The sequence below is a fragment of the Chenopodium album genome, chromosome 3, assembly GCF_948465745.1.
Source record: "Chenopodium album chromosome 3, dcCheAlbu1.1, whole genome shotgun sequence".
In the NCBI taxonomy this organism is placed as follows: domain Eukaryota; kingdom Viridiplantae; phylum Streptophyta; class Magnoliopsida; order Caryophyllales; family Amaranthaceae; genus Chenopodium; species Chenopodium album.
Window position 1 is genome coordinate 2,060,090 of NC_137836.1, and position 72,089 is coordinate 2,132,178.

The following is a 72,089-nucleotide window of genomic DNA, read 5'->3' on the forward strand; positions in this document are numbered from 1 at the left end:
ATTTATCTCACCTGAACTAAAGTGAAATTAAGCTGAATTAAACAGACTCTAAAAGCCACAAAGAATACTCTACACTCTACAGCCGAAGATTAGCCAAACTAAAGTAAAGATTAGTCAAGAATTTCCTAAATAGACCACTACAGACATTGCCAAGAACATAAAATAGCAAACGAGAATGAAAGCTATTCTCTAGTACCTTTTAGAATTACATTCAGATTTGCATTTGCAAGGGATTGGACTGACAATCAAACTACCGGTGATGGTCGAATTATTCTTTTCGGGCAAAAACCCAACTCCGATATCATCACACACGAGCTTAATCTCGCACTTGTCAAAATAGTGATCACGAGGACGTACATAGTGACCCTGAGCTTGTAAACCAAACCGTAAAACATTTTCTCGATAGATCGAATTCATGGTCTCGTTTCGAAGGTATTGTGCATTGATGAGCATTCCAAATTGAATCTGGCGTTGCTTATCATATTGAAGAAAAGAATCAAGTGTCGTTGATGAAATAATCTCATCATTTTGGTGATACTCTAATGACACTTGCATTTGATCAAAATACAATAAGACTTCATCCTTGTTCTTTAATGTGACAGTAAAGTTCAAATCAGCTGTTGCAAGTTTCTCAGTATTATTATATACTTTCATGGAAAGAGAATCAACCTCAAACTCTGCAACAGAATCACGATCGTATTTACTGCTGGAGACAAGCACTAAAGTCATCAAAACGCATAATACTAATATAAATGCGCCCGCATATAGAGGACATCTTTCGTAGTGGCTGTTGCAGCTGCTATTGTTGTTGTTGTTGTCGTCGTTGTCGAGTTCCATTTTTTCGTGTTCTATCTTCTTCAACACCGACCACAACATAAAAAAGTTACCAAACATTGAAAAAATGTTTATACAAAGTATTATGAACTTTACAAGTTTGCAGCAGTCTAATCCAATTAACACAAACAAACATGTTTAAGGGCTTATTGGATACTTAGATATCGTTTTTTTTTTTTTTTTTTTTCCAATTTCATGACATATTATACTCCATGATTTTGAAAAACAAAAACAAGTAGTGAGTACATTATAATTACATTTACTATTACAATAACATTAAAGCAAATGACAATTTCACATACTCGTGTTGAATCTCCCGCAACAACAATCGGAAGGGGCCTGGAACCTAACCACCTAGAACTGATCCCCAAACCCGAATTAACCCTAAAAGGTGAGCCATGTGGAACACACACACACACAAAACACGTAATTCAATGTGAACCAACAAAGTTATATACTTTCAATGTAATCCGTCAAAACAACTAAACAATAACAAATTAATCAATTATCCAAGTATCCAATAATAAATCAGCAATTTCAAATTAATTATCCCACAAATTATTCTAACATTGATTATCATTCAAGTAATCCGACTCTAATTGAACAAAGCCTATCAATTAAATACTTAAATTTATAAGTAATTAAACATTAAAGGGTTGTGCAATAGATTAGCAACCAATTTTGATTCAATTATCAAATTAGGCTCGAAAAATCACAAAAATAATTTTAGGGATATTTGATTCGATTATCACATTAGGCTCATAAATTTCTTTTCATAATATTAGAATTCAAAGGCCAAAGTTGAGATTTTCGAACCCTAATAAACTTATTGCACTGAAAATTAAATTAAATTAACCCTAGATTGTGAAATTGATATGATTATTACCTCAGAAGCTGCTTCAATGGGGGATACCAGTGCGCTTCAATGGAGAACTTAACGTGAAGTGCGCTTCAATGGAGAATTAACAGGAGAAGGAAACTATGCAATCATCCCTTTTATATTTCTTGTTTTTGACAAGCAATTCACTGGGTTGTAGCCCAAATAATAAAAGGCTTAAGCCACCCCAATTATAAATGGGTTAGTTCCATCCAATAAATAAAATAGGACGGGTCTTTATAAAACACCATCTAATTATGGGTTCTTAACCGGACGGGTTGTGTCTTAGATATTACAAGAATTCACAATTGGAAATAAATAAACCACTCTGTGTCAGAAAATAAAAAGAAAAAAGGAAATTTTGTCTAAAACAACCCGTCAAATTCTTGTTTTTGTCAAAAACTACCCAAAAAAAAATATGTTGCCTAAGACCACCCAAATAATAAATTTTGTTGTCTAAGACCACCTAGATCAGCTTTCCGGCATTGACTTCAAAATCCGGCATTGACCCAGGGTACGTGACAATCACGTGACACCCTCCACCTTTCTATTTTTTTTTCCTTGAATTTTCTGGGCATTTTTGCCTTGAATTTCTCTCTCCTATCTCATCTCTTTCCTCTTCTTCTCCTTCTCTGGTCCTCCTTCCTCTTTCTCATCTAGCTTCTCCTTGTCCCTCCTCTTTTCTCTCTGTCCACCACCAACATCAACAACCATAAACAACAACAACGACGCAACACTTACAACATCAACCAACCACCACCAACATCAACCGTAACAACAAATGCCGCAACACCAACAACAACAAAGCCAACAACCAACATCGTCACCCGCAACTACAACAACGGCGCAACACCAACAAGGCAACCACCATCGCGAGGCAACAACTTAATATCTCTTGTAGATCTTGTTTTAATTTTGGTTAGATTGTAGATCTAGTTAATTTTTTATGTAATTGTGATCTTAATTTATAAATATTATTAGATAATTGTATATTTATATATTTTCTTTAAGTTTTGTTGGTTAATTATCGTTTTTTTTAGATCTAATGGTTTTGATTTTTTTGTGTGGTATTTTTCGATTTTATTGTGTTAATTTTCTTATTTATGGGCTTATTTTCGTTTCTTGGGTTAATTTTCGATTGTTTGGGGTTGATTTTCGTTTGAATGGGTTAATTTTGGTTTTTCGCAATAATTTTTGGATGGTGGTGGTGGTGGTGTTGGTGGTGGAGTGTGGTTGTGTGTCACGGTGGGGAAGAGGCTGATGGGAATGGTGGTGGGTAGGTTGATGGTTGGGGTCGTTGTGTTGGTTGGGTGAGGTGGTGGCTTGAAGTGGAGTTGGTAGTGTGGGGTGGGGGCTGGTGGAATGGTGGTGGTGTGTGGTGTCGGTGGTGATGTGCAGTTGTGTGTGACGGTGGGGAATGGGCTGGTGGGAGTGGTGGTGGGTAGGTTGGTGGTTGGGGTCTTTGTGTTGGTTGGGTGAGCCGGTGGTTCTGAGGTGGGGCTGCTGGTGATCAATAATAGACAGAAAATTCAAGGGGGGGAAAAAGGGAGGGGGGTCACGTTGTTGTCACGTGCCCCTGGTCAACGCCGGAATTCAAAGTCAATGCCAGAAAACTGATCCAGGTGGTGTTCAACAACACAAATTTTAATTTGGGTGGTCTTAGGCAACATTTTTTTTTGGGGTGGTTTTTGACAAAAAAGTGTTTTTAATGGGTGGTTTCTGATAAAATTTCCAAGAAAAAAATTGAAATATTTAACCTTAGTTGAGTAGTACGTTACGGTTAGAACTTTTAAAATTATAATATTACCAAGGATAATAAAAAAAAAAATTAGCTACAATTGAAAATAAGCAAATACAAAAGGCTATCATTCAGAATTTTCCAATTTTAAAGCTTGTTCGTATAAAATACAAGAAATTATTATAGGAAATATGTTATAATTAAGTATATCAAAATCCAAAGTTTCATGCTTAATTTATACGAAGGATATCAAAACCCAAAGTTTCATTTCTTAAAAAGAAAAAATAATAAAAAAAAAAAAAAAATCCAAAGTTTCATGCTTTATTAAGAAAGGATGGTACTATTATTATAGGAGTTAGGAGACATGTTAATGGTGAAAGGTAATATTTAGTAATACATATATGAACAAATTACAAATAAACAACGCACACTTTCGTGTGTATACTCAAACATTAAGCTCCACACAATAACATCACACACCAACACAAAGTACCAACGTTAACAACAACATCACCGTACAATATCAGACATTTTAGTCTAGAATCTTTAGATGTAGTAACATCTTCCATTATCCAAACGCACACTCTAACATGTATAACAACTAGTCTAAGTACTGCTGATCCAGATTATGTTAAGTGTCCCTACAGGGTTGAGAATTGGTGTTTGTCCGCTCCAGCTGTAAATGAAATTATCAATTCTGTTTTCTCCTTATTTTTTCCTGGTTCTCCTATGTTTGCTCTATCTCGAAAACTTTCTGTTTCTCGAGATCGTTTACTGGCTTGGTGTGTTTCTCATAAGAAGGCCTGGGGTATCAATTGGAAACAATTAGTTTTTGATGTTTAACAAGCTTCTCAGTCTCTTTGCTCTAGGATGGATAGATGTTTATTCCTTTCTACCAAAAATGAAATGGTAGCGGAAGTTCAAGCAGCTTATATCTTCTGGCAACAGCGAGCAAAGATTAAGTGGGATGCTCTGGGTGATTCGCACTCTCGTCTCTTGTTCTCCTCAGTTCAATCGCGAAAAAGGAAAAATAGGATTTTTGGTCTTCGAGATTCGACTGGCTGTTGGCACCGTGATCCTGATCAGATAGCATCCATAACTTTGGATTTTTACAAAGACTTATACTCAGCCTCTGATTGTGCTTCCACTCATGACTCAGATTGGTGGGACAGTCTTCAATTGCCCTCTCTGTCCTCGGTTCAACAAACTTTTTTTATGCAGCCTTTTACTCCGGAGGATATTAAAACGACTATTTTTAGCATTGCTGATAGCAAATCTCCAACCCCGGATGGATTCCCATCAGCTTTTTTCAAATCCTTATGGGATTCGGTAGGTTCTTCGGTGGTAGCAGCTATTCAACATTTCTTTGATCATGGTTATATGTTGAAAGATTGGAATCGCACCTTTTTAGCCTTGCTTCCAAAGGTGGACAATCCAGAAGTTATTTCACAATTTTGTCTGATAAGCTTATGTAATGTGATCTACAAGAGTGTAGCAAAGTGCCTTACTAGCCGGCTTCGTCTCGTTTTGCCAAGTTTGGTTGCGGATTTTCAAAATGCCTTCGCCCAGGTCGTCTTCGGTTGGATAATGCGTTGATTGCTCATGAAATCCTTACTTACATGAACAAGTCAAAGGCAAAGAAGAGGTGATTTGGGTATTTTATACCCGGCCAGGTGGCCCAATCAGATAGCGCCACGTGTCCTCCAAATAGGTGCCAATTGGACCTATGGAATGATGACACGTGGAGGCTGGACTCTTCTCCGTCCTACGTGGACTGAAGGTCCAGCAGGGACCATTCAGGTGGCGACACGTGTCACTCAAAAGGTGCTTCAGAATCCTTTTAGGCACAGTGACACGTGTCACTCAGTTATTGGCCCTGGGATGGCGGCCTTCTAAGGCCCAAATCCTGAGGCGCCGCAAAACGGCGTGACCTAATTCCTAGGTCACCAGATCCTAGGAGGGCACACTTTTCAAAAAGACCCTATAAATAGGGACATTCTGTCATTTATGACGACACAGAAAAAGAGAGAGAATTTTACACGCAATACGACACAATACGTCACTTATCACACTTTACCTGAGCTTGGAATCCGAGCAGATAACTTTATTTCCGCACGTTTTATTACCGAACGTTTACTAACTTAATCTTCGGAGGCGGACCCTCGATCATCCGGCGGTCCGTTTGCTTTGCAGGTACAGGCGTCCTTTGCTGAGTCTAGTTTCAGTGTTGTAACTCTCCCAAGGGACAAAAACCCCCGAAACATTTGGCGCCGTCTGTGGGGAGAGTACCTCTGAAATGGCTTCACAAGAACCTGTACCAAATCCAGAGGCCATTCGGCCTCCAGATGATATACTGGTCCAAACGGACCATGACTCAGGGGACGACGCTGACGTCGAAACCTATGTGGATCCAAATGGATCCCTCATCTCTAAGCGCATCTGCAGTAAGGAGAGGCGGGAGCGCCACCATGACCAGGCAGGGCCAAGCAAAACTGCTGGTCAGCCAAAGAAGCCCTCGGGGCGGCCGGTTGATCCTTCCCAGGCGGCAGGATCAACTCCCGTCACTCGGGATGAGCTAATGTCACTCCTGAGCAGCCTTAGGGGTGAAATCAAGCAGCTCGCCGCGAAGAAGACGCCTGCTCCTAGAAAGGAGCAGTCGGCCAAGAAGCCAGCCCAACTTGGCAAACAGAAGTCGGTCAGGGACCGTCAGCCGACTCCTCATCCTGCTCCTAAGGAGAAGGCCAGGCCCCAATTTGACCTTAATCGGCTCCGCTTCCCAGAACCGGGCGCAAGAAAACCCATCCGGCACATACAGCCGGATGGTAGCAAGAAAACGTTCTCTGACGCTCGGCAATACATTGAGGAGAGGAGAACCCAGCAATCAGAGTCGGCTTCAACGTCGACTTATCATGATAGCTTTCGGAATACCTCTGTGCGGTGTTCCCAGTCTGTACATGAGACCCCAGCAAGCATCCAAAGGGTTCAGTCTGGGCCTCATGTGATTCAGTCCGCCCAGTACATGGCACAACCATTGTACCAGGCGCCAGTTGTACCTTACATGCAACCTACCCTCTATGGAGGACAGGCGGCATACGGCTATCAGCCGATGGTTTGGCAGCTTAGGCTGCAACACCTTGGAGATAAACCCTCTGCTTTTTCCAGGGAAATAACTGAAGCTGTACAGCCGGCTAAGGTTAAAAACGTTCTGGTTGGAGCCTATGACGGGACCTCCAACCCAGAAGACCACCTGCTGGCATACACCCACCTCATGTATTTACAGGGGCTGGATGATGCCGCATGGTGTCGTTGCTTTCCAGCCACCCTGAAGGGCATAGCCCAGCAGTGGTTTGGCAACCTGCCGGCTGGATGCATAAATAACTTCAAGACGCTTGCGTTCTTGTTTGTATCAAACTTCTCTATGAACATCCCTGCCAAAAAGACAAGTCTTGACTTGGGCAATGTACAGCAGGGAGATAGAGAAGGTTTGCGTTCCTACGTCAGGCGGTTCAATCTGGTCCGAATCCAGATTCATGGGCTGTCTGATGAGGTCGCCTTCACAAACTTCTTCAAGGGTCTGAAGGACGGGTCTACTTTTAAGTACGAACTCGTCCGCAAACAAATATTTACTCTGCAAGGAGCCTTGCGAGAGGCGAAAGCCTATATACAAGCGACCGAACTCTGCTCCTCCAATAAGCAGTCGGACTATAAGAAGTCTGACCGGCAAAAAGAGAGTCGGCCTGCTCAGCCGGCTCCTAAGCCAGAAGAGAGCAAAAAGAAAAAGCAAGTATGGGCCATTGATAACTCTGATCAACCGGCCCAGAAAAAGAAAAAGGAGTGGAAACCGTACGTCCCAAGGTACGAATTTCACAAGGACTGCTGCTCCATCCTCTTGGAAATTAAGGATCGGCTGGCTCTTGAAAAGTCGACTCCTATGAAAGGTTCCGCTGAAAATCGGAATAAGAACAAGCTTTGCCATTTCCACGAGGATGTTGGCCATGACACGAACGACTGCTTTAGTCTTAAGCGGGAGCTCGATCGTCTGGCCGACAAAGGACAGCTGAAGTCCTATGTGAAGTCCAAAGTGACTTCAAAAGCAAATCCGGGGCAGTCCAAGAAAAAGACTCCCCAGCCTGCTGTGAGTGTCGAGACTGATGAAGAGCCAGTGTACACCATAGCAGGCGGATTTGCCGGTGGTGGCCCGACCATTCGGGGTACCAAGGACCATCTGAGAAAGATGGTCAATTCTGTTGAGGAGGGGGATGCATCAAGCGCATCCACCTTCCCTAAAGTTGTCATCACCGAGCAGGACAGAGGCAAAGTCCGTCGGCCGCATGATGACCCTGTTGTCATTGAGTGCAAGGTCGCCAACCAGCTGGTGGGCCGAATTCTGATTGACACAGGAAGCTTCTCTGACCTCATCAGCCTCAAATGCTTATCCAATCTCAAGTACAAACCGGATTGCATGATGGAGGTCACCCACACCCTAGTTGGGTTTGGGGGAGGACTTGTGCACCCAGTCGGACGAATTGACCTACCTGTCCGCCTGGGAAGCAGGGGAGACGGTCGGCACATGACCATCCGTTTCCTAGTGGTTGAGGAGCTCACGGCTTACAACCTCATCTTTGGCCGTCCCACTCTTAATGAGTGTAAGGCCGTCATCATCCCTGCTCTCATGCTACTCAAGTATGAGAAGGATGATGGAACAGTCGGTTCCCTTAATGGGGACCAAAAGACGGCTCGAGAGTATTACCTCTCGGACGTCAAGCCCGCGGCCGTAGCATCCGATCAGGGCAAGCAAACAATCGACCTCGACGATGTCGAGGAAGATCAGTCGGCCTCACCAGCCGGAAAGAAAAGAAAGACTGATCAGCTGGTGGTGGTCAAAAAAGAAAAGCAATAACAATCACTGACCGAGGAACGGTCGGATGATCTTCGTCCCCAGCCTGCTGGTGAACACATTGATATCCCTCTGGACGACAGCCGTCCAGAACGAACTGTTAAGGTGGGGACGATTGCTTTTGCAAAGCTAGGTGAAAGCCTTCACCAGCTCCTGAGGGAATTCAAAGACATCTTTGCCTTTGAAGTGGAAGAGATGTCAGGCATCAGCCCGGATCTCGCTTTCCACAAACTCGCCGTGGATCCTAAAAAGAAGCCCATCCGGCAAAAGAAAAGAAACCACGGAAAAGAAAGAAGTCAGGCGGCAGCTGCCGAAGTAAAAAAGCTGTTAGATGCCAAGTTCATTCGGCCGTGCAATTTCCCTGAGTGGGTAGCTAACGTTGTGTTAGTAAAAAAGCCGAATGGAACTTGGCAGATGTGTGTTGACTACACAGACCTTAACAAGGCATGTCCAAAGGATAGCTATCCATTGCCTAAGATCGACAGTCTGGTCGACTCAACAGCCGGACATGCCCTGATGAGTTTCATGGACGCCTATTCAGGTTTCCATCAGATCCCCCTGTGGAAAAAGGATCAAGAAAAGACGGCATTCGTCACTGATCAGGGGTTGTTCTGTTATACGGTGATGCCGTTTGGTTTGAAGAATGCGCCTGCTACCTTCCAACGAATGATTAATACGGACTTCATTAATCAAATCGGAAGGAATGTAGAGGCGTACATCGATGACATGATAGTCAAATCCAAACAACAGGCGGATCACCTTGCTGATCTCCGAGAAACATTCTCCACACTCAGGCGGCACAAGGTCATGCTTAACCCAAAAAAGTGTGTCTTTGGTGTTGAGTCTGGGAATTTTCTCGGATTTTTGATTGACCAAAGGGGAATAGAGGCCAACCCTGAGAAAATACAGGCAATGATCAACATGCAGTCGCCCCGTATTGTGAAGGAAGTGCAAAAACTAACAGGTTGCCTGGCGGCCCTGGGGAGATTCCTCATTCGCTCAGGCGACAAGTGCCTCTACTTTTTCCAAGCAATCAAAAAGAAGACAAACTTTGAATGGGGGGATGACGCAGAGGCGGCCTTTCAAAAGTTAAAGACTCATTTGCACTCTTTGCCGAGGCTTGTTAGCCCTCTGCCCAAAGAGACGCTCTTCATGTACTTGGCCGTCTCCGATCATGCCCTCAGCGCTGTTCTCTTAGCTGAAAGAGACGACACTCAGCTCCCGGTCTATTTCATCAGCTATGTTCTCAGGAACGCTGAGCTTCGGTACCCCATGGTTGAAAATTTTGGTCTCACTCTTCACATGGCCGTCAAGAAATTGAAACCCTACTTCTTGGCACATGCGGTAGTGGTCTATATTGACCAGCCGATCAAGCGGCCACTCACAACCTTGGAGTCTTCTGGACAAATGCTCAAATGGGCGATTGAAATGCAAGGACTAGAAATCACTTACGAACCAAGGAAGGCAATAAAGGGACAAGCATTCGCTGACTTTATTGTTGAAATGACAAGGCCGGTTGTACCGGACAATACAGACCAGGTTTGGAAAGTGTATGTGGATGGGAGCTCCACTGTGAACGGCTGTGGTGCAGGGATTATCTGTCAGTCTCCTGAAGGAGATAAGTACGAATACGCACTACGGTTCAAGTTTCAGGTCTCTAACAATGAGGCCGAGTATGAGGCCCTGCTGGCCGGCATCCGGTACTGCAAGGCGGCAGGGGCAAAGAACATAGCCGCCTGCTCTGATTCTCAACTGGTCGTACTCCAGGTTAATGGAACGTACGAGGCCACTCATCCGGCCATGATAAAATATTTGCAGGCTATAAAGAATGAAGTTGGGTCACTTGAAGAATTTCATCTAACTCAAGTGCCCAGGTCTTCAAACAATCAGGCGGATGCTCTGTCCAAGCTGGCATCGTCCGCCTCCTGTGAAACGCCTCGGTCAGTTTTCTGGGAGGTCATGCAAAAAAGAAGTATATGTGAGGAAGACCCCATTAAAATTCTGGACCAAAGCTCAACCTGGATGGACAGCATCCGGGCCTATCTTGCAGACGGCACGCTCCCTGACTCACCACAGGAGGCGGCTGTTCTGAAAAAGCGAGCAGCTAACTTCGAGTTGCGACAAGGAGAACTCTTCAGGGCTGGCTTTTTGAAACCCCTGTTGAAGTGTGTTACCCCTGAAAAGGGTAAGGAAGTCCTCGAAGAATTGCATTCGGGATTCTGCGCCTCCCATATAGGCGGCAGATCCCTCGCGGCCAAGGCCAGGCGGCTTTACTTCTGGCCAACCCTGAAGTCGGATGCCATGGAAATGGTGAAAAAATGTGACAAGTGCCAAAAGTTTGGCAAGCTCATCCATCGTCCGGCTACAGACCTGACGGCCATCCACAGCCCAATACCCTTTGCCAAATGGGGCATGGACATTCTTGGGCCATACATGACTGCACCAGGCGGCAAGCGCTATATATTGGTGGCTGTGGATTACTTTACCAAGTGGGTAGAGGCGGAGGCAGTCAAAAACATCAAGACTAAAGACGTCATTTCCTTCATTTGGAGGAATATAATCACTCGTTTCGGGGTGCCCATGTCTATGGTTTTTGACAATGGTCCTCAATTTGAGACGCCTCAACTTAAGACTTGGCTGGGAGACCAGGGGGTCTCAAGTTTCTTCGCATCAGTCGGCCGGCCGCAAGAAAACGGCCAGGTCGAAGCCTTCAACAAGTTAATCTCAGACGGGATTAAAAAGAAAATTGAGCGGGCTGGTGGCCTTTGGGCGGATGAATTACCACACGTCCTCTAGTCCATCAAAACGACTGCTAAAGGGGCAACTGGAGAAACCCCATTCCTTATGGTGTATGGAGCAGAAGCTGTTCTACCCATTGAGCACTATGAGCCGACTCTTCGAATCATGTTGTATGATGAAGAGGCGAACTGGGAGGCCATGCGCCTAGCATTGGACTCACTACCAGAGCGCATGGGCAATGCTGCCTTGCGCCATGAGATATACTGTCTGAGAATGACTCGGGCTTACAACAAAAGAGTACACAAGCGTCCTCTCAAAGTGGGGGACTTTGTGCTACGGAAAATGGAAGCAGTCGGTAGGGCGAATAAACAGGGAAAGCTAACCCCAAATTGGGAAGGCCCCTACCGAATCTATGAGGAAGTAAGAGACGACACCTACCGCCTGGAAGACCCAGACGGCAGGCAGCTGCCAAGAACTTGGAATGTATACAACTTGAAAAAGTACTACTTCTAAGTACGAATGTAAATACCTCAATTTTGTTATCTCAAGTTTTGTTAATGAGAATATGCCTTCATTTCCAACTTGTCTTTTAATTTAAGTTTTTTTAGTGTCGCCTGTATACAATACAGACGGCCAATACGTTTGTAGAACGTCTGTCCCAACAGCAGACGCCCCAATCCCTCTGAAGGAGCCGATTGTTTTAGAACAGTTGTTCCTACGAAATTCATTAAGTTTAAACCAACACTTGACTTAATCATTTAAGAGGCCTAAGGCCAGATAAAATCATGATGAGGCCCATGGCCGGATGTTAATAAACAAAAAGAGACCGAATGGTCACAGTCTGCTCCAACATGAGTATGACCGTCTGCTCCAACATGAGTCAGATAACCGGCGACGTCCATTCGGGAGAATTCGTCGAGGAGAAGCATCTCCCATTTGGGTGGCACATTGCTCTACGAATATATCAAACGGCCCTACCGAATGCTAAGGCAACATTCGCAGTCGTTTGTTTTAATCGAAAGTGAAATCTAAATGACCCGAATTTTCTGTCTGTTCTAGCGTAGTTCAGAAATGGTCACTGTTTCATAAGTAGAGGCTAAGCGAGGCATAAAGCCAGATGCGCCTGTTATTGCTCAGGGGCAAAACAGGCGGAATATTTTATTAATATGCGAGTTAAGGTAACTACTTAGCACTTATTGAGACTAATGGCCGGATGACGCCTGATCCTTGCCTATGGGGCAAGACAGGCGGACAATTATTTTTAAAGAAAATTGGTTAAGTTACAAACTTAGCATTTTATCTCAAAGAGGCCTATGGCCGGAGGCGCCTGTTTTCGCTTATGGGGCATAACAGGCGGAGATTTCCCCTTAGCAAATTAGCTAAGTTGGAAATTTGAGTTTAGTTTGAGCCAATGGCCGAATGAACACTTATGTTTGCCAATTCTGGATGGACGTCTGCCGCGTGGTTTAGGGCAATCACTATAGTGATTGATTGACTTAGAAACCATAAATACTCTTCTAAGTATCAACAATTTCTAAGTCAATCAATCCAATAAACCGAAACCACTCGACATCCGTCCAGGGGCAAGAACATTCGCATGCTATACAGGTTATAATACTTAGCCAAAAACATGCAATGAAAAATTCAAAGGACAGAATATGGATAACTTCAGCCCAATGGCCGAATGATTCAAATTAAAAAAAAAAAAAGAGACCAATCGTCACCAGACGATTGGTTAAGATTGTTATCTGGCAAAGCCAGAAAGATTGTCAAATTACCCGACCCCTCGGTCGGTAAAAATACAAATACTCGGCACGCAGGCCGGAAAAACAAAGTACTTGGCCATTCGGCCGCAGAAACAGAATAAATAAAAAAAAAGCTTAAGTGATCAGGGGAGAGCCTCTTCATTGGCAGCCGGCCTGTTGTCCTTCGGCTGCTCTTCATCATTTTTCTCTTGCTCCTCCGCCTGATCTTCCTCCTCACCACCAGAGGACGACTCCCCAGAAGAGTCGGACCCAGAGCTTTCCTCGGTCGCAGCATTCTCAGCCTCTTCAATAAGACGAGCATCGAATTCTTTGCTGGCTTCATCAAACTTGGATTTCCAAGTCTGATAGTCTGAGTCCGGCTGCACAGCCGCCCAAGTGTCCCGCATGATGGCATCATAGTCGTTCATCATTTGCTTAACAAGAGCCTCTCTCTCTTGCTCAGCCACGGACTCAAACTTGGACTTCAGCTGGTGCTCCTGGTTGCTGAGGCGCTGCTCTAGATGGCCCACCTTCTGCTTGGATCTCTCGGCCTCTTGTTTGGCATCTTGAAGAGGCTCGAGCTTCTCCTTAAGATTTGTAATCTCTTTCTTAAGGGAAGTGATGCGTAAGCGGGCCGAGTCCAGGTCCTTCTTCACCTGCATATTGGCTTCCGCCTGCGAATACATCATATCAAGCGTCAGATACTCATTCTGAGCAATATCAAATTGAGCTCGATCCAAGGCGGACTCGGCCCGAGCTTTAGCGGCTGTTACCTCTTTGGATTTCTCCTTGAGGGGTTGCCTGAGCCCTTGGACGCGCAGCATGGCCTGCAAAAATAAGCCGAATGGTTAAAACCAGGCAGATAAAGACTTGAGCAAAAAAAAAAAATTTGCTTAAGTTAAGACTCATACCTCGCAGAGGTTCCCTAGGATGCCATCCAAGTCCAGGGTGCCAACTCCTCTGACAGACGCCTTGTCGTCGGGATCAACCGCCCTCAGCATGGACTTGGCCATCTGGATTACAGACGGCCTCTGCACAGGAACTGAGAAGGAAAGAAAGTTAGAAAAATAACACAAGTATGTCTAAATGGAAGAACAATAAAGACGAATGGTTTTTACCGTTGTCCTTTGGTTCCTCCTCTGTCCCCAGACTCCTCTTCTCTCCTGCTGAGCCGACAGCAGCGGTGGGTTGCTTGAAGCCACCCTTCGATGCCCTCTGGGCATCCGGTTTGCTAATCTCCTTTTCAGCTTCGAGAGAAGAGGCGTTTGGGCCCTTCTTGGGCTTATGAGCAATGTGCTTCCGGCCGCCCTTGCTGGATGCGCTCACATCACCCGCCCTTGTCTTCTGGACCTTAGGGTCGGATGGTTTTGAAGGAGATTTGGAAGGCGCACCCTACATCAACACAAGATAAACACAAGTTAGAAATCATTCGGGCAAATTTAATATTGGTCAGAAATGAAAGTATAACAATTTCCTACCTTGGGGGTGCCGCCAGTTCTCTGCTCATCCACTTTGATGTGAGTGGTTGCTTCTGCCCTATTTAGGACATTCGACCTGTATCGAGCAGCAGATACAGCCGACTTCCTTGTGGCCGAGAGCTTCTCCATTGCTTTTTCTGCAAAAATGAACAAGTGTTAGCACCATTAAACAAGTACTGAAAAGCAAAAGTAAATTGCATATAAAACAGACGGCCGACTACCTCTCGGCATTTCAGAACTTAGCCCACGGGCGGCTAAGAATGTTCCTTCTTCAAACCACTTTTACAAAGGGAGATAGCATTGAGGGGTGACCTCCTTGTCCCCCTCATCATTCGTCCACACGGACACGGTAAAAAACCCCGCGTCCATGATCTCCTCCTTTGCCCGCCTAGGAACAGGCGGCAATGCGTTCCTGCCTGCTAGGAGAGGTGGATCCTTATTCCACCTGTTATACTTTTGGTTCAGGCGGCTGTCGACAGACTTGACTATGTAAAACTTAGTCCTCCAGTCTTTCCACTTGTTCTCTTTGCCAACAGCGATCATGTACCCCTTACAAGTGGTCAAGGTGTACCAGCCCTCACCGCCCCTAGCAGGCGCCCTGCTCAGATAGTGCATGTGGGCGAACGCTTCAAAGCTCGCCTCCACCTGCAGCATCTCACAGGCGGCAACGTACCCCAGAATATTGATCCGGGAGTTGGGTACAAGTTGCTAGATACCCAGTTGGTATCCGTCCAAGATCCTCTCCACGGCCGGATGGAGAGGGAAGCGGAGGCCAGCCTGGAAGGCCGCTTCATAGCAGCCGAATGCTTTATCCTGATAGCTGGCCAGGCTCGGCCAGGTTACGGTGTCGCCCTCGTTAGGGACCGAAAAAGTATAGCCATAGCCTAGGACGACCTTGTGCCTAAAATTGGCAAGGCCGGATGCCATGGCGCTCCGCCTGCCTGGCGGAACATGCTGATAGTAGGGGGCTATCTCCAAGCACCTGGAAGCGCTCGGCTCGGCCCAGCTTTCCCCCCTATCCACTGCCAGGGACTCTCTGGCAGAATCTATTTTTGATCTAGCCTCCTCTGAAGTTATGGAGGCATCCTCTGAAGAAGATGACGAGGCCGACTCGTCATCAGAGCTAGGGGACCGCCAACTGGTGCCAGCGGGGTCCTCCCCTAGACTCTCTTTCGGCGCCTGTCTAGAAGGCCCGAGTTGATATTCTTCATCCGCCTCCCCCAGGATTCCATCACTAGGAGTTCCACTAGATGTGGGCGAATGGTAATAGGTGGGGGTAGGAGGAAGATAGGAAGGGCTGTCAGGGTGTTCCGACAGCTCACTTCGAGGCACTCTTATTGAGCCGTCTGAATAAACAGTCGACCCATCCGAATGGTAGAAAACTCCATCGGAGCTACACTGCCTTGCTGTTCTTTTCGTTCTGGCCATAGTGTCCTGCACAGACACAGAAACAGTCGGATTCGGAGAAGTTCGCAAAGCAGGGTCTTTGGCCAAGCATTCGGCACTGCTAGTTCTAGACTCAGCCGTCCCCGGTGACCGGCTGATCACTATCCTACGCCGTGCCGCATGCAATTGGGGAGCCATTTTTTCGAAAACAAAGAAAAAAATGAAGCGTAAAGAGAAAATACAGGCGTTACCTTTAGAAGAAGAGAGAAAGACGCCTGGTTGACTAAAGAACGGTCGGACTGTTAGCCGAGTGTCGGATGCTTGAAAAGCACTTAGGGAATTTTGAGATTCTTTGTCAAAAAGTCCAAAATTCTCCAAAGATTCGCAAAGGTGTGAATCCAAAGGGGGGGTCGAACTTCACTATTTATAGGGGGGTAAAACCCTAATTTTTCCCTCCAGTAATTTTTGAATCTGACCACTCAGATACTGACACCTATCACAGGAGTCATGTGCAATGCACGTGACCCCTGTGAGGGGCAAATGATTTGGGTATTTTATACCCGGCCAGGTGGCCCAATCAGATAGCGCCACGTGTCCTCCAAATATATGGCTGAGCCCATTTTGTGAATGAGGTTTGTTTGAAAACAAAATGTTGGGGTTTTTGTGTTTACATCTGCTTTTGAATATGATTTAGAGTCTACATAGAATTGCTATTTTACCTCTTCTTTGGCTGAATATTCATCTGCATTTAAGGTCAGACAAAATTAAATATAGAGTTTGATGCCCAATGGAACATAAAATGGTAAGTAAAAAGCAAAACAAAGAAGGGGTTATAGGCTAAATATTCTACTTGAACTACCCTATGACAAGAAAAAAAATTCAAAGAAGGAGTTGTAGTGCTAATTAAGCTAGTTTACATCGACATTTCGAGTGTATTTTGATCAACTAGGTAATTATCAACTACTACTATTGACATTGGGATATAATTCTTCATTATCTTCAACGGTTATATATGAGTTACTTTTTATTGTAGAAAAATTTTGTCGGTGAATTACTGAAATGCACTAGTAATCTAGTATGTTCTATTGTCCAAGTAGTAGCAATTAAGGTGTTTTTTTTCTTGACTAAACTGGTACAAAGCTAGAAATTGTATTTCTGAAACAATAAAACTGAGTACTATGTTGTCTTGCTTTTGATTTTCTCAATAAATTGTATTTGTAAAATTCTATTTTATGAACTTTGGATACGGTACGAGTACAATCAGGTGAATGTACCAATTTGTATTATAATTTGCTTATCAAACTAATCAAGTAATTAGTTGATCATTTTTTTTATTGCTAAACTTACTAGTTGCTGATTGAGACATTCGAAGAATCCTTTTAGTCTGCAGATGGTCCAAGTTTAGCTTGAGATTTTAGCACCTAAGCTAGCAATAAACAAACTAAACCCCAAATGCCCTGCCCTGCCCCTGCCCTTACCCCTACCCCTACCCCTGCCCCTGGGTTTTCCCGTGTCGTACATTTTCACATATCTTCTATAAAATGCTTACCCGTCGTAGTTAATTTTCATGGGAGAATATTTTGCACTCTTCTGTCAATAGTTCTAATGTGATTCATGTGGTTTGTGGGTGGGTAATGACTTTGAAGAATAGTAAATGTTTGAGGTGAAAGTCAGGTGGTTCAAATCGAGTCATATTCAGGTGATGAATCTTGAACTAAATATTCAATGGAACATCAAATGGTAAGTAGAAAGAAAAACAAAGAAGGGGTTATAGACTAAATATTCTACTTGAACTACCCTCTGACAAGAATAATTTTCAAAGAAGGGGTTTAGTCATGTTGGTTAATAACCAGTTGTATTCGTTGATCCCCTCGATCGATCATTGCTCTCTATGATTTCTTTTCTTTGAGAAAAGTATGTGTTGTAGCTTCTACTAATTATTTATAAATCATAATATTATAAATTCACAGCTTAGCTAGTAAATTAGAGTATATTAGTAAGTATTAGCATGAATGTATTCTGGTTTATTCGAATATAATGTATCTCTGATGTACAAAGGTTCCACCTGGCATTTCACTAGAATTTATCCTTGTGATTATAAAGCTTGAATATTAGATCACCTTTTTTTTGTTTATAAAGCAGGTCATTATTTCTTAGGCCTCGCTCTTTTGACCCGAATTCTCCATGTTTAAACGTATGTTTGAATGTATCTAATGAGAATGAACTAGTATGTTACCTTCAACTCATAAGCTTCTGGACAATTTTGAATCGGATTATGGTTGATTAACAACTCATAAGCTTCTGTACAGTTAGACAGTTGTGGTTTGCAGAAGATGTTTGAGGTGACTGTTGTGGTTTTTGTCTAAATTGGCTTGTCACCTCCTTGTGATAGAGATGGTTTAATTTTTGTGGCAGTGAAGGATATAGAGATGGTTTGGGCTGTGCTGGATGGAAAGGGGGCCGCTGTGCAGGTGGCTGAGATGGTACTTGGGTCTCTTGGCTGGGACGTGGAGCAACATGTGCTTGCTGAGGTGGTAATTGTCTGAGCTGGTGCTTGGGCCACTTGGCTGGAACTGTGTACTAATATCTGCTTGCTGCGTTTGTCAAAAAAGAAAAAGGATATACTAATTCATTTTTAATTAGATGAACTTATTTTATATTATTAACTAATATGTATGTATTTTACATTGTTTTGTAGTATTTTAAGCAAGTTCCTCCTACATGTTCTCAACAAATGATCGAGGAGCTTAGGGAAACGTGGATCGCATATGTTACCGGAAACCATCAACCAAATGACAACGACGATGATTTATGTGAATTGTAGATCAATATGGTATTGGTATATCTAAGCATAATTTTTTATTAAATCAACATTAATTAGAAAGGTGTTTTGATATTTAACTCAAGTATTTGTTTGTATAAAAAAAAATTTTGTATGAATGATTCAATTTAATTGTGGCTGGATGTTTTAATTTTATATATGAGGTATATTTTGATTGCTTTTGTCGTATCTAGAAATATTTTTGTTAATTTATATTATACAGAAATTTATATTGCATGTATACAAGATCATGGATTTATTTTTCATATATAGGAAATGTGGAGTTCTTCTTGCAGGATAAATGTACAAGATAAAATACAGGAATACATACAACAAATACAGGTCTAAAATGAAATAAAAAAAATATAGATTATCAAAATACAGGAATAATACAATTAAAATACATACAGGGCTAATTCGAATAATCAAATACATATGGTTGGATTTTTTTTTTTTTAAAAAAAAAAAACATTAAAGAACTGTTATCTAACTTAACCGTTCTCTATTGTAAGGCAATATAGAACGGTTAAGTAGCCTGAACCGTTCTCTTTTCCTTCCTTAGTGTACGAATTTAAGAAGGGAAAAGAGAACGGTTGTGACTAACAACCGCTCTCTATTTGTCAATATATAAAACGTCTAAAAGACCCGTTCTCTATACTTTATACATCGCTTAGCAGAAGAACGCCCCTAAGGCGATCTATAAAGCTTATTCTAACAGTTCTCTAAGGCATTTTTTGTAGTAGTGTCATCAATTAACCAATATAATTTATATGATAAAACCTAACAAAAAATATACAATAAAATATGGAGGCCTTCCAAAGGGAGTTTTGATAGGTACTTGTATATACATATCAAGGGACATTTTAGACATTTTGCATGGAATTTACCCATCTCTCTCCTCCTTAATTTCTCTCACCCACATGTGCTGGATTTAAGTGTACCACTAGGTGATTAATAGTATCACTTTTTTTTTTTAGGGAAACGGATGGTGTGCCTTATATTAATAAATTATCCATCAATACATACGGGGAGACCTCACAAGGACAATGGTTCTCCCAAACTTGTTCCAACCCAAAAGGCACTAAACGGGCTAAATGATGAGCTACACTATTGCCTTCCCGTTATATGACACCAAGCTATAGAATTAAAGAAGTTACATGATTTTAGCACATCTTCTAGCACAAGATCAAGATCAGCAAGGAAAACAGAGCCTTTACACAACCTTTTGATCAAAATTTGGCAATCAGATTCTATGACCAGGTCTTTAAGCCCATAGTGTTTTGCAAGTCTTGTAGCCATAGCAACAGCTTTACATTCAGCTATTATGGGCGGCCAGAAGGCTTTTAATCTTTTAGTTGCCGCAAATAATACCTCTCCCTGCCAGTTTCTCGCCACCACACCGAGACCCACCCAGCCTTCATCGCGTAAAGACGCATCACAATTGATCTTTATGGTTCCTTCATGAGGGGCTACCCAAGTTTTGGGGCTGCTATTGCTCTTGGCTCGGACTACACTATATATTTTCTCTGTGTTTGAGACACAATCACTCGCAAGCCGCTGCACCCTATCTACAATCACAGGATGATAAGTTTCAAATCCTTTGAAGATTTTCTCATTTCGTCTACGCCACAAGTACCACATCAATATAGCACCCCTGCATCTTTTTTTTTGAGCTATGGGTACCCCAATTCCCAAAGAAATCAAGGAAGGATAAATCTTGCGGTTAAACCGCAAGTTCTTTGCAATCACACTCCACCCAGAGCTCCCTCACAGTGGGACACTCGAAGAAAGCATGCCTCAATGTTTCTGGCAGTCAAGGCACCAAGGGCAGACGTCGACTTCCGACATATGGCGATACTTGAGGTAAGCACGAATCGGTAGCGTATCTGTACATACTCGCCAGATAAAATGGCGAACTTTGGGAGTGACTTCTAGCTTCCAGATATCTACCCAAGTCTTATGAAAATCGGCGAAATTACACGACTTTCCTAGCATATACGCGGTTTTAACCGAATAGACTCCATTCATGGAAAATGCCCAATAAATTGAGTCTGCTGAAACTTGTGAACTCAATGGGGTAGAGAGTATGCTACGGGCCTCAACATCACTAAAATTTTCAGAGATAATATCTGCATTCCATTCTCGCTTATCTTGATCAATCAAATCTGCAACTGTATTCAGACCTTCAACACAAGGGGAGGAAATAAATCTGCTATCACCGGTATCAATCCAAGGGTCTCGCCAAATGTTGACAGCCGTACCGCTACTAATTCGCCATAGAATACCCTCCTTCAACAAAGCTTTGGAAGACCATATACTTTGCCAAGAATATCTGCCGGCAGAGCCCAAATTAGACTCCAAGAAACTGCAATTCACATAATACTTGGCTCCCATGACTCTACTAAGAAGAAAGTCCGGACACTTCGCCAAGCTTATTTTCCTAAAATCGCTTCATTGAACACTTGGAGATCCCTGAACCCGAGTCCACCTAAACACTTCGGAGTGCATAAATCATCCCATTTTTTCCAGTGGACCTTTCGGTCTTCCTCCGTACTTCCCTATAGGAATTTTGCCATCATCGAGTGAATATCATGAATTACACTATGCGGCAATCTGTAGACTCCCATGAGATAAGTTGGGATCGCTTGAATTACAGATTTCAGAAGTACTTCCTTTCCGGCCCGATAGAGCAATTTTTCTTTCCACCCATTCAACTTCTTCCATATTCTATCTTTGAGAGCCATAAAAACCATCCTTTTCGACCTTCCTATGATGGTGGGAATACCAAGATATTTCCCGTGGGTATCAACTCTTCTCATTGCTAAAATTTCAAGTAATTCCTCTTGCGTCGACGTACTAACACCTTTGCTAAAAGAGACCTCCGACTTATCATAGTTAATTTTCTGTCCAGAAGCTGCTTCATATATGTTGAGAATTTCAACTATTTTCGAGCATTCTCTTCGGTTGGCTCTTGCAAAAAGAAGACTATCATCATCAAAAAGTAGATGAGTAACTTCCGGCCCTTTCCGGCTAGCTCTAGCCCCATGGAGAAAGCCTTCGACCATAGCTTTCCGTAACAGACCAGAGAAAGCATCGGCAACAAGAATAAATAGATACGGAGACAAAGGATCTCCCTGTCTAAGTCCACGGGAAGGAGTCACAGAACCACAAACACCACCATTAACCACAAACGTGTATGAGACAGAAGACACAAAATCCATCACTGTTGTAACCCACCTGTATGCAAATCCCATTTTCAGTGGTATTGAACATTCAGTGGTACTGTATATTCATTCAATGGTACTGTATATTTATTCAGTGGTACTAATTACGTGTAAAAATAGTATCACTACATAGTCAATGATATTATATAAGCTTTCAGTGGTACATTTAAAACTGGTCCCACGTGCCCATCTCTCTCCTCCTTTCTCTCACCCCCATGTGCTGTACAATACTTTTCAATATTCAAAGATTTGATATGTATGTGCAAATACATATCAAACCTACATTAGTACTTCCTCTAAAATATGTATAATATATGTAAGACAAGTGAATCATATAGTGACACATGCATGTTGGCTCAACATTAATTCACTTGTCTTATAGTTTAATATATTAGTTGATTATATTGATTCCAATATATATATTTTATTTACTTAGATCGATTCTAAATGCTACCTAATTGATTACATTTCCATATATGATAATTTTATTTACATAGGTTATATATTTATGAATAAGTTATTTTTGTTTATCTAATTATTTCAACAATATACATATATCTTTTTTACATTTTATGTAAGGAAAAATTACGGAAAATATTACAACCTTTGGCCGGTTTTTTTTTTAATAATAGAACCTTTGAGGGTGTCAATTTTAAACAAGACAAAAAACTTGTAACCTTTAAAACCGGTTACCCAGGACATGTGTCATAATGTAATTGGTCTAAATATTATTTTTTTTTAAAAAAATTAATATGTAATTAATTTCAGAATTTTAATTTGTGATAAAAAAATTTTTTTTATGTCATTAGATTCAAATTTTTAACAAATTAAAAAAAAAATTACCCAGCCACCCCTACCACGCAGCCACCAATTCCCCACCACACAGCCAGCTCCTCTCCCCCTTCCCCACACGCAACCCTCCCCGGCGAAAGTATGGCCGGCGCCCAACTCGCCCCCCACCGCATCATCGTAGTTCATCGCCATCAATCAACACCAACATGAACAAGCATCAAGAAATCACGGCCCTTGGATAATTGAATCAATCGAATTGGAGCGTCTCGCGGCCGCTACTGGTCGATTTGGAGCGTTTGATGTGTTTGGTTGTTCGAATTGGAGCGTTTGATGTGTGTGGATGTTCGAATTCGAGTAGTGTTTGAAGAGCAGGGGAGTTTGTTGGTGCGGTGGCTGCAGTAGATGAAGTGGGTAGGGTAATGGTGTTTACAATTGCTGCTGCTGGTCGAAATTTTGGTTGTTGGTTGAGAATCGGTGATTGCGGGCTGCAGAGGTGCGAATTGGTGGTGTTGTTGCGTGTGCTACTGAAGGTGTGGTGCTGGTCATGGCGGAGTTGGTTGCGCGATGGGGTGATGGGGGTTTCGCTGGCAGGGGTGGCGTGACGGGGTAAAAGGGAAAGGGAGAGGGTAGGTCGGCCGGCGGCGGTGGGGAAGCGCCAACCGACCAGCGCTGGGAGTACTGCGTGTGGGACTGTGGAGGAGGTGGTTGCGAAAAGCGGGAGGGGGTGGGTGGGGTTTTTTTTTTCTATAATTTTGTTAATAATAATAATAATAATAATAATAAAATTAATAATTAATTAATTAAATTGACAAAACCAATAAAACAATGACACGTGTCATGGTGACCTACAAAAACAAGTTACCAACAGGTTATGTCTTGTTTAAAATTGACACCCTTCAAATGTTGTATTATTAAAAATTAATCCAAAGGTTGTATTATTATAAAAAAAAAAACTAGCCAAAGGTTGTATTATTTTCCGCAATTTTTCCTTTATATAATCACTATCTACATATCTCATGTAATTTTAAACGACATAGCTATGTAATTTTAGATTAAGACCCCGTTTACTTCACTTTATTTTTGCTGCACTGAAATTATTTTTGCTGAATCGAAATTATTTTTACTGAATTAAAATTAATTTTATTAAACTGAAATTATTTTTACTGATTTTCTATTATATTTCTTCGTTAAAGTTACTGAAATTTACTAAACTGAACTTATTTTTTACTAAAATGAACTTATTTTTACTAAACTAAATTTACTTTTACTTGGCCTAATACAAAGTTTTCGAACTACAAATGTACAAAACTAAAGAAAAATTCATTTAGATTGGAAAATATATATCTAAAATATTTTCCAACAAATATAAGAAAAATTGAAAATTAAAAATCCAACCTTTATACTTTATTCTTTAAAAAATCCAACCTTCATTTAATCCCACCGGAGATTGGGCGGTGCTGCGAACTAGATTTTTTTATTGGTGAACAGTTTTAATAGGTATTGGTTTTGCAGGGGGAAGAGATGTGTGTGGGCTGGTAGGGGTGTTCAAAAATACCCGACCCGTTTGACCCGACCCGCTGACCCGCAAAGTACCCGATGGGTATTTTTTATTTTTTTCCCCAATTTGCGGGTCAGGTACCCAACCCGCTAAAATATCAGTTTCGCGGGTCGGGTAATGGGCCGACCGCTGACTATAACGGGTACCCGTTTGATGCGTCTGTTTTATATAGTATTTTACCCCCGTCCCTTGGTCGTAATTGGTAGTGTTTTTGGCTCTTTAGAGCCACTTTTATTACTAATTGGTGTTTTCTAGTGTTTTCGTAGATTTGGTTGACTTTTCAGGGATTTATGCTTTTGGAGTATTTTCCCGAGATATTTTGGAGCAATCACGAACATTGGAGAAGCACGACCAGAGTTTATAGCCCAGGGCCGGTTAGAGCCATCGAACCGGTGATTAAGGGCTCGGTATAGGTGATACCGGGGCATTTGGACCGAGTATTCAAGACCCAAAGAGGAAACCCAGATTGGCCCGAAGAATTGGAGCCCAATCGAAGTCCAAATAGTGGCCCAAATGGGCCGCCCAGCCAAAAAGGCTGTCGCCCGGAGGCGCGCCCGGCCGGGCGAGAGAAGCTTAGGCTGGCGCCCGGTGACGCGCCCGGCCGGGCGCGAGATTAGTAGTAACGAGCAAAAAAGGCGCGCCCAATCGGGCGGTGCCTCGCCCGATCGGGCGCGTGTTATTGTTCGGAGACGCTTAACGTCGTTTTAATTTGTTTTAGCTTAGGATTTTTGTACGGAGTATAAATACTCCTCCGTAATACGATTTTAGGATCTCTTCTTCTCCTCTTCTTCTACTTTTTACTCTTTCTTTACTCTCTTAATTATTCTCTTAGAATTCTTTCTCTAGACTTTTGTCCTTAATTCTTCCATTATTTCCAGATTACTTTTTGGTAACAATTTCTTCCCCTTTAATTTCAGTTATTTTATTTACTCCCTTGATTATGCTTTTATTTATTTATTTGATTAGTTTAGTCATGATGATTTGTGAGTAGTTTAATTTCTAGGGTTTATGGGGATCTAATAAATAATATGAAGGGGTAAATTATTGTTGTTGATTATCAATGCTAGATTAATTTCCTATTGATTGATTTAATGCTCTGTGACTAGATTAGGCCTATCTTTTATGCATGAGTTTGACAATATTGATTCAAGATTCGAGAGATGAGAATTGATGTTTAGGTCTAGTTTCAATAGGCAGGTTAATTTATAAATGGTTAAGTCAAGATTCGAGAGATGAGATTTAATACCGGTAGATTAATTCTGTGATTGTAATACGTAGCGAAAGCCCCTTACAATCTGGTTAATTGATGCATTGATGATTGACTATTATTGATTATTGGTATTGCATGATAATTTCTTATTGGATTGTTTTAATGTTTTACAATTGCGGCTTGTAAAAGCATAGCAATATTAAATTGATGAATCGAGCAGATGTTAATTTGATATTAAAGGCTATTTTCAATAAGAACTTAGATCTAGTAAATTGCGAGAGCCTGTTAGATCTATGTTGGTTAATAAATTGCGAGAGCCTGTTAATCATGTTATTTATGCAATGTCAATGATTGATTACTATGTTTTACCCTGGAGTATTATTTATTGGTGAACCTATGCCCTAGATCCTTTCATATATTGTTTTCTTCCTATTCTCAACCTTAGTAGTTTAGTTTCTTACTTAATTATAAATATTGGTTACTTAAATAATTTAGATTATAATAATTAATTATAATTAAAAAGACTTGTTTCCCTGTGGAGTTCGACCCTACTTCCCTATCTACTTTAGTTAGAGATTTAGGTAATTATTTTTGATTAGGGGATACGACTTTACCTTGTCAAAATTTGGCGTCGTTGCCGGGGAAACGGTTTTATTTTTATTTCTTATTGTTTTTGTAGTCTAGATTATCTCTCTTTTGTCTCAGAGAGCGTTAGTTCTCTGAAACAAATCTCATATTTGCTTCTAGTTTTTGTTTATGCCCAGGTGTTCCAAATCAGGTTACATCCCATTCGATCCTGAGATCGAACGATCCTTCTATAGATAGAAAAACTTCTACAAGCAAATCCTGGCGGATTCTGGTGATAATAACAATAATCACCGCGATCCTCCAACTAATTCCAGCGATTTAGAGGCATCATCAGACGCAGAATCAGAAATGACGGCTCCAAAGAAGCTTAGTTACTATTCACAACCAAAGCTTACGGATTTTCCACATCTCACCCCCACTCCGGCTCTTGTTGGGGTTCAATTTGAAATTAAACCTCAATTTATAACGATGATAGAGAGGAAGCAATTCAGTGGAGCCAAGGGTGAAGACCCGAATCTTCACATTGCCGACTATTGTCAATATTGCAACACCATCAGGCAAGCCGGGGTCACTCAAGACCAAATCAGGGAGATTCTCTTTCCCTTCTCCTTAACTGGAAAAGCTAAATTGTGGTTTAATGGCTTAAATAGAACTGCACTTGGTATAACTGAATGGGAAACTCTTGTTTTAAATTTCTATAACAAGTATTATCCTGCAGAGAGAACAGCAGTACTACGGAGTGCGATTCAGAACTTTGCCCAAGAAGCCGATGAGTCTTTATATCAGGCTTGGGATAGGTTCAAGGACTTACAAAGAGAATGACCTCACCATAATTTAGCACAATGGCAGTTAATCCAAGCCATTTATAACGGCATTGGAAATTCCTCTAGAATAATTTTAGACTCTGCAGCTAGTGGGAGATTTATAAATCTTAATGTTGATGATGCAGTTCAGGTTATTGAAGATATGGCGATACACAATTCCCAATATGGGAATCCTAGAGGATTTGCTAACAAGGGGAAGCATAATGTCGACTCTGTATCCTTTTTTCAAGCTCAATTAACCTCTATTTGCCAAAAATTAGATAACCTGAGCACTGCTAATGTAGCCAATGTTTCTGCGATTAATAATAATTCTAATGAGGCTTTCTGTGAAAATTGTGGTATTGTAGGTCATTGGGAGCAGGATTGCAGGAGTTCCGTGGAGCAAGTTAATGCCTTCCAAGCTTATAGGCAGAATAACCCATACTCCAACACTTATAATCCTGGGTATCGGAATCATCCATACCTTTCCTACCGAAGCACTAATGTTCAAAATTCACCACCACAAGAACCACAGGCGCCACAGCAACAACAGCAGAAATATTATCATCCCAATGCTAGCCAGAAGAACCAGCCACAACAACCCTCCTCATCTTCCGACCCTTCTCTGGCGGAAATTAGAGCAATGTTGGTCAATATGCAAAAGCACATGGAGAGCAGAGATGCGACAATTGATCAAATTCTAGCGCATAATAAATTGTAGATAATCAAATTGCGCAACTCTCCGCTACTCTACAAGCCCGCCAACAGGGAGCCTTGCCGCCACAGCCTACTAGGCCTACGGATCAAGCATTTGCAATTACTCTAAGGAGTGGTTCAAACTATGAAGGGCCCTCTATGCCCAGAGTTGATGAACCTGTTTTATCAAATAATGCTAATCTTGATTCCATTAAACCAAACAATGTATTTGATAGCCCTGCAGGGCTAAAGGATAATACTAACATATCTAATTCTACGTTGCAGGGTACAACTCCAGAGAAGGTGGCTACTCCAGACAAGAATAAGAATGCTCCAAAGCCAATCATCAAATTTCCTTTCCCCAATCGTCAATTAAAGACAAACTTGGATAAGCAGTTTGGTAAGTTCCTGGAGGTGGTTAAAGATTTGAAGGTAACAGTTCCCTTTACTGAATTGATCACACAAATCCCCTCATATGCAAAATTTATGAAAGAAATTTTGACGAGAAAAAGGTCTATTAGTGAGGTAGAGACAGTAGCTTTCACTGCAGAGTGTAGTGTCGTACTTCAAAATAAGTCTCCACCTAAATTAAAATATCCGGGTAGTTTTTCTATCCCTTGTCATATTGGCAATCTCTTGATTGATAATGCATTATGTGATTTGGGTGCCAGTGTTAGCGTCATGCCATTATCTGTGTGTTCCAAGTTGAATATGGGTAAGTTAAAAGCTACCAATATAACTCTACAAATGGCCGACCGTTCTTTCAAATACCCCTTAGGTGTTTTAGAGGATGTCCCCGTTAGAGTAGGTAAATTTTATATACCTGTAGATTTTGTTGTTCTTGATATGGCTGAGGATATGCAAACCCCAATTATTTTGGGTAGACCATTCCTTAACACTGCAGGAGCAGTCATAGATGTAAGAAGTGGTAAGCTAACACTATCAGTAGGGGACGATAAAGTTGTTTTTAATCTGAATAATGCCCCCAAAAGCTCCATGACTGAGGAGAAATGTTTCAGTATTAATGTGGTTGTAAATTATTCTAACAAGCCCCAAGCTCTTGAAAAAGATCCCTTGGAGGCGGTATCTTGTGTTGCATCCTTTTCAGATGAGATAGACAAATGGCAGAAGGAAGTCGATGCAATAGAAAGAGCACTCTACAATGTTGGTCTTGGTTTCGAGGATGAACAAGTGGAACCGATCGAGCAAGTTGTGCGAATCGAGCCTATGGTAAGTGTTCCGCCAGATCGAGTTGCAAGTGTTGAACGCAATGACAATTTGAAGCAACATTCGATCGAAGAAGGGTTTCTAGTGCGTAGCATTGAAGATCCCCCAATCCAAGTCAAGGAGGATCCACCAGATAAGACGACTTGGCGTCCCATAGGTTATGTCAAGAAGCCGCATCGCAGCTTAACCATCGCTAGACCGGGTGAGAAACCACCTGATCAAGCGTTAGGCCAAGGGTCCTAGAAATTGTACTTGGTAAGAAGGTCGTGCGGGACCTAGATAAACCAGCGCTTTGCGGGAGGCAACCCGTATTTTTAATGATTTTTAGACTAGTTTTTCTTTTCTTTTTCTTATGAGAGGAGAGATGAGGGAATTTAATGAGTTTTATGAGTGTTTGTACAGGTTTGAATGAAAAGAGTTAGCTAATTTATGGATAAAAGAAGAAAATTAACAATCCCCGATTTAGTCTCGGGCCTGACCGGGCGAAGCTCGCCCGATCGGGCGCGAGAGCAAAGCTCTGAAAATGAGAAATTTCGCCCGACCGGGCGTGAGAAGGGCAAAAATTTTGGACTAAAAATCGTCCGATCGGGCGACTGGCGCCCGACCGGGCGCGAGAGCAAGATGGATTGAAGTCGTTAGATCGCCCGAACGAGCGCGAGAGGTTACGAAATGAGTGCGAATCAGATTGCCCGACCGGGCGCGAGAACATGCTCCAAAATTTTCAAGATCGCCAGGCTGGGCGACCCATAGCCCGACCGGGCGCGAGCCCATCCGCCCCCTTATTCTTCCTTCTTTTCTTCTTTCTTTCTCCATTTCTTCTTTCTTCCATTACTTTCTCTCTCTAAAAACTCAAATTCTCTCTACCTTCTCTCTAAGATTTCTCCTCCATTTCTTACCCAAATTCAAAACTCTTTACATATTTGTGATCCTCTCTTCGCCCTCTTCACTTTCATACAAAAATTTTTCAGTTTTAATTCACAAAATTTTAAACCCATTTCTTGAACATGGCATCAAAGAGGGTTAGGTCCATTTTTGGTAAGAGCTCCAGTTCGAGGGAGGAGTACGACCAAGACTTGCAGCTCCCGTATTGGCCGACGATCCGGATCGTGAGCCGGGAACAAAAGGAACGATTGGAGAATTTGATCGGTCGTGAGGTAATTCCTTCTCGGTGGTTACACCGCCCTACCTTAGAATCATTTGGTTTGTATGATTTTGGTAAACGATTTTTGAATGATATTGGCATGAGAAAATTTGTTGACATGCACTATCCTACATACCGAGAACTTACCTGTGAATTCCTGTCCACTTTTCATGTTGTTAGTAGTAGGAATGGGCCTAATTTATTTTTCAGGTTAAATAATAGAAATATTAGTTTAACTTTTGTTGAATTTTGTAAAATTTTTGAATTAAATTCTGAATTATCTCACCAGTGGCATGCAGACTATAAAATGGGTGACTTATATTATGCTTTGACTGGTTTACCTGCCCCCGACCCCCAGCATACTAGTACCAAACCTATTCACCACCCTGTCCCAAAAATCTGGCAAAGATTTGCGGGTTTGTGTTTTTTAGGTAGGGCCAAGCCTTATAACGCTCAAACTAACGAACTAGCTGTCATAGGACATTATGTGTACGGGTTCGGGAAATTGAACATAGGCAGGTTTATAGTTCACCATTTGAGTAGGCATGCCACAGCCAGCACCACTTCCAAGTCCCATATCCGTTTAGGTGGCCTTATCACTCGAATAGCGGTGAAAAAGGCCGGTTTTGTAGTAGACGGACCCCACCAGCTGACGAACTGTGAACCAGATACCTACATGACTGCTAGGTATTTTGAGGATGTGGGGTGGGTTAGGCCGGATAGCGAGCAGACACCCTTTTGGTGTATTCGGACTGGGAACGAGCAACCTTTGCCCATTTTTCCCCTACCCAGTCCAGACTTGACCGCCTTTCCCCCAGGGCAACTTTCTTACACTTACGATGCTTTAGTTGCCAACGCTAGGGGGCAGGCACCACCACCACCAGTTCCACCACCCCAGCCTCAGCCCGAGGTGGCTTTCTCTCCACCTCGTATGTCCCATTCCGTCCCTCATGTTGACTCTGACCCAGTTTGGGATCTTCAGAGTATAGGTCAGACCCTAGGCCGTATCGAGCATTCACATACTGACCTTAAAAGGATGGTAGGCTCCATAGACCAGAGGTTAGGGTACCTAGAGAGGAACCAGGGTAGAGCTCTCTACCCTATGTATGATGATTATGCTCGTCGGGGCAACATTCCCGACGACGCTATTCACCCTGATTGGTTTCAGCCTCCACCCCAGGGATACGATAGGGATCCCACTGCCCGTGGTATTTACACTGACTATTCTTCTTTCTTCGGGTACGGGCATGACATTCCTTTCGGGGGACCGGCGGGGGGGAGTTTTCACGCTGATTATTTTGGTGGTAGCTCTTTTGGTGCAGGTGGTGCAAGTGGAAGTGGAGGTGCGGGTTTTGGCTCGATGGACGAGGATGATGAGGACTAGCTATGCTGGGCTAGTTTCCGAGCCACTGAGGACATTGTCTGATTTTGGCTTGGGGGAGATTTTGGTTTGGTATTTTTCTTTTTCTCTTTTCTTTTATTTTTGGTGTGTTTTTCTTAGGTTAGTTTTCTTGCTTTCTAGGTTAGTTTTATTGCTTTATTTATATATAAAAATAAAAAAAAAATTGAAAAATAAAAAAAAAAAATTCCAAAAATACGTTCCAATGAATTATAAATTATGCTTCCCTGTGCCCCTTACTTGAGAAAATTGTTTTGATTCCTAGTGTTTGATGATAGGCATTGTGGATTAGTTGATCATGATTTGATGTTTGATTGCCTTGAAACTTTAACATGCGTCAATTTTGTCCAACTACTTGTGAATATAGTGCTTGACTAGTTAATTTGGTTAGGAAATGTGTGATAGTTCCATAGTTCCTGGTATGTCAATGAATTTGAGTATTGGTTTGCAACTATGAGTAATGTTTATATGATTCATTATTATGCACATTGTGGAGGACGAAGGCATTTGTTCTTTTAGGTAGCCTCCAGATATTGTAGAAACATTTGTTCCCTTCTTGCTACCCATGTTGTTGCCTTGACTTTTTGTTGTTTGTTAGCCGCATTACAAGCCTATTTTTCCCCATTGGTTACTAGTCCCAAGCTTGGCTTGGGGGTGCTATTAGTGAGTGAGGTGAGGGAGTTTGTAGTGTGCTTATTATTAGCACAATTTGGGTGGGATTTGAGAAGTTGTTTTGTTGTTATTCATGTTTATTTTTGACGAGTTTGAGTGTTATATTTTCTTGGAAAAATAAAGCATGATATTATGAAAAAAAAAGAAGTTCAAAGAAAAACAAATGTGAAAAAATAAGTGAATTTCGAAAGAAAAAAAATGTTCAAATGTTCTATTTGGAGGTAGATCAAAGGAAAAAAAAAGAGCTTCATTGAAAAAATTCAAGTTTGGAAAATAAAGTTTGTTTATTTACTCTATTTCTTCATTATTATATTTTTATGAGTGAAATTGTAAGTGTTGGGTTTATTTATTATGACTGGAGTATATTTGGTTGATGTTTGAGTTGGTTATGTAGGAGATGTATGATCATTATTTATTTTGATCATGGGCTTTATTAGGATTTGCTCCCTTAAGAATAGCTTTACTCTCACTTGTTCCCAAATGATTCCTACCCTTTACCCTAGCCTTACATTACAATTGTATGAATGTGAAAGTGTTGCTTATCAATGCAAGTTATGATTTGACATATTTCGAGTCGACTAGTAGGATTGAGCGTATATTGTTTTTATACACATAAGAGTGTGAGTTGGGAGGGAATTGTTCACATAAAGGGGTTGGATGGAGAGCGATCGAGTACATCTTTTACTCGCCACATAAATGAGAGTTGAGTGTGTGAGCACTAGTCTTGAATTCTATATGCTCTTGTGGTTTGCTCTGTTTGACAAATGTTAGGGAAGAATGGTAATTAGAGGGATTTGATTGGTTGATTCTGAAGCATGTTTATTTGATTTACCCTGGATCGTTTGTGCTTGATTTTTACTTTTTGGGGTGAAGCATATTTATTGATTCATTGATGAGAACTTTGCTTAGGGACAAGCAAAGGTTTGGCTTGGGGGAGTTTGATGTGTCTATTTTATATAGTATTTTACCCCCGTCCCTTGGTCATAATTGGTAGTGTTTTTGGCTCTTTAGAGCCACTTTTATTACTAATTGGTGTTTTCTAGTATTTTCGTAGATTTGGTTGACTTTTGCAGGGATTTATGCTTTTGGAGTATTTTCCCGAGATATTTTGGAGCAATTACGAACATTGGAGAAGCACGACCAGAGTTTATAGCCCAGGGCCGGTTAGAGCCATCGAATCGGTGATTAAGGCCTCGGTATAGGTGATACCGGGGCATTTGGACCGAGTATTCAAGACCCAAAGAGGAAACCCAGATTGACCCGAAGAATTGGAGCCCAATCGAAGTCCAAATAGTGGCCCAAATGGGCCGCCCAGCCAAAAAGGTTGTCGCCCGGAGGCGCGCCCGGCCGGGCGAGAGAAGCTTAGGCTGGCGCCCGGCCGGGCGCGAGATTAGTAATAATGAGCAAAAAAGGCGCGCCCGATCGGGCGGTGCCTCGCCCGATCGGGCGCGTGTTATTGTTAGGAGACGCTTAACGTCGTTTTAATTTGTTTTAGCTTAGGATTTTTGTACGGAGTATAAATACTCCTTTGTAATACGATTTTAGGATCTCTTCTTCTCCTCTTCTTCTACTTTTTACTCTTTCTTTACTCTCTTAATTATTCTCTTAGAATTCTTTCTCTAGACTTTTGTCCTTAATTCTTCCATTAATTCCAGATTACTTTTTGGTAACAATTTCTTCCCCTTTAATTTCAGTTATTTTATTTACTCCCTTGATTATGCTTTTATTTATTTATTTGATTAGTTTAGTCATGATGATTTGTGAGTAGTTTAATTTCTAGGGTTTATGGGGATCTAATAAATAATATGAAGGGGTAAATTATTGTTGTTGATTATCAATGCTAGATTAATTTCCTATTGATTGATTTAATGCTCTGTGACTAGATTAGGCCTATCTTTTATGCATGAGTTTGACAATATTGATTCAAGATTCGAGAGATGAGAATTGATGTTTAGGTCTAGTTTCAATAGGCAGGTTAATTTATAAATGGTTAAGTCAAGATTCGAGAGATGAGATTTAATACCGGTAGATTAATTCTGTGATTGTAATACGTAGCGAAAGCCCCTTACAATCTGGTTAATTGATGCATTGATGATTGACTATTATTGATTATTGGTATTGCATGATAATTTCTTATTGGATTGTTTTAATGTTTTACAATTGCGGCTTGTAAAAGTATAGCAATATTAAATTGATGAATCGAGCAGATGTTAATTTGATATTAAAGGCTATTTTCAATAAGAACTTAGATCTAGTAAATTGCGAGAGCCTGTTAGATCTATGTTGGTTAATAAATTGCGAGAGCCTGTTAATCATGTTATTTATGCAATGTCAATGATTGATTACTATGTTTTACCCTGGAGTATTATTTATTGGTGAACCTATGCCCTAGATCCTTTCATATATTGTTTTCTTCCTATTCTCAACCTTAGTAGTTTAGTTTCTTACTTAATTATAAATATTGGTTACTTAAATAATTTAGATTATAATAATTAATTAGAATTAAAAAGACTTGTTTCCCTGTGGAGTTCGACCCTACTTCCCTATCTACTTTAGTTAGAGATTTAGGTAATTATTTTTGATTAGGGGATACGACTTTACCTTGTCACCGTTAAATACCCGTTTATTTTTTTTTATTTTTTTTTAGCTGGAAGTCCCTTTAAATCTTTAATCCTTTAGGGACTTTAGGGTTACTCTTCTTCCTCTTACTCTCTTAGTAGCCGCACACACTCACTCTTCCCTCTTCTCTCTCCTCTTTCACTCAGTCACTCACCCCTCTTCTCTCTCTTCTTTCACTCCCTCTCAAGGGACCTCATTCCTCCCTCTTACGCGACCTCCGTCAGACCCTCTCAGAGTCTCAGACGACCTTTATCAGCCGCGCAAGGGTTAGTCTTCGCTCGATTTTTTGGGTTAATTTATTTGCTTGTTAATTCTTTGCATGATAATTCATAGATTATCATCCTCCCTCTTATGCTTGCTAAATTTTTTATCAGAATTGTTTTCGGAGGACTTGACGGGGAAAAATCGAATCAAACAAATGGAGATGAAGACTCTGATGATTTTGAGATTTTGATGAAATCAGTTTTTTTGAGAATAAAATATCAGATATTTTTTTTAATGAAATCAACAAGTTCTTTTAATAGATAAACACATCACTTTTTGTTTTTGATGAAAAAAGTTAAAGTTTTAATAAAATCAGCAGGTTTAAATCCATATTAACAACATGTTTTTTTTTTAAAAAAAACATATATATTAAAATTGCGGGTACCCGCTTTTAGCGGGTCGGGTAATGGGCCGCCCCACTAACTACCCGCACTTGCGGGTACCCGAAAACCCGGGTACCCGGTTATGAACACCCCTATGGGCTGGTGTGGATTATTTTTAGGCGACGACTAGTGGTAAGGCAAGTGGCTTGCGGTTGAAGTGAGGCAATGAAGTATTGGTTTGTTGAAGGAGATGGCGGGTAGCGTGTGTTGCTGCAGTTGGCCGACTGGGGGAATGGTGTGGGTATTCCGGTGGAGAGGGGAATAGGGTCATTGAATTCCAGTGGCGTGGGCGGTGGGGATGGGGTGGTCAGGGAAGGAGGGTAGGACAGGGTTTCTAGATTTTTTTTTTAATTATTTTTTTGTTATAATAATAATAAAAAATTAATTGACCTATTAATAGCTAATACGTGGCATATTACTTACAAAAATCGGTCATAAATAGGTAATGGATCTTTAGATGAAGGTGGGGTATAAAGGTTGGATTTTTGTGGGATCAAATGAAGGTTGAGATTTTTAGAGAAGAAAGTGCAAATGTTGGATTTTTAATTTCTATTTTTCCTAATAATAATTAAATATTCCGTATAATTTTTTAACTATTTTCACTACTAGAAATAGGCTAAATAGCGACGGAATACTTGCAACGGACCTGTTTTTCCGTCGTAAAAGTGAAAATTTTCGACGGAAAACGTTTCGTCGCAATTTAGCGACGGAAAATTTTAATTACGATGCATTTTCCCTCGTAAATGTTTCGACAGAAATAAATTCCGTCGTAATAATAATCTTCTGACGGAATATTCCGTCGTAAAGTGATTTGCGACGGAATATTCCGTCGGAAGTTTATTATTACGACGGAATTTATTTCCGTCGGAATTTCTGTGTTAATTTTGAAAATTAAAAGTTGTGGCTTGACCTAAAAAAAGGGGGAAAGACGCAGAGAGAGAAAGAGAAGGAGAGAGAAGTAGAGGGCGGCGCTTAACATTTACGCCGGCGACGCCTGCCGTCGACGCACACCTGCCGCCGAGAACGAAAGAGAGAAAGAAAGGTGAAAGAAAGAGAGAGGAGAAAGAGAACGAGAAAGAGAAAGATAAGGAAGAAGAGAGAGCTGTCGAGGAAGAAAGAACGGCCCTAGTGGTTTCCGGCGACGCCGTCGCGTCTAGGTAAGTGTGTTACCTTCGTAAATTTGTATTTTTTTTTTAATTTTGCAAAAAAACCACCACCGGCTAACATTTAACCACCACAACGCAGCCTATGCGCCACACCTCCGTCCCCTAGCCGTGACTGAACCACCTGGCCGTGGTTGTTTCCGACGACGCCACTTTCCCCTGAAAATTCAGTAAGTTGCCTTTGCTTTCCCCCTTTTTTTCAATTTAATTTTGTTTACTTATAAACCCTTAATTATTTTATTTTTTTTTTTAAATTTTTTTGTAGGATTTGTACAATTTTGTTGGTTTAATTGTTAAAAAGAAGTGCAGATCTAAAGGTTAGTTACATTACAAACCCTAATATAATGTATGTGTGTATGTTACTTTGGTTATTAGATAGTGTGTTGGATTATAATTAGAATGTATTCAATAACTTTTAGTTTGGTTAATTTAGTGACATTGGTCATCTCTTATAATTAATTAATTGCTCCCTTCTCTTTAAAAAAACAATATAATGTTAGTTTGGTTTAGTTTAGTTTAACTTAATGTAGTTTAGTTAAGTTTATGTTAATATAATGTGTTTTAGTTTAATTTATTTTAATATAAATTATCTTAATTTAGTTTAGTTCTTTTAGAAATATGTTAGTTTAATTTAATATATAAAACGGTAGTTTGGTTTGGTTTAGTTTAATATGATATATTAGTTTACTTTGGTTTGGTTTGATTTGGTTTATATTAATAGTATGGTGTTATGATATGTTTCTCTTATTTAGTTTAATCTTGATATATTTGTTTAATATTATGTATGTTAGTTAAGTATATATATTTTAAAATAAATCTTATAATTAATTAATTGTTCCCTTCTCTTTAAAAAAACAATGTTAGTTTGGTTTGTTTTAGTCTAGTTTAACATAATGTAGTTTAGTTAATTTTATGTTAATATAATGTGTTTTAGTTTAATTTATTTTAATATAAAGTATCTTAATTTAGTTTAGTTTTTTTAGAAATATGTTAGTTTAATTTAATATATATAAAACGGTAGTTTGGTTTGGTTTTGTTTAATATGATATATTAGTTTACTTTGGTTTGGTTTGATTTGTTTCTCTTGTTTAGTTTAATCTTGATATATTTGTTTAATATTATGTATGTTAGTTAAGTATATATATTTTTAAATAAATCATTTGCATAATAATATACCTAGATACCCGTTCAAGGCATACATATTAGGAGTATGTCTTGAATAGTCCCCGGTTGGGACTGACTTTGTACGTTTATTCTCACTTAGGTGGTGAATGTATTCCTTTGTTTTAATTCTAAGGAAGATCCTTGCTTGTCATTTCTCTACAATGTTCTCTAGATACATATATAGGTGTTTCTAATCACCTATATCGTGTACTTGGGGAACTGTAAGGAGATGCTGCCGGATTTTCCATAGAATTGAAATTCTGGCATACATTCACTAGTGAGATTGAACGTACAAGGATCGGTTAGGTTGGAGTGATAAGGACCCTTGGAAATCATTTCTCTTTTCATTTTCATTTCCATAACACTTTGATCTATAATGAATATATATTTTGCTTTATGACTAATGTGATTAATGGCATATGTGTTAGTTGTGTAGAACTTGTAATCATGAAACGAAAAGAACGTAGCTGGATGTACGAAAGGAAGGTTGGGAATTCTATTAATCCTGAGTTCTTTAAGGGGGTAGAAGAATTCCTTAAATATGTGGAAGATCATCCCGAGAGTAGCAACCCGAATGAAGTTAGGTTTCCATGTTTTAAATGCAAAAACAAACGTCTTTGGGATCCGGATATGGTTAAACTTCATTTGTATCGCAGTGGTTTTTTACCTAATTACTATGAGTGAATGGGTCATGGGGAAGGGTTTCCAGGAACCCGTAGAAGGCAGTCAAATGAATATCGTGAAATGGTTTTGGATGCCTTTGGTCAGTCTCAAGATCAAGGCCATTCTGAAGAGGCACCTGTTTCATTAGAGGAGGAGCCTAATGCACAAGCCAAGCCATTTTTTGATTTGTTAAGGGCTTCTGAACAACCGTTAAAGAAGGGAGTTCATTATCTGTGTTAGAGATGGCTTCTAGAATCACTAGCCTAAAGTGTGAGTATAATTTGTCGCACAGATGTGTTGATGGATTTGCTTCTTTGGTTAATGAAGCGATTCCTAACAACAACCACATGGCCGAGACATTCTATGAGGTCAAGAAAATTGTTAAGGGGTTAGAGCTGCCCCATGAAAAGATTCATGCATGCCCGAAAGGATGTATGTTGTTTTTGAAAGATGATGCTCAATTATCTACATGTAGGGTGTGTAGCAGCGACCGATACAAGAAGACTTCTAAAGGTAGCTTAGTGCCTTTGAATGTTCTATTTTATTTCCCTATCACACCTAGGTTGCAAAGGCTTTTTGCAACTAAAAACATTTCTGAGGAAATGATATGGCATGCTAAAAATCCTCGAGTTCAAGGCACAATGGCACACCCTAGCGATAGTGAAGCGTGGAAACACCTAGATAGTTGCTTTCCTGAGTTTGCCTCTGAACCTCGTAATGTTCGACTTGGCCTATGTACGGATGGATTTGCTCCACATGGTCATTTTGGGGGACAATATTCTTGTTGGCTTGTCATTTTGACCCCTTATAACTTGCCTCCGTCAATGTGTATGAAAAGACAGTTCATGTTTCTTTCGTTACTCGTTCCTGGTCCTAAAAACCCTAAGGGCAACTTGGATGTTTACATGAAACCGCTCATACACGAGTTGAAACAGTTGTGGGAAGTTGGGGCAAATACTTATGATATTTCGAGAAAAAAAATTTTCAATCTTCGAGCAGCCATCCTATGGACCGTTAGTGACTTCCCGGCTTATGGTATGTTATCTGGTTGGACCACAGCCGGTAAGAAGGATTGTCCATATTGCATGGAGAAAAGCAAAGCATTTTGGCTCAAAAATGGTGGTAAGGTTTCTTGGTTTGATTGCCATCGTCAATTCCTTCCGACAAATCATCCTTTTCGAAATAGTAAAAATGCATTTTGTAAAAACAAAGTCGAAAAAGATTCACCACCTCACATCATGTCAGGAGAGGAACTTTGGGAATGTGTGAAAAACCTCCCAAAAGCAACAGATGGCCCCGAGGCACTGAAACGTCTCAAGAATGCAAAAAAAGGGTGGTTCAAGCAAAGCACTCTATGGGACCTTCTATATTGGAAACATCTGCTTGTTCGTCACAACTTAGATGTCATGCACGTTGAAAAAAACTTTTTTGTTCAGTTGATTCACACTATAATGGACGTGAAAAAGCTATCTTGTGACACGCCATCAGCTTAGAATGACATTGCTAAATACTGTAAACGGCCCCAGCTACATCTTCAAGAGGATGATAGAGGAATAGAATTCATGCCAAAGGCTCCATTTGCTCTTGACAAGGCTCAGAGAAAGGTTTTTTGTGAGTGGGTCAAACAGCTGCGGTTTCCTGATGGTTACGCTTCTAATTTGAGCCGATGCGTTGATTTGCAATCAGGTAAGTTACATGGAATGAAAAGCCATGATTCACACTATAATGGACGTGAAAAAGCTATCTTGTGACACGCCATCAACTCGGAATGACATTACTAAATACTGTAAACGGCCCCAGCTACATCTTCAAGAGGATGATAGAGGAATAGAATTCATGCCAAAGGCTCCATTTGCTCTTGACAAGGCTCAGAGAAAGGTTTTGTGTAAGTGGGTCAAACAGCTGCGGTTTCCTGATGGTTACGCTTTCAATTTGAGCCGATGCGTTGATTTGCAATCCGGTAAGTCACGTGTTCATGGAGAGGTTGTTGCCCACTGCTTTGAGAGAATTGCTCCCTACCCATATATGGAATGCAATTACAGAGATAAGCCAATTCTTTCGCGATTTATGTTGCTACATAATTACAGTTAGCGACATGGAGCGATTGGAAAAAAACATAGCTGAGATCCTGTGCAAGCTTGAGAAGGTTTTCCCCCTATCTTTCTTCAACTCCATGGAGCATTTACCAATTCATTTGCCATATGAGGGCAAGTTATGTGGACCTGTTCAATATCGGTGGATGTATCCTTTCGAAAGATAAATCAAAGGCCCTTTCTCAACTCTTACTTTCATCTCTTTCATTGCTTTTCGTTACTTATACTTCTACGGCTATATAAAAATAATTACAGGTTCCTCACTCACCTGAAACGAAAAATTGGTAATAAGGCTCGTGTTGAAGGTTCCATATGCAACGCTTATCTCACTGAAGAGATATCAAACTTCTGCTCCAATTACTTTCAGCCCTCAGTTGACACAAAAACACGAGATCTAGGTCGAAATGTGAATGCTGATGTGGAATCCAAGGCTGACAACGATGAAATCCCAGAGCTGTTCACGGTGGATAAGGGTCGTGTGTCAAATTTGGGTAAAACTCGGTATTTAGATGACAAGGAACTCGAACGTGCTCATTTGTTCGTTTTAAGAAATACCGGCATTCTTGGTGAATACGAAAGGTATATATGTTTAGGATAAACTTTTGAAAATCCCTTAAATTTAATATAATTGTTGCAATGATTAACCATGTGTCATTAATCTATTAGGCAGTTTGAGGACTACATTCTTAGTACTCGAACTTATTTTGCGTCGAGAAGATGTCATGGAGAAATGCGAAAGTGAATTCCCTGATTGGTTTCATCACAAGGTGATAATACTTTTCGAACATTGCATATCGATTAACTTGTGATAATACAATATATTTCATTTCAATTAGTGTGACATTTGTATTCGTAACGGTTATAGGTGAGAGAACAGAAACCAAGTTCCGATGTGTTGCGAGCATTGTCTATGAGGCCTTTCAAGCATGTTCGAACTTGGAACCAGATATTTGTTGGTGGCTTTAATTTCCACACACAGTCCTATGGTAAACACAAATCTAAGATGAATTATGGGGTGTGTGTCTCAAGTGAGGACGGTGGAGAGTACTTTGGCATTTTAAACAACATAATTGAACTTGTCTACACCGGTCCCGAAAAAGAGTACAAGACTATTTTGTTTAGTTGTAGTTAGATGGATTGTGGTAAAGGAATGAACATTCATGAACAATACAAGCTTGTCTAAGTAAATCATACTAAGAAGTATCCCAAGTATGATCCATTTGTCTTATCTTACCAAGTGTCTCAAGTGTATTATGCATCTTACCCTAGCCTTAAACGTGATCGGGTTCAATGGTGGGCTGTATTTAGAACTCAACCAAGGTCGGTGATTGATGCTCCGGTGGATTTAGAGTTTTTGCAGGGTCCTTCACCACAAGTACATGCAACGCTTTGTCTACCAACTGACATTCCAGACTATGAACTTGATAGTGATGATGATGATGACGATGGCTTTGTTATCTCAAACAATGAAGAAGAAGAAGAAAGCATTGGCTCTAGTGATAGTGACGAAGAAGAGGACATCGATGTATTTTTAGATGACACTAGTGATAGTAATAATGATAGTGATAATGATAGTGGTAGTAGTGATAAGAGTAATGAAGAGGAGAATATGTAGTTACTCCTTTAACTATTGTCTTCGAATGTTTAGTTTTTAATGACTATTCGGACTTGTAATATTGCATTACATTTTTATTCTCATTTTATTTTTTTAATGTCTTATGGATCTAATTTATGAATTTACAATGTGCGATCATGGTACTAACAACTTTTTCAGGTGGTCATCATGGGAGGAGGAAATAAAGGAGAAACGTCCAAGAGGAGAAAGACTAAGGGGAAATATCAAGTTGTACGTGTTGACGAGGATGAGTCAATGGAGGAAGAGGAGGCACATGATTTGGGGGCCTCTCAAGAAATCGTCAATCGGAGACAGATTCCTAGGCATGTACAAGGGAAACAAGAGCAACAGGAACAGGAGCTACAGGACCCGCAACCTAATGACTTGCTGGAGTTGGACCCTTCCACACTTTGGTGCGTTTATTTGTAATGAAATATCCTTAAATTCGTATTTACTTTGATAAAGTGAATTTGTATTACTTTTACCATGTTTTGTTCACTTTTTGTTGATTATCTACTTACATGAATGTTTATCCTTTATTATAGGTTTGATGAAAACCAGGAGAAGAATGTGCTCTCCGACTCGCTAACCGGCTACTATGTTGAGCCTTGGAGGAATTATGGAGAGGTTGATGAAGATTCGAGAGAGCACTTTTGGAACTTGTTCAGCGTATGATAACTTTAACCAAACATAATACATGTTTTATAAAGTATATTGATGGAGTTGAATTTTGTAATAAAGACATTTTCTTGATTTGCAGAAAAAATTCAAGTGGGCACCTGAGTTAAACGACCGAGTGAAGGACACTTTCGAATCTAAGTTTGCAAATCGCCTACGTGACACGTTCTACAACATCACACACAGGCTGAATGGTGGCAAACAAAGATGGCTTAATAAGGATGTCCACGAACGCATGATGCAAATTGTTGCCACCGATCCAGATTATAAGAAGCGGTCGGAACAAAACAAGAAGAACCGAAGAGGCGGATCCATGGAAAATGTTGTTGAACCGACCCACTTTCAAGGTTCAATGTCAGCTGTACAACATGCTAAAAGGATGGTAAGGTTCCTAAAATATGTCCAGTAACAATTAAGTCATTTGTCTATTAATGAATTTTGGTGGGCTAACACGTTTTCATTGATTTTCAGCATGTATATATAAAGGCTGCACAAAACCAAGGCCAATTACCAAATGCCCATGATCTTTTCTTGAAGACACACTTCAAGGAAGTGCCTGGAAAAGGCCAAGTGGCTGCCAACACCAAAGCAAAAAGGATTGCGGTAAAAACTTATTATATGAGTTGATATATGGCAAATTAGCAAAGTAGAACTCATTATAAGCTTATTTGGATGATTTTGGATGAGTTAGGGTCGAAAATTGACTTATGTGCTTATTTTTATTTATTTCTATCCTTAGGCACCTAAAAGTATTTGATATTGGAATGTTAGAAGAAAGAAACCTTCCATTTGATTGAAAACATAGAAAATAGGCATGGTTTTAGCCATATAGGCCAAATTTGGATGATTTTGGATGAGTTAGGGTCGATATTTGACATATGTTCTTATTTCTCTTCATTTCTATCCTTAGGCACCTAAAATCAATTGATATTGGAATGTTAGAAGAAAGAACGAGTCCGTTTGATTGAAAACATAGAAAATACGCATGGTTTTAGCCATATAGGCCAAATTTGGATGATTTTGGATGAGTTAGGGTGAATATTTGACATATGTGCTTATTTCTACTAATTTCTATCCTTAGGCACCTAAAAGCAATTGATAGTGGAATGTTAGAAGAAAGAAACCTTACATTTGCTTGAAAACATAGAAAATAGGCATGGTTTTAGCCATATAGGCCAAATTTGGATGATTTTGGATGAGTTAGGGTTGATATTTGACATATGTGTTTATTTCTCTTAATTTCTATCCTTAAGCACCTAAAAGCAATTGATATTAGAATGTTAGAAGAAAGAACGATTCCATTTGCTTGAAAACATAGAAAATAGGCATGGTTTTAGCCATATAGGCCAAATTTGGATGATTTTGGATGAGTTAGGGTTGATATTTGACATATGTGCTTATTTCTCTTAATTTCTATCCTTAGGCACCTAAAAGAAATTGATATTGGAATGTTAGAAGAAAGAACGAGTCCATTTGCTTGAAAACATAGAAAATAGGCATGGTTTTAGCCATATAGGCCAAATTTGGATGATTTTGGATGAGTTAGGGTCGATATTTGACATATGTGCTTGTTTCTCTTAATTTCTATCCTTAGGCACCTAAAAGCAATTGATATTGGAATGTTAGAAGAAAGAAACCTTACATTTGCTTGAAAACATAGAAAATAGGCATGGTTTTAGCCATATAGGCCAAATTTGGATGATTTTGGATGAGTTAGGGTCAATATTTGACATATGTGCTTATTTCTCTTAATTTCTATCCTTAGGCACCTAAAAGAAATTGATATTAGAATGTTAGAAGAAAGAACGAGTCCATTTGCTTGAAAACATAGAAAATAGGCATGGTTTTAGCCATATAGGCCAAATTTGGATGATTTTGGATGAGTTAGGGTCGATATTTGACATATGTGCTTCTTTCTCTTAATTTCTATCCTTAGTCACCTAAAAGCAATTGATATTGGAATCTTAGAAGAAAGAAACCTTACATTTGCTTGAAAACATAGAAAATAGGCATGGTTTTAGCCATATAGGCCAAATTTGAATGATTTTGGATGAGTTAGGGTTGAAAATTGACTTATGTGCTTATTTTTCTTTATTTCTATCCTTAGGCACCTAAAAGTATGTGATATTGGAATGTTAGAAGAAAGAAACCTTACCTTATATTGTTGGTTGTTTTTTTAACAATATTTTTTATTATCTTCAATATTTTGTAGGAGACCTACCAGAAGAAGCTCGAAGAAACAAGGAGTCAGGGGATTCAGAAGAGTCCCACTGAGTTGTACTGGGAGACGGTGGGTGGGCGCAATAAGAAGGGGCATGTGAAGGGACTTGGCCAAAGTGCAGAGCTCTACTATGGAAAACGGATGGGTCGAGCTTCCCGTTCTTCACAGCAATACACGCCGTTTGTCATTTCTCAAATGCAAGACCAGATGGAACACAGGGTGCAAGCTCTCCAAACTCAAATGGAAGCCGAGATGGAAAGGCGAATTGACTCCCGAATGGCTGAAATGGAGAGGAGATACAAGGAGAGTATGGATGAGATGATGAGTCGTTTCACCAACAAAGACTCATGTTCCACCATTCATCCTCAGCATCGAGACCCAAGGGACGACCCGGGTAGTGGTGGAGCAGGCCAGGGTTTCCAGGCGATTGCGTAGCTTAGCTTTAGTCTAGCATAGAATCACTCTAACCTAGCTTTTGTTTGGTATAGATACCAAAATGTGGACTATCTTTTGTACTAGGACATTATTATTATTATTATTATTATTATTATTATTATTATTATTATTATTATTATTATTATTATTATTATTATTATTATTATTATTATTATTATTATTATTATTATTATTATTATATGTAAATAAATACAATTTCGTAGGTCGGTAATTAATTTTTTTAAAACAACAATTTCAGGTTTTGAAATGCTTTTTTTTATGTCGATTTATCATAAAAAAAAAATCAGGTTTGAAAATGCATATTTTTACAAAAATTTCTTTCGGGCTGGAACTAAAAATTCCGACGGAAAAAAGCGTCGCAAACTATAATTTACGACGGAATTTTCTGTTGGAATTTATAATTTGCGACGGAAAATTCCGTCGGAAATATATAATTTGCGACGGAATTTTCTGTCGGAACAGTATAATTTCCGACGGAAAAAAGCGTCGCAACTTATTTGAAATCTTATACAATATTTAAATCATTTCTCTTACCTGAACTAAACTGAAATTAAGCTGAATTAAACAGACTCTAAAAGCCACAAAGAATACTCTACACTCTACAGCCGAAGATTAGCCAAACTAAAGTAAAGATTAGTCGAGAATTTCCTAAATAGACCACTACAAACATTGCCAAGAACTTAAAATAGCAAACGAGAATGAAAGCTATTCTCTAGTACCTTTTCTTATTACATTCAGATTTGCATTTGCAAGGGAGAGGACTGACAATCAAACTCCCGGTGATGGTCGAATTATTCTTTTCGGGTGAAAACCCAACTCCGATATCATCACACACAAGCTTAATCTCGCACTTGTCAAAATAGTGATCACGAGGACGTACATAGTGACCTTGAGCTTGTAAACCAAACCGTAAAACATTATCTCGATAGATCGAATCCATGGTCTCGTTTCGAAGGTATTGTGCACTGATGAGCATTCCAAATTGAATCTGGCGTTGTTTATCATCTTGAAGAAAAGCATCAAGTGTCGTCGATGAAATAATCTCATCATTTTGGTGATACTCTAATGACACTTGCATTTGATTAAAAGACAATAAGCCTTCATCCTTGTTCTTTAATGTGACAGTAAAGTTCAAATCAGCTGTTGCAAGTTTCTCAGTATTATTATATACTTTCATGGAAAGAGAATCAACCTCAAACTCTGGAACAGAATTACGCTTGTTGATACGGCCGACGAAAACAAACATTAAAACAATCAAAAGGAAGAATAATATGAATACACTTGCGCCGATCACAAAACGTTTTATTTTGCTGCAGTTGTTGCTGCTATTGTTGTTGTTGTTGTTGTTGTTGTTGAGTTCCATTTTCCTTCTATCTTCTTCAACACCGACCACAACATAGAAAAATTACAAAACATTGAAAAAATGTTTATACAAAGTATTATAAACTTTACAAGTTTGCAGCAGTCTAATCCAATTAACACAAACAAACATGTTTAAGGGCTTGTTGGATACTTAGATATCGTTTTTTTTTTTTTTTTTTCAATTTCATGACATATTATACTCCATTATTTTAAAAAACAAAAATAAAAACTACAATTATACCAAACGGTACCCTAAATCCCTAATTAGTGCTTATTTTATTTCATCATCAACGAACACTACTGAGTACATTATAAATACATTTACTATTACAATAACATTGAAAGAAATGACAATTTCACATAATCGTGTTCGATCCCCGCAACAACAATCGGAAGGGGACTGAAACCTAACCATCCAGAACTGATCCACGAATCTGGATTAGTCTAAAGGGTGAACCGCGAGAAATACCAAAAAAAAATATCCAATGTGAACTAACGAAGTTATATACTACCTCCGTTACATATTATTTCCAATGATTAGACATTTTTTCTCTCTACTTTATGCCATTGCGAATAATATATATAGGAGGTAATACTTACAATTTAATCCATCAAAACAAGTAAACAATAACAAATTAATCAATTATCCAAGTATCCAATAATAAATCAGCAATTATAAATTAATTATCCCACAAATTCCAAGTAACCTTGATCGAATAATTCACTTCAATCCAATCATCCAAGTAATCCAACTCTAATTGAACAAAGCCTATCAATTAAATACTTAAATTTATAAGTAATTAAACATTAAAGGGTTGTGCAATAGATTAGCAACCAATTTTGATTCAATTATCAAATTAGGCTCGAAAAATCACATAAATTATTTTAGGGATATTTGATTCGATTATCACATTAGGCTCACAAATTTATTTTCATAATATTAGAATTCAGAGGCAAAAGTTGAGATTTTCGAACCCTAATAAACTAATTGCACTGACAATTAAATTAAATTAAATTAAATTAACCCTAGATTGTGAAATTGATATGATTATTACAAAAAGAGACGACAACTTACCTCAGAAGCTGCTTCAATGGCGGATACCAGTGCGCTTCAATGGAGAACTTAACGTGAAGTGCGCTTCAAATGGAGAAGTAACAGGAGAAGGAAACTATGCAATCATCCGTTTTATATTTCTTGTTTTTGACAAACAATTCACTGGGCTTGGAGCCCAATTAATACAAAACATAACCCGACTTGCCTAAAAGTCCTAACAAGATAAACTTGCCAAATATACAAACATAACATAAATACACCAAACCGACTCTAATATCTTTATACAATACCATCTAATTATGGATTCTTAATGGGACCGGTTGTGTCATACATATTACAAGAATTCACAATTGAAAATAAATAAACCATTCTTGTCAAAAAAATAAGAAGAAAAAAAGAAATTAAAATAGTTAACCTTAGTTGAGTAGTTTGTTACGGTTAGAACTTTAAAAATTATATCATTACCAAGGATAATCGAAATAAAAAATTATCTACCAATTGAAATAAGCAAATACAAAGGGCAATCATTGATAATTCCCCAATTTTAAAACGTGTTCATATAAAATACAAGAAATTATTATAGGAGACATGTTATAATTAAGGGTATGTTCTCATTGACTGAACTCAGCTTAACAGAACTGAACTGAACTGAGCTGAACTGAACTGAGCTTAGCTGAACTGAACGGAACTGAACTAAACTGAATTTCAACGTAAGAGAACAGGCCTAAGTATATCAAAATCCAAAGTTTCATGCTTAGTTTATAATCAAGGATATCATTATCCAAAGTTTCATTTCGTCAAAAAAAAAAAAAAAAAAAAAAAAAAAAAAAAAAAAAAAAATCCAAAGTTTCATGCTTAATTTATAGGAGTTAGGAGACATGTTATATACGAGTAAATGGAAAATGGTAATATTCAGTAATACATGAACAAATTACAAATAAACAACGCACACTTTCGTGTGTATACTCAAACATTAAGCTCCACACAATAACATCACACAAGTACCAACGTCAACAACAACATCACCGTACAATATATATCAGACATTTAAGTCTAGAATCTTTACTAGAAATAGTAGTACAAATTTTATTTGGCGACCCAATTCAACTTATTTGAAGAGGAATAGGATGAGTATAAGTTGAGATTATGTCGCCCTTAATCAGTTTGGCCGAGTAAGTGTACCCATCAATGACCTTGTACAAGGCATCCACCACTCGAGCAAGGTTGAGGACTCGTTTGAGCACTGCCTTTGGAAGGTCGTCGTCTCCTGGCCTAGACTTGATCAGAAATTCCTCATTCAATTCCTTCCATGCATCTTCAACCATTTTGTTAAAAATTTGCACCACTTCTTCTCTACTCATGTTATAGTCTTTCATATAGCATTCCACGCCGGAGGCAACATGGCCACTAGCTTGCTCCTCCTATTATATAATATGAGATGTGTTATTTGGTTAGAAGCATGCATCGAATTAATTTAGTTAGATTTATGTCACATTATATGATTTGTATATATAAAGATTAATCAGAACGACTAGCCAGAATCCTTTGTCCCATGTTATATGCGCACTTTTTAAATTGGTCATGCTGACACATGTGAACATTATGACAATAAAAAAAAAGAACAATTATTGAGACACAAGGTACCTCGTGACTAACAACATCATCCATGATACGGCCAATAATTTCACAAGCTCTAATGGCCTTGTTAGGGGCTTTTATTATCTGCTTAAATGGTTTCACTTCCATAACTTCTTCCATTCCCAACAAGGATGAAGTAGTAAGAATTTGAGCAACCCCTGTGATTCTTGCATTCACCATATATTCTTCAAATGTAGGCACATATTTTGCTTTGTACCACTTCGCTTCAGTGTAATAGCTTCTTATCAAATCCATTACCTAAATACATCAAAGTTTATAGGAACACCTAATTAGGAAAACAAAACAAACAATTGCTTATTCTGCCTACATATTATATATATCCCACTATTTTTTACGTCTTTTTATCTTAACGATAAACCTATTAAGACATATAAGCCCGCGCCAAAACCACAATTCGTAATAGTTTCTCAAAGATATATATAAAATTGTAAATAGTGGAGAATTTATACAATTCCTATATTATTAACTCTATTTCTCCACAATTAAGTGAGAATTATTATACATATATATGTGACCTTATTAAATGGACCGATTGAGGAGCACAATAAATCAAAGGAAGTTACAAATTAAAGACTCACCCGGTCTTTAGCGAACTTAGCTGCATATGGTTTCCCAAGCTCTGTCATTTCTTTAGAAAACCCATTATAAATGTTGTATACAAATTGAAAAACTAATTTCATGTACTCTTTAGGAAACTGCTCCATTGCGTTCAAGTCCCACCTGTATCATTATTCATTTAGCATATGTGAAACTTAAACTTTTTTTTAAATATTTTATTCTCATTTCGCCCTACATTAATTTACTATTTAAATATATATATATATATATATATATATATATATATATATATATATATATATATATATATATATATATATATATATATATATATATATATATATATATATATATATATATATATATATATAATATAGATATATGGAAAGAAAGAACTCAATAATTTTCTCACTAATTTAACAAAAAAAAACAAAAAAAAATTCTATAAATCTCACTAACTATTTATATATATAAAAAAAAAATCATACGAGTCATACCTTTGTTTTAACAACCCATGTCCCACTAACTATTTATATACTAGTATATATATCAAAAAAAAAAAAAAAAAAAAAAAAAAAAAAAAAAAAAAAAACTCACTGCCAATTAATAATCAATCAATCAATCAATCAAAGCCTTAATCCCAAAAGTGGGGTCGGCTAACATGAACCAAATTTGATTATTCCGTGTAGTCATCAACATAAATCTTTCTCCTCCATCCCTTACGATCCAAAACTTCATCCTCACGTAAATCCATGCACTTCATATCCTTCCTCACTCCTTCCAACCAAGTCATCTTTGGTCTCCCTCTTCCTCGTTTAATCCCTCCATGGTCCCACTCTTCCACTCTTCGCACCGGTGCACCCTCGGGTCTCCGTCTTACATGTCCAAACCAACGCAGACGATTTTCCCTTAATTTATCTACAATGCCCGCCACACCTACTTTCTTGCGAATAACCTCATTTCTGATTCTATCTCTTAAAGTGTTTCCACACATCCACCTTAACATGCGCATTTCCGTAACCTCCATCTTTTTAATATGCTCTTTCTTAGAAGCCCAACATTCTGTACCATAGAGCAACACTGGTCTTATGGCAGTCCTGTAGAATTTTCCCTTCAACTTTAAGGGAATGCTGCGGTCGCATAACACTCCCGTGGCCGCTCTCCATTTAAGCCACCCTGACTTAATCCTGTGGGTCACGTCTTGATCAATGTCACCATTCTTCTGGATGATCGACCCTAGGTACTTAAAACATTCACTCATGGTCAAATCCTTTCCATCCAAACTCACCACTTCATTGCTTGTCCCCCTCTGAGTGCCAAAACGACATACCAAATATTCAGTCTTACTCCGACTTAGCTTAAACCCTCTAGATTCCAACCTTTGCCTCCATTGCTCCAACTTGACATTAACCCCATCCTTAGTCTCATCCACCAAAACGATATCATCTGCGAACAGCATACACCATGGAACCTCATCTTGAATTGGTCTAGTTAATTCATCTAGAACCGTTGCAAAAAGAAAAGGGCTTAATGCAGACCCTTGATGCAATCCGATTGTAATAGGGAAATCTTTTGTCAACCCTCCGCATGTCCTCACATTTGTTGACACATCCCGATACTGCCAATTAATAATAATGCAATAAAATAAAAAGTCATTTATTTTGCATAAAATCGACAAACTTAAGTGACTAAACCAGGAAAAAGTGAGTACATTATTGATATATATATATACTTCGTAACGTACTACGTAGTTTTGTGTAATTTATACCTCTCAAATGCTTCTGTTAGGAGCTTAAGTTCTTCAAATGTTCCATAAGCATCATAAGTGTCATCCAATATTGAAATGACAAGGAGAACTTTAACAAGTAACATTCTAGCATGAGAATATTGAGGTTCATAGTACATTGCTATTGACCAAAAATGGCATTCCACACTTCTTTGTCTTGCATAAGGAAGCTTTGTTTTAAAATCCAACTCGTGCCACCACCTGTGGATTAAGACGTGAAATTATTAGACGACTTAAAACTATCATATACTCCCTCCGTCCCTTTTAAATTGTCCTGTTGTCTATATTCTTTAGTTTTATTCTGCTTTAATTAATACACAAAAGCACATGTATGTGTTTTTATATTGTGCCCCCTTGTGGTAGGTTAAGTTAAAATAGATTAACTGACCTTAAGACTTGGCTAAATTCTTTACGATACAATAGTTGCACCCTATTGAAATCAATCTTTGCTAGCTTCAAAAGCGTTTCGTGTCGTGTTTCATCTTCCTCGTAGAAAGAAATGAAAAGGCGACTCTCCACCCTTTGAATGCCAAAGTGCAATACTTGCTTCAATGCATGACGAGCTAGCTCGGAATATGGTGCACTTGATTGGAGGACATCCGTAGCGAAAGCGAAAGCTTCGTCTAGGATAGGTTCACCATATACCCTTAAGTGTGCAGCTTCATACAAGCTCACTATTGCCTTTATGTCATTCTTTAGACTCTCTTTAAACTTGCCATCACTATGAGTGAACTTGTTGAATACATCTGCAATATGTGAGAGTTTATTAAAAGTGATAGATATAAAAACACTTTAAAAAAAGTATAATAATAATAATAATAATAATAATAATAATAATAATAATTATATATATATATATATATATATATATATATATATATATATATATATATATATATATATATATATATATATATATATATATATATATATATATATATATATATAAAGTTATTAGAATCGGGATTCTACTTTGAATCGGTGAGTGGGGTAGAATCGAATCGGTAAAATCGAATCGTAAAATCGTAGGATTCTACCAAAATGTAAAATTGGGCTTCAAAATGTAACAAATGACTACATACATAATTTTATAGCAGTGAGAATGATAATAATATATATTGTTAATAACATAATATTGACATACAAGCATAAAATAGTTTTTAAAGTAATTTCGCACGCGCATAACTCAAACAATACACTATAAACTATAAAGTCGGATTATTGGTATACATTCTTAACCATGAGAGTACACGACAGTTGTTGTTAAATTATGAAAAAAATAATGTTGTTGACTCGTAAAGTTATTTTCCCTAGACCCATGCATAATAAAAAAATCCAATAAAGATAGAAAACTAAGTGTCAAGTTAGTTCATTTAACGAGATAGCTAAAGAATGACAACTACAACAAACTCATGTTATAAAAGTGTTTTTTATATGCCTAAAGTTGAGTGCATGAGACTCATGAATACATTCTTATGCCCATAAAATTTAAATGGTTGGATAAAATCTTAAAAGCTATTTAAATTGATGTTTCATAAGCTTTATTATGATTTAGATTGAATAATACGTAAGTCATTGACTAAAGTTAGGTTCAACTTTGACACCCTTACACTCTTTACTCTATAACATAAAATATATAAATGATATAGGTACGAAACCAATCTTATCAGAAAGTAGACTTCAAGAGCTTTCCAATGATATATTATAAGCCTAATTCCGACTTCGGAATCAAAAGTTATGGGTTTCCAAAAATCAGGTTTTTTGCAGGAGTAGAATCAGTAGAATCGGTATAGAATCGTAGAATCGGTACCGATTCCACCGATTCTAACCGATTCTACCGATTTTATGAGAGATTCTACAACATAACGATTCTACCAGCGATTTTCATCGTTTAGGTGCATTAGGATCGTAGAATCGTACGATTCTACGATCTGAATCGCGATTTTAATAACATTGTATATATATATCGTGTACGTACTTCCACCATTCTTTAATTTTATCATAATAACAATAAGTGTTTTACAAGCATTACAACCATCTAGACTAGAGTACAAGTTTAGCCACTTATATTTCCAATTTTCGAGAAATCATTGCTGTAAATAGTTGATATTTTAAAAGTATATATATATCGATACAAATCTACTAATTAAGTCCCCATGGCACATATATAGAAATAAGTGAATAGCGTTAAAAAAAAAAGTTGTATAAGTTCTGAAAGTTAAAGAACGAAGGAAGTATGTCTCTTACCACAAGGCATTTTGTGTCCATGTTGCCTAAATATGCGAAATTGGCATGCAGTGTTGTATAAATCATAGTCGGTATCGAAATTTTTTGCAGCAAATTCTTTGAAAATCTTGTTCAACATGTCTTCGATTTCACTCTCAAAGTGATAGGAAACTCCTAAACGTTCCACTGCATCTATGAAACTCATCTTCCTCCCCAAATCAACAGAATCATTCATAATGAATAGCTTCTTTCTCAAGTCCTCCTTCAATGGTTCAATCTCTTTTGCATATATTTCCATTTTCTATACCATGAAAAACAACACAAAATATTTATTAAATACTTCTAAAAATTAAATGACATTTTCTTTGAACTAGTTTCATCTTTTAACTAGCTCAACTTAATTAGTTGGCAAAAGTCATGTAAAAGTATCGCACATGAACTTAGATTGAATCTCGTTTATATGATCACTGCCTTTAATTTGTTATTCTTTACTCATATATCTTTTGGACAAATACCTAGCAATTTACTTAAGTAAATTTGCTCATTGGTACAAATGAGAAAAATCTAATTTATGAATTACTCATTCATGCAAATTATCAAAATGGACACCAGCGGTTGGTTGTTAGTTTGTAACATCCTAGTATGAGGTGAAATTTAGTCATGGTATGACTTGTACTTGAGTTGGATTTAATGATGATGTTCTTGAATCAAAAGTGCACAAGAAACTTTAGTGTATATACCTAGTCCAATGGATCCTAGGTGTGCTCTAATCAACATATATACTCCCTCCGTCTCTTAATTAGATGTCTACTTTTCTCTATTATGTGAGAAATAAATGCTAGAAGTAGACATCTAATTAAGGGACGGAGGGAGTAATATATATCAATTGAACAACTATGAATTTTTAGCATAGCATAAGAAAAAGGAACCCAGGCCAAAAACATCTTATCATAAATATTGTATATCCTCATGTTAAAGTACACGGAAAAAACATACTTCATATAAAATAATATCTCTACAATTATATACGAAGTATATGGGTATAGAAAATTGAAATATAATTATAAGCACAAAAAATTGGAATAAGTAATAATTACCAAATTGTCTTCTGGAGTGAAAGTGACAAAGTGTTCACCCCAAATATCCGGAGGAAAATGAGCAAGAGGTCTAAATGTAACATCCTCTGCTTGATAACATCCCATAATTACTTTGCTAATTAGAATGTGTTTTGTAATTAATTGTATAATTAAGAATTTATTTAAGGTTGCTAGGTTGGCTCATACAAAAACTAATGAAGACTGGCATGGCTATTTATAATGCTTGGAAAGTACTTGTACAAGTTAATTAATTATTTATTAATTATTTATATAATTAATTGTACATAATTAAAAAAAAATATAAAAAAATTAAAATTAAAAAAAAGGCGAATAATTAAGAGCATTATTTTGTGGACCAATCAAGTTGTTCAACTAATTTCTGACTTTTTTTTGGGGTAGAAATAATTTCTGACATTTTTTTCTTTTTATTTTTTTTGGTGTAGAATAATTTCTAACTTTAATCTACGTGGTTCTAGAGGTGTCAAATCGGGTCTTTAAGTCACCAAGTCGGGTAAATCAGGTTAAATTCAAGTCAGACTATGTCAGTTTTTCTTACTTAGGTCGGATTAGGTCAAGTTCGATTCAAGTTATGACAGACTTTATATCTTTTCGGTTGCAGTTTGGGTTTGATTCAAGTAAATTTTGGGTCGGGTAATGTTTTGGGTTCAGTTTGTTTCAAGTCGGGGTACAGACAAGTTAGAAGCAGGTAAATTTTGGTCGGATGAATTTCAGGTCGGGTTATTCTTAGGGCATGTTCTTATTTACTGAAAACAATTGAACTGAACCGAACTAGACTGAACTAAATAGAGCTGAAATGAATTGTTTATGAGAGAAGAAAATTAGGAATTGAATTGAACTGATTGGAGCTGAACTGAATTAAAGTGAACTGAAATTAATTAAGCTGAACAGAACATGCCCTTAGACTTTTGTCAAATTTTTGTCAAGATAGGTTATTCTTAGAATTGGGTAAAATACAAAAAGAAGTAAATAGATCAAATATAAAGTACATAATTCAGGCTGAAAAAAAAAAAGAAGGTATAATATTCCGCCATTTCTATTTATGATATACTCCGTATTTGATAACATTTTCAAATCAGATCTAATCTGGTTATCAGTTAATTAATGTTGGGTCTATTTTGATACACGTACACTATCTTCCCCTATTCGTCAGGTATGGGTCGAATACAAATCATGGTCGGTTCAGGTCGATTTTCGGGTTGAATCAGAATTTGACACCTCCGCTATGAGTAGGGATGGCAATGGGTTGGGTTTGGGTCGGGTTCACTGAGACCTAGACCCGAAATTTTAGAGGTGGACCCAGATTCGACCCTAACCCAGATCCATCGGGTCTAGCGGGTCTCGTGTCTAAAACGGGTCTAACTTTATTTTTATTAATTTTTATAATTTTGTATATATATTATAAATTTATAACTATAGTACTACTTTAAAATAATAAATGACGCATTAAAAAGAAAACTTGTTCATATTTTTTTTACACACAAATAATTTGTTTATTAAAAAGTAAAGACAATGTAAGAAAAAAAAAATCGTACTCCGCAAAAATTTCTTGGTTGGTTGTTGTTTTATTTGCTCACTTTCACTAAATAAAGTTTATCTTCTAAACCTCTAATTACATACAAGTAGTATATTAAGTGATTTTTAATAATATTATAACTGATATATATTTATTATTTACAAAAAATAAAAACGGGTTTATGGGTCGGATATGGATCTACAATATTTGGACCCAGATCTAGACCCGACCCATTAAGCTTAGACCCAGATCTGACCCAGACCTAGACCCAGATCTGACCCAGACCTAGACCCATCGGGTCTGAAATTTAAGGACCGAGACCCTAAAATATGGGTCGGGTCCAACCGGGTCTGGGTGACGTCCAGGACCCATTGCCATCCCAAGCTATGAGGTTTTACTTACACAGCCAAGTGTTGAGTGGAAAGCGGGGGAAAAAACTTTGCAATCGAAGCAGTTTTTACAAGTGCATGCGTATTGCGTATTTATACTACATGGCATTATCTATTTCATTATGTTTAATTAACGTATTATATATATACTACCTATGTTTTTTTTACTTTTTAGTTGACACTTATGCTTTTTTAGGAAGTTTTTTTTTAGTTGACGCGTTTCCTTTTAGGGTAAAATTTTTATCTTGTATTTACAAGCTACCCCATTTGTTTTTTCATTCTCTCACTCTCTCTCCTCTCCTTAATATATGTGCTAAATCAAACGCGTTAACCAAATATAAACAGAGGAAGTATATTTTAAGATAAGTTCCCTTATCTATGTGTGTTGTGACTAACATACTTTTGGTGACATGACATATGGCATGAATCAACTTTGACGCACTATTTTTTCACTAATTTAATTTCATTTTGGTGCCATAATGTCCCTAGCTTATAAACTTTACTCAAATAAAACGAGTTGGATTTCCAAATTGGACGACCAATGTTGTGCCATGCATATCACAAAGCATAAAGTCATAAACCAGTCACTTTTCACTAAATTAGTTTGAAAATAGGCAACATTATTGCATTACGAAAACAAAGAGGATTAGGTTCAAAATGAGAGGTAACTCGATATTAGAATTACTAATCTCATTTTGTCCAAATGATTACTACACACGGAAAAATGTTTCTTCATATTACAATTTTTATCTATATATCTTCTTTCATCTCTTATGTTTTGGTTATTGCAAGTTGTGTAAACTCTCTAGAATTAGCGACTTTATCAAACTTAGGAAATTCTATGATTCTTCCGAGAAAGAAATGTAATCGCGGTAGTTGTATATAGAAGTATTAATTAATGATGAACTTGTGAATAAGTTGTAAATTTTGTTTAACCATTTTACAATGTTGCTTGGTGAAGATGATTAAAAAAAATTTAATTTAATTTTTTTATTTTTTTTAATTATGAGGCACAATCACAAGTTTTTCGGGTGGCTTGTACCCTAAATGATGAGGATAAACCAATCAGTCTATATTTATTTGGGAGTATGGATTCTCTTACCTTTTCCCTTGACATCTACACTCATTAAAGAGTTGATCTTTATAATTGGGCAAAGATATTGGTGTGCAGATAAATCTTATAAACAAAACATATTGGACAAAGATATTGTAAATATAACGTACGTGTGTAGATTTGTCCAATTCAAGCAAATAAAAAAATTGAACGACATCTTGTAGTGCTTGAGACAACGAGTACTGTACATACGTGTGTAGATTTGCCAGCAAAATAAAGTACAATCTCACCAATAAAACATGTCACTAACTTTTGTATTTTTTACTCTCATTATTCACGATTTTGATACGGAGTACTATTTTATTTTTGGTATGATTTATTGTATTTGTAAACTTGTATGATACGAGTAATTGATAATGCTAAATAATTCTAATCTCATTTTTCACGACTTGATTTTTTGTATTTTCCTTAGTGCAATACGAAGTATTATTAATCATTTAATCCTGTACTCTGTATTATTTTTGTTAATATGGAAATTCTTTAAATTATATATTCTATTATATGATGTGGCCTAACAAAAGTTCATTGGTCACAAATATGTACTTTTTTTTGAGCCCTTTCCCTAAATAATGCTAGCAAAACACTCAATTCTCAAATTACGGTCAATCTTTTATTAATTCCCATTATACCGTCCACGTAAGCTAAAAGAAATAAACCGATTTTTTTTTATCGGTCTAGCTATAACATGAAGACCAGCCGCAAAGCTTTAATTCTTGTTGTTCTTGCTATATACTCACCACTACTGTACATTTATATACAATCTCCAAAATTAATGCTTATTATTTGTCAAATTTATTATGTGAATTGAAATAATTACAAAATTAACTAGTTAATTAGGTAAAACAAAATTAGGGTATAATATAAAATAACCCTTCATCTGCGTACCTGACCCCTAATTTATAGCAGTACCAAGACGAGGTCGGGGGCGAAAACGACGACAGTAGGGTGGCAAGAAGCCAGCGGCAGTAGGGCTGTAGGGGAGGAGCACAGGTGGAGGTGTTCGTTCTTCGTAGTTGAGGCAGAAATCCTTGCTGGTTGAATAAATGGCAGGGGATGTTTATTAAACAAGAAACCGCGGTTTTGAGTAAGTATAAACCGCTACTTGAAGTAGCGGTTTTTCAATGAACACCGCTACTTCAAGTAGCGGTTTTCCATTCAAACCGTAAAACAATAAAAGTCTCTTGAACCGGTGACGTGGACAGTATAATGGGAATTAATAAAAGATTGACTGTAATTTGGGAATTGGGTGTTTTGCTAGCATTATTTAGGGAAAGGGCTTTTTTTACAGTTTTATATTTAGCAATATTTACGTGATCATTCCTTTGTTTTTTAAGTGTTTCTGTGGTTTTAATTGGGGTGAGCATCCATAACAAGATATCATAGCGTATTAAAATTTCTGGAACCGGAATTAGAATATGTAGCAATAATAAGTTCCTTAAAATGATAACTGGAGCCGAAACCTATTGATCAGGTTCCTAAAAAATAGGTCTGATTTGGGATACCTTGTTGATCTTTAATATATTTAGTACTTTATTGCAAAATTATTTCAAACAAATTTGGAGGGTCATAAATATACAACTCTTACATAACCTGTAAATACAAAGAATCAAAAATAGTTATTTAGCAAATTTAATGAATATTTTTATAAACTATTATTTTTTATTTATTTAATAAAAATTGGGCTTAAATTGATGTATGATTTGGGCTTAAATGATACTTATATCAGTTTACAAGATACCACAAGTTCTAGTTCCAAAAAATCAAGAACTTGTAGTTAAACCTTTTGCAAAAGGTTCTCTATTTTATTACCTGGAACCGGAAACTCTCGAACATGTTCAAATTTCGGAGCCCACAATTACTAATAGGTTCAGATTCTGATCCAGGGTATCTTTTTTTTTTTTTTTTTTTTTCACCTAGTTTTACTTCTCCTCTTTCTACTTAACTTTATTGAATGTATGTAAATTGTACATTTTTTAACGTAGTATATTTAGGATGAATGTATATTTAGTGGGGGTATTGTCGTTTCAAGTGGCACATGGAAAAAATAAGAAAGAAAGAACTTTTATAAGTAGAAATTAGTAGCCTAATAAGCTTTACAAATCTCATTGGGCTAGACTCAAAGCAGAAAGTATCATATTAATGGGGAGTTAAGTGTGTAGCCCAACATAATTGTTCATTTTCTAAATATAGAATAATATCCAATTTGAAATTTTTGGACATTTGGAATTTAAGTTTGGATATTCAGACTTTCAAAACAAATCATTGTGATTTCGAATAGCATAATCGGATTTTCGAATCGAGTCCTAGAAATTTTCGGAAAAATTGCAATTCAAATATCTGATTTAAAATATCCAACATAATAAAACCAAGTCGGCTATTCATGTTTTCGAATCATCACATTTTCAGATTAAATTTAACGGATATTTTTAAGGCAAATTTGTCAGAAAAAAAACCTTATAAAGTTTTTTGGTTTACAAAAACAACCATGTTCTTTATTTTTGTGAGAGAAAACTTTTTACTTAATTACCCTCTAACTTACTTAATCAATCTCCAATTTCCTCTAATTTCTTCTAATTAACCTCTAACCAAATTCAAGTCTGAATCAATTGCAATTTGCATCTAAATAACCCTAGCCTCACATACAAACATAATCGATCAAAGCCAAAACAAGCATCAATTGTAAGCAAGAAACACAAAATTTAAAAACCCCAAATCGATTTTCTAGGGTTATTAATATAAAAAAGGTGATGGTCGCTGCGGCGGGAATAAGTAGAAAAGGGAGGGTCCGTCGGCGGTGGAAGTAGGTTGCCGATATATATATATATATATATATATATATATATATATATATATATATAATTTAATGATTATTTAGAGGTAGGTTAATTAGAAGAAATGGAAGGAAATTAGAGATTAATAAGAAAAATTAGAGGGTAATTAAGTAAATAGGGTTCCTCTCGTAAAAAATAATGAACGAAGTGGGTTTTTTTTAACCAAAAAGCTTTTAAATGTTTTTTTTTTTCCGCAAAATGATGCTTTTAAAAGGTTTTTCCTAACACATTTTCCTATTTTAACAATTTTTTAAAACCTTAAATCCTCAAATTTTGTTCCAATACCAAGTACTTGGTATTAACTTTTATCATTAAGTACATTATATTTAGGTGAAAAGAACATCATGTCAGCAGCTGGTTAAAAGAAGATTCAATCATTGAAATTACATCCACTAAATATAATTCAGCTAATAATTTAAAAGAACATCCCATTGATTATTTTAAGGAAAAGCTTGTCCAACTAGAAGGTCTAGAAACATTATCATGTTCATTTAATTTCGAGCATCGAGTTAAAAGTGCACTATTATAAAATCATAAGGAGAAAAAGTAGCATGCATGAACCATGTGTCCATATCAAATTGCTATACCGAATAAAAATAATTCAGGTTTACTGTAAACATATGGTATAGTAAAAAAAATTATGTGAAAACGGGCTTGATCCTATGATCTGATTAAAACCCCAAACAACAGGATTCAAACCACTGCGGCAATCGTTAAATACAACTTAAGTTATAACAATAATATTACTACTCCCTCCGTATTTTAATAAGTGTTTTCACTGTTTTCCTTATTCACATAATGGTTTTGACTTGATTATTTTACCAATATATAAAAATCAAATGTCATTGTATAAACATTGTTAGATTCGTTATAATATATACTTTCATAATATCAATTTTTCTATAATTTTACTAATATATAATTACATAAATTAATGGTCAAACTTGCGCCTCAGCGTGTTGGTCAAATTGTAACACTTATTAAATACACGGAGGGAGTACATCTACTTCATATTATTTGCAACGATTAGACATATTTTCTCTCTACTTTATGTTAAATCATTGCAAATAATATGAAACGGAGATAATATTTATTCGAAAAAATTATAGGGGCCAGCAGTTAAGATTAAAGGCCACGAAATTGGTCCATGGGGGGTCGGGCCTCCACATGCCCCCCATGTAGCGCATATATATATATATATATATATATATATATATATATATATATATATATATATATATATATATATATATATATATATATATATATATATATATATATATATATATATATATATATATATATATATATATATATATATATATATATTTATTGGAGAAAACGGTTTAACCTTTGTATTGATATTACTCACATATATATACACAATACAAACCGAAACATAACTTGCCTAAAACTCCTAACAAGATAAACTTAACATAAATACAATATTAACAAATATAACCAAACGACTCTAATACTCCCCCTCAAGTTGGAACATGCAAATCGCGAATGCCAAACTTGCATAACAGAAAACCAAACTGCTGACGTCCAAGAGCCTTGGTTAGATTATCTGCCAACTGATGACTTGTCGAAACATAGGAGGTAGAAATATTACCGTTGATCAACTCATAATGAACAAAATGACAATCTACCTCTATATGCTTCGTACGTTCATGAAATACCGGATTTTTAGCTATATGCAAAGCCTACTGATTATCACAAAACAACTGCATAGGCTTTGAATGCTTAACACCAAGAACAAACAACAATTGTTTCAACCATTTCAACTCACGAGAAGTGAGAGCCATAGACCTGTATTCGGCTGCAGACGAGAAAGTGGCTACAGTAGGCTGTTTCTTAGTCTTCCAAGAAACAGGAAAACGACCTAAGAACACAAAATAACCTGACAAAGAACGCCGAGTCAACGGACACGCCGTCCAATCGCTATCATAAAACGCCGTCAAGCGTAAATCCGTCGTAGGTCGCAACAAAATACCTTGTCCCGGACTACCTTTAAGGTAGCTCAAGACATGAATGGCCGCATCCCAATGTGAAACCTGTGGAACACTAAAAAATTGTGCCAAAATATGCACTGAATAACTCAACTCCGGTCGAGTGACCGACAAATATACCAAGCTGCCAACTAAACGACGCTACTGTTCCGGTCGAGCGAATGGCTCACCGAAAGCATGTGACGACTATGATTCTGCTCCATCGGAGTATCAATGGGTTTACAACCCAACATTCCTCCCTCAGTCAAAATATCGAGAGCATACTTTCGTTGAGAAAGAAAAATGCCCTCCGAACTCCAAGCAACCTCAATGCCTAAAAAATGCTTAAGCAAAACCAAATCCTTCATATAGAAGCATTTGTACTATTAGGCTTTGAACCTAACAATAGCATCATGAGAGGATCCTGCAATAATCAAGTCATCGACATATACAAGAGCATGCAAAAAGACACTGCCTTGTACATAACTGAATAGGGAGTAATCAGCATATGAGTTTTTAAACCCAAAAACTCGCATAGCACTAGACAACTTTGAGAACCACTGTCTCGGGGCTTGTTTCAAGCCATATAAAGACTTTCGCAACCTGCAAACTTTGTCAGGTGTCGGAGTACGGTACTCTGGAGGAAACTGCATATACACTTCTTCATCCAAATCACCATGAAGAAAAGCATTATGAACATCCATCTGATGTATTTCCCAATTCAAAGATACAACAACAGCTAACAAAATACGTACCGTACCCATCTTTGCAACAGGAGCGAGCAAACGTCTCATTATAATCAACACCTTCAACATGTCGGTTTCCATGAACAATCAAACGAGCCTTGAGACGTTCCACCTTTGATTTGTCGGTGTACTTGATTTTATATACACCCAACCACTACCAATAGCCCTCTTGCCTGGAGGAAGATCCACAACGGTCCATGTGCCATTGCGTTCTAGAGAATCAATCTCATCTTGCATAGCCTTACGCCAACCGACGTCTTTAACCGCCTCTTTGGATGAAGACGGTTCCTTTCCCTTAGTGATCGTCGTCAGAAAACACCTGTGTCTGTTAAAAAAAACGATTATATTCAACATGACAATGTATAGGGAAAGGTTTACCTAAGGAATGTGATTGAGGAGGGACGACAGTTGATGTAGATGGGTCTATATTTTCAGTAATGATAGTGTGGGTAACATAATTCCAATTCCACAAAGGAGGACGTTTTCAGGATGACCACGTCCCAAATTATCCAACGAACTCCCCCTCAAGTATTCCGGATTAATAAAAATATTATCGTCGGCCAAGGGGGATGGGGTGGAAAATTTGTTAATGTATCCGGTAAAGATATATAGACGGGTTTGGGCCACATCCGTCACAAGTGTCCACTTTATACGACAAAGGAGGTTCCACTTCAAAAACATATGGCAATAAGGGGAGTAGCCCCTTAGCCTTATAAAGTGGACACGACTTTCTCTTTTCTTCAATGTGGGATACACATCCCAAAATTCTATTCACGTTTATACTCTTGTAATGTGGGACAACACTTTCACTCAATGGGTTCAACACTCTTACTCACATGTGAGTTGTCCATAATACGGTGGCACAGATCACAACTCAACCCAACCTGGGCTCTGATACCATGATAAACGGGTCTGGGCCACACCCGTCACAAGTGTCCACTTTATACGACCAATGAAGTTTCACCTCAAAACCATATGGCAATGAGGGGAGTAGCCCCTTAGCCGTAAAAAGTGAATGTGACTTTCTCTTTTCTTCAATGTACAATACACACCTTAATATTTATCTTCACTTTTATACACTTTTAATGCGGAATAACACTTTTACTCACATGTGGGTTTTCTCGTGGGCTCAACAATATACCTTGTGTAATCAACTTTAGAAATAAACATTCTCTAGTCTCTACCCATCAAGGCACCACACTATCAATACCCCTTCACGAGAAAAATGTTTATTAAAAACACCTGACTTCATATTACTCTTTCAAGAATTTTATATAATCATTAACTTCAATTTGTAACTGATTTAATTTCTAAAGTTGATTTCAAATTAAAAAAATTTCCTATTATAATCAATATTACTTTTGAAGCCCATTCAGGGGTAAGGCCCTGTTCTTTTAATACGATCTTCTTATACTTGCTATACATATTCAGTGCCGGCCCTGAGGGTAGGCCGGGAGTGCCACCGCCCAGGGCCCACGACTTAAGGGGGCCCAAAAAAAAAAAGTGTAATTGGGCTTCTAATTTGCTCCATTAGTGTAAGTAAAATTAAAAAAGTCATATATGAAGAATAATCTAGGGAGACTGGATTGCTTAATTAGCTATAATTAATTTTTTGCATTAATTAAATAGCTGTCAATTAATTTGGTGAAAATTACAATGCACCTCTTCATCTCCTTATTTGAATAATAGCTTAGCTTCCCAATTTACAATCTTATAAACTAGTATTATATTCATATGCTTAATATACGCATAATATTGCTTCACATTCTTTCCTTCAATTACCCAAATTCAAGTTCTCTAGATTATGGCAATGGTTAAGACAATTAACAAGATAAATAACAATACATGCAAATATAAAAAAAAAAATCTATCACCAATTATTCAACTCCCATCTTATTTATATTATTGATTATTTCGATCAATTTTGCATTTGCGGTTTGCTTAAATTCTTTATACGTACTTTACTCTGGCAATTATGTTCATCCTCCGACGTTCGACCCTCCTTGAGTCCTTGATCGATTGCATAGAGGTAACAAAGTAGCTATTACTCTTTTTTTCTTCTATGTAAATGTATTTGTAAATATTGTGCCGTGATTAAAGGATGTGTTTGATTTACTCTAATTATAGTATACAATTTAATTATCAGTATGGTTTTATTATCATAAACTAACAAGTATAATTTTATACGTTTTAATAAATGAATAATGTATGTTGGAATCGCTTTAACTTTAGAACAAGAGATGCTGAATGGTTTGGCAGCATTGTCAATTGAAATTTGAGAAGTATATGCTAGAAAAAATCAGCCTTGAGTTAATTATAATGATTTTGTGCCACTAAATGCTTGAACAAATTGTTTTCCTTTTTTTTTTTTTTCCTATGAAACGGGGATAATTAGTGTATTATGAAGTACGGTATAATTTGTCTTTTAAAAAAAGTACTGTATAATTTTTCTTTTTGTTGATTTTTTTTCTAAATATACTCGATGAAAAAGATTAGTTACGTCAGGGGCCCATTTGTAACATTATGCCTAGGGCCCATAATATATCAGGAACGGGGCTGTACATATTTATATGAAATAGAAATTATGTTTACTTATTGATAATTAGAGATATTTACACTTAAATTCATATATTGACAAAAAAAGAAACATGTATATTCTAATTTGGACCCTGGAAGAAATATTTGTTTCAAAAAATAACTTCGTTTTTTCACTTGTAACAGTTTGACTTTAAAATTATTAATATGCTTCACTTTTTTTTTTTTTTAAATAACCATTAATATGCTTGACTTTGACTAGGTTTATAGTTAAGTATAAATGAAATTCTATGGGATCTTTTTTTTTTTAACGGTAAGGATTATGTGGGATCTTGTTAAATTCGTACATCTTGAGTAATTGAGTTATATTGTAATATAAAATGTTATGCTGTAATTTTTACATATTGATAAAAATAAAAAATAAAAAAATACAAAAAATAAAAAATAAAAATAAAATAAAAAAAAAATTAGCGATTGATATAATGTATAGACACATGTGAAAAGAAAATTGTTGTAGAAAAAAAGGAAATATGATCAACCAGCCATAATGTGTGGTTAGTGTATAATAAAATTGAAACAATATATACCAAAAAAAAAAAAAAAAATTACTCTGCTTTTCTGTTGTATGCATGGTTTTTATTACTATGCAGCATGCAACACAATACGTTGTATTAATAGCTTGATTTAATATATCTATACTAATCTATATCTATACTATTCCTTCCGTCCCTAAATTACATTCCTCTTTCTAGCATTTATTCCTCACATAATAGAGAGAAAGAGGAATGTAATTTAGGGATGGAGGGAGTAATATATTAAAAAGCGTTCCTAAAAATGTCTCTACGCCCCATAAACCTCCTCATTACGCCACGTCACTGACTCAACTTCTTATTATGCCAAATCATCCATTCAATTTCTCAATATGCCACATCATCCGCACTGCCAACAATACTTGATGTTGCCTCAACTATATAGAAGAAAAAAAAAACATATGGATGAGAAGGGTTGAACCCTTGACCTCTTTGAAGAAATATTATATTATTGTTTAACCATCTAGACAAATAGTCGATTATGCTTTAATATTGCACACGAAATAATATTATACTATAAAAGTATTGAATAAACATACTTCATACACTATACCATTAAACAATATTAAAATTTAGCAATTGCACAACTAAAGATGTATCTCAGGGTAACGCCCGGGCTACTCACTAGTTTCTATTGAAATACTTGCAATCGCTCGCTAATGTGATTTTAGACCTCCCTCTGTAAAATATGTAAGTATACAAGTATTTGTAATCAAGCTACACTAGTGAGTATGAATAATAATGAATATTCATACCTCAATATAATTTAGAAGAAACTCGAGTATGATTTATTAGCTTCCACATGACATGATTAAGAAACAAAAAAGAAACATCATTGATAAAAAAAAAATTAAAAAAAAAAAAAAGAAGAAGATACATTCATGAAGTAGTTGATTATGAACAAAGCACATTTTCAATAATTCATTAACTATTACTAAACAGAAGTTGCTGACATCACCATTACCCACGTGTCACTTTCTCAATAAAAAATTTCCCGCCTAAATGTAATGATGATGTCATCTTTATATATATATATATATATAAATATATATATATATATATATATATATATATATATATATATATATATATATATATATATATATATATATATATATATATATATATATATATATATATACTAGATGACATGATATTTTTCTCTTGTTGGCGTATAGAAACAAAATATGGCAACAAATATTTTTTTGCATTGATTTAGAAACAAACACAGGCAATGAATTTTTGAATTGTTTCCATTAGAAACAAGTCATCTAAACTATTGTTGCTAGATGATAACGTATTTTTTTATTTGTTGCCATTGGAAACAAGTTGTGTTACATTTTGTTGATAATTTATATGTAGGGTACCTTTTGCTACTATGTATAAAATTATTTGAAGACACTCTTCTTATTATTTGTTGCTATAATGACATCAAATAGAGACAGATTTAAATTTCGTCTCTAATTTAGTGACATATTTTTTATTTTGTCCCTAATTTAGTGACAAAATTTCCAATTTCGTCTCTAATATTTCATTCACTTATTATAAATTATATGCCTAGAAGTAAACAAATAATACTTGGTATAGTTGGTGATATGAATTTTGATGGATATAACCTTCAATCGCAGTTGAAAGGTTTGGAATCTTGAGTCTCGGTCAAGAAACGCTAAGCAACACGAGCTTAAAACCTAAACTAGGCCAAGAATACACAAGCACAAGCTTACGTAAAACTTTATAAATTTCAAATCAATCAATCATACTTTTCGTTAAACACCATCACGTATTTATAAGCTAAATAATTAGCCTAAAAATCGGTAAAACAAATTCTAATCTAACTAGGAAACTAACTCTAACTTGTAAAGATAATATTTTGCAAATATGATCTTTAAAGTTAAGCTTATCTTATACTAACCGAATTAAACTAACAAAAATATCCTAATAAATTCGGTCATCTAATAATAAACTAAAAATAACAATAAAAATAATTATAATAACAATATTGATGCCTTGGAACCGCATCAGTTGGTAAGAGATTCACCATGTGACTTTGAGGTCACAAGTTCGACTCCGATTGATAAAGGCCGAGATCGGGTTGAACCGAATCCCTAATAGGGATTGAGTTTTTCTCTCGTAGTGTTGATAGCAACCAATTTTATAATTTGTTGCTATTTTTATGAACCAAATTTAATAATTTGTTGCTATTTTTAGGAACCAACATTAATAGTTTGTTGCTATTTTAGGAACTAACATTAATAATTTGTTGCTAATTTTAGCAACAACCAATTGTAATTAGTTGTCAAAGTTGGCGACAAATGCACCAAAAACAGCAACTATCATGTAAACTGTATTTAAATTGATGCAATATTGCAACAAAGTTGTTTTGCAATTGGTAGCCAAAATTCCATGGCAACAAACCTTTTAGCAACAACAAAATTTCGTTTCCAATCCGTTGCTAAATAGAGTTGGCAACGAATTTTTGGTGAATAGTAACAAATTTTAGTTGATGCTATTTTGACTTAATTTTGTAGTGTTAATATTACAAAATTTATGTAATTCTTATTTATATTTATGTATAATAGCGATTTATTTTTAAAATGTGCAAATTAAAAATAGGCTTGATATATATAAACCGTGCATCGCACGAGTTCTAACCTAGTAAATAAATAAAATAAAAATAAAGGAAATGTAAAATTGTAAACCATTACAAATTTACAAGTAATTTACAATTCTATAATAGGATGATACATCTGGGCCAAGAAGTTAAACTTCTGATAGAATTTGGGCCTAAAAAAAGAGTACACAGGATGGTGGAAAAGGCCAAGAGTTAAGCCCAACTCTCTATTAGGGTGCTGAGCCTATTCACATACGAGTATGTAGATCTACTAAAGGTTTACCCTAGACAAAGGAAGTCTCACTGATATACGCCATCCATCCAGATTGAATCACGTATTATTGGATTTGTTACAATATACTTCCTCCGTTCGGTTAATATTGCAACAAGGAGGATATTACGCATCCCAAAACACATTTTATATGCTAAATATCTACAATTGTGTAAGTGTAAAAATTATAAAAAGTTGATATTGTGAAAGTATTATATGAGACGAATCCAACAAGATTCTTTTGACTATATTTTGCTTAACGTATAACTCATATTATATGGTCAAATAAGAGTGATGAATAGTGCAAAAAGTCCATTGTTGCAATATTAATAGAACGGAGGAAGTATATTTTTTCATAATATATATTATAATTATATAATTTTTACTATTATGTAAGTAGGTTAAATAATAGTCAAAATTCCTATCTCAGCAATGTTTGATAAAAATATTGTTATCTCAGGAATATTGATAGAGTATAAAACATATTCATGGGCCTCAACCATCAGCTTAAGCTTTTGGTTGAGTTGGTCCACTAACATGGTATCGGAGCCAACGTGACATAGAGGTCACGGGTTCGAATCTCATCCACCCCTCCTTCAAAGTGGAATTGATTCGCGCCAGGTATGGGTGGGCCTGTGTTACATCCACATTTCAAGCCCAAATGGCCTTTCATGTGAGGGGGAGTGATAGAGTATAAAACATATTCCTGGACCTCAACCATCAGCTTAAGCGGCATTAATTTATCACGGCTAAAGCGTGATGACTGCTTAAATTTTGAATCGGATTTTTCACCAAATATCACCGAGTTTAAGCTTAATTCACCGTATACCACCAAAAACTTTCTAATACACCATATAACCTTCAGTTTTATGGAAATGTCACAACATGCCATTAATGACCAACGGAGGTTAACACCGTTAGTCATTAAGGTTAATAATGCCACGTGGCACTCAATAATTGGTCCAAATAAAAAAAGTTAAAACAAAAACAAAAATATGTAAAAAAAAAAAATGAAAAAAAACCCACCACCCACCACCCACCCCCCAAGCCACCGCGAAACCCTAACCCTTACCCTAGGCCCACCTAAAACTGGCCGGCCGCCACCCTAAACCCTCGAAATCGGCCGGCCGGAACCCCCCAATACAAACAACCACCCCGCCGATCTAAGTCCAACTTCGAAATCACCCCTTGACCCAAATCCTACCCCCGAAACCACCATAACCACCACCCTTAAAACACCAGCCAGCCTCGAAAAACCCCTCTAACCTTCGCAAATCACCGAAAACCTCCATCCCGGCCTCGATTAACCCCTCTAACCTTCGCAAAACGGCCGAAAACCTCCATCCCATCCCCGATTAACCCCTCTAACCTTCACCACGAAACTTGCCGAAAACCACCACCACGAAACCCCAAAACACCAAAATCGAAACCCTAGATTTTGGTTTTAGGGTTTCGGCATACGTGGTGGTTCAATGGGGTGGAGATGGCATCGGGATAAGGCGAATTCGTTCGTCGACGCGGGGGAGGGGGGTTTCGACGTCGGCCGGTGTTTAGGGGACGGTTTTTCGAGTGAGGTAGGGGGTTTTTGAGGTGATTCAATGGGGTTTTCGAGGGAGGCACGACAGTTCAGAGGAAGAGGAGGAGCGCCGGCGGAGGTCCTGGTCGGATTCTGCACCGGCGAGGGGGTTCGTTGGTGGTGGCTCGTTGGGGGAACGTTGGTGGTGGTAGGTTTTTTTTTTCTTTTTATTTTTTTATTTTTTCAATAATTAATTAAATATTTATTTTAAAATTAAATTATTTAGAAGGGAGCAAATCACAAGCTGCCACGTGGCATTATTAACCTTAATGACTAACGGTGTTAACCTCCGTTAGTCATTAATGGCATGTTGTGACATTTCCATAAAACTGAAGGTTATATGGTGTATTACAAAGTTTTTGGTGGTATACGATGAATTAAGCTTAAACTCGGTGGTATTTGGTGAAAAATCCGATTTTGAATTCATAGCGAAATTTGGGGTAAGTGGCATTGATTTTACGCCGAATAGAGATGTATGTGCACTTTGACACACTAGTACGAGGTTCCCTATTGACATTTCCTTGATATGTGTAATGCATAATGGTCAGATTTCATAATGTTTACGATTGGCAAGATGAAATATTTCATGCAACAACACCTAACATTTGTATACATGTAGATACAAATTATACAAAGTACGAGTATTTAAAAAGAAAAGTTGGATTACATACTTAATTTTACATTAAACTCGTGCATTATATGAGCCAATAATCTAATTGATACGGTCTAATCAATTTTAGAATGAAAATGCTGGTAAATTAAACATTGAGCATTAGTCAATAGTACGTCAACTTTAAGGCCTTGCTTGAAAGCTTGGACTATCAACAAACAATGAAATAGAGTCAATGTTCCATGATTGCTTCTCCCATATCTTTCTCATTTAAGCCGCAACTAATTTATCCAGTTGTTAAATAATTGGATATGTGACGCCATATTCACCTGCTCATTAAGAATAAATAAATAAATAAATAAATAAATAAAAATAAAATAAAAAAGCTTTCTCAATTTTCTCATT

General features: G+C 37.5%; 2 protein-coding genes across 2 annotated transcripts; both read right to left on the minus strand.

The window, feature by feature from the left end:
* Nucleotides 1-19,622: 19,622 nt before the first annotated feature.
* LOC145622294 (uncharacterized) lies at nt 19,623-20,156 on the minus strand. Its single transcript, XM_081676392.1, has one exon. It carries the CDS (start codon nt 20,154-20,156, stop codon nt 19,623-19,625), a length of 534 nt encoding a protein of 177 aa, XP_081532518.1.
* A 28,300-nt stretch (nt 20,157-48,456) lies between these two features.
* On the minus strand, nt 48,457-55,055 carry LOC145610246 (valerianol synthase TPS8-like). The gene is made up of 7 exons (XM_081665548.1): nt 54,887-55,055; nt 53,811-54,090; nt 51,952-52,309; nt 51,546-51,764; nt 49,798-49,939; nt 49,205-49,456; nt 48,457-48,981 (listed from the first exon to the last, which is right to left on the minus strand). The coding sequence occupies exons 1-7, from the start codon at nt 54,989-54,991 to the stop codon at nt 48,664-48,666; spliced, it is 1,674 nt and encodes a 557-aa protein (XP_081521674.1). The 5' UTR covers nt 54,992-55,055; the 3' UTR covers nt 48,457-48,663.
* Between the last annotated feature and the right edge of the window lie 17,034 nt (nt 55,056-72,089).

Excerpts from the sequence above, each read along its gene's own strand:
- LOC145622294 (XM_081676392.1), bottom strand. The coding sequence starts at position 20,156 with ATGTGGTACTTGTGGCGTAGACGAAATGAGAAAATCTTCAAAGGATTT.
- LOC145610246 (XM_081665548.1), bottom strand. The coding sequence starts at position 54,991 with ATGGGATGTTATCAAGCAGAGGATGTTACATTTAGACCTCTTGCTCAT. Across the intron at positions 51,765-51,951 it reads GAATTTAGCCAAGTCTTAAG|GTGGTGGCACGAGTTGGATT; the intron begins GTCAGTTAATCT and ends CTTAATCCACAG. Across the intron at positions 48,982-49,204 it reads ATGATGTTGTTAGTCACGAG|GAGGAGCAAGCTAGTGGCCA; the intron begins GTACCTTGTGTC and ends ATTATATAATAG.